The sequence below is a fragment of the Diospyros lotus genome, chromosome 3, assembly GCF_014633365.1.
Source record: "Diospyros lotus cultivar Yz01 chromosome 3, ASM1463336v1, whole genome shotgun sequence".
NCBI classification, from domain to species: Eukaryota; Viridiplantae; Streptophyta; class Magnoliopsida; order Ericales; family Ebenaceae; genus Diospyros; species Diospyros lotus.
In genome coordinates, this window is record NC_068340.1 from 19,318,352 (window position 1) to 19,390,440 (window position 72,089).

The 72,089-nt window shown below is 37.3% G+C and overlaps 1 protein-coding gene across 1 annotated transcript; it reads right to left on the bottom strand.

Annotated features, from left to right (window-relative positions):
• Positions 1 to 31,650: 31,650 nt before the first annotated feature.
• On the bottom strand, positions 31,651 to 43,257 carry LOC127798521 (F-box/FBD/LRR-repeat protein At1g13570-like). The gene is made up of 5 exons (XM_052332140.1): positions 43,062 to 43,257; positions 42,509 to 42,561; positions 32,689 to 33,559; positions 32,424 to 32,582; positions 31,651 to 32,332 (listed from the first exon to the last, which is right to left on the bottom strand). The coding sequence occupies exons 3-5, from the start codon at positions 33,496 to 33,498 to the stop codon at positions 31,997 to 31,999; spliced, it is 1,305 nt and encodes a 434-aa protein (XP_052188100.1). The 5' UTR covers positions 33,499 to 33,559; positions 42,509 to 42,561; positions 43,062 to 43,257; the 3' UTR covers positions 31,651 to 31,996.
• Positions 43,258 to 72,089: the final 28,832 nt, after the last annotated feature.

Genomic DNA, 72,089 nt, shown 5'->3' on the forward strand with positions numbered 1-72,089 from the left:
CTAGTGACAAACAAGAAGAATAAGAAAGGAAGATAGAAAATAGATAACTTTTAAGGACAAAGATAAGAGAATAAGTGAGGGAAATAGAGAGTTATAGGGAGAAAGTGAGAGAAAAAACTTCCATAATTTACTTGATAATCTCGGTAATCTGGCATAGCTTAATATATAAAGCTATCCAGCAGTTTTTGAAACAACAATTACCACTACTCCACTACTTACCCCACTACACCATAACTATAAATTAACTATAAAAAATATTCAAGTGCTCCCAATCTATGTTACCTGACCACAACTGCTCCTAATTATCTATGTGATTCCTGACAAAGGATCAATGATATATGTTGGTGAAAAAACCAACTTGAGAATAAGATGGGGGAACGTATAAGGAACTCCTTGACATAACAAGAAATGTAGTGGGAATTTAGTTGGAATTTTATGACATTAAAATGGTGGCTGTATTTCTCCAGGTTGGAGATGGTGTGAATGAGTATTTCACCATACAATATGATACATTCATAGAAATTGCAATTGAAGTGTGTGATGAGAAATCATCAAAGTGGCTATAAATTACCCCAGTGGAAAGTTCATATAAAACCAAAGCAACTTTTGTAAGGAATTATCTAAGAAGAAAGTTTGTGTACTACTAATTAATATAAAGGATGAGGAATATAGATTATCATGACCATCATGCTGTCACTAATCTTGGGAGCCAATGAGACAATTGAGATGGAAGGTTATCCATGCCATCACAACACTACACACAGGCTAGCGAGACACATCCAAATACCCCAAATGATGTATAATTGTCCTACACAAGGTTTAATGTAGGACCAAGGACACAATGGCACCTAAGGACTAGGCAGAGGCAAAGGTTGTGTCATCAAAGGCAGATGACATTAAAGAACACTCCCCATCTACTGATGATGCATTGAAGCCCAATCGACAACAAAGGAAGACAACACATCACCATAACATTTTACGTGCTTAGATTTCACGTATAGACTTTATCCACATACATATTCTTATAAAATGTATTTTAATTTATATAATGTTATTCTATTTTGCATTGAAACTACATGTTGATCTTTTCTTTATTTTGTTATCTTTTAGCACCTTTTCTTCTTTATTTGTACACAAGTTCGATAACAGGTTCATTTTTTTTTTTTTTTTGTAATTTTTTCTTAGTTTTTTTTTCAATTTAAAATCCTTGATTGAATTGTCAGTTTGAATCTAATAAAAATTGGTTTTCAACATGTCCTTAATTATCCAATACTTAGCAAAATTTACTAAGTATTTGATTGAACCGCTGGTTGATAAATGATTTTATGCCTCTGCATGTTATGGCTACTACTATGGCAATTTGTATGCTAGATTAAGAAATATCTTGGTTTGAATGCTACTTTGGTAATTGTTTATCAAAATAGTATTCTTTTTAAGTAAAAAATTTGCAAACTTGTTTAAACTTTGATCTCATACCAATCCATGAAGATGGAAGTTAGAATTATGAGTTTATTAGCAAAGCAAATTCAATAAAACAATAGTTAGTACCATGGAAAGGGTGGTCCAATGGTTGGGTTTTCCCTCAACTAGGAGGAATTTTTCTTTCTGTTTTATTTTCTTTGTACACAGCTTATTCTCCCCTTTAGCTTCCACAACATTTCTTCTCTTTGTCTTCTTTTCTTTGGCATTTTAGTTTCAAGTGTGAGATTATTTTGGCAAGTGTAACATCATCTTTAGGGGTGAGACTAGCATTATATTGGAAAAGAGTAACGATTGGTGGTTATGGAATATTATTGGGTTGTGAAAAGACATTATGAGGATGAGAGAAATTTTTAATAACCTAGTTTTGTTCAGGACATAAGGCAGGATGAGGTTGAGATTCTGGTTAAGTTTCCTTGTGAGAAAAAAACTCTGAGGAGGCTTTTCTAGATTTGTTTAGAAGCCTGGGAATCTAGATGCAAAGTAATATTTCTCAATCAATTTTTAGAAATGTTCTTTCTGAATCTTCACAAAAATAGTTTTTCATTTTACTTCGAGTAACAACATTTCTTCAAAGATAAGAATTCATGGCACATTATTGTAGAATAAACTACTTCACAATCAAAAATGAATCACGATGGATAAGCAACATGGTACAAAATCTAAAAAACATACATATAACAAAGCAAAACCATTAATTCACCTATTCTCTTTCCCATCAATTTTCATAAACCAATAACAATCTAATCTAAACTAATAACCATTTACCAGATTTTTGATGTCGGGCCACAATGGAGTTTGATGTTTTTTTTCAACATATATCGCTAATCAGGTTATGATTTAGGTCTAGATGCGGTTTAATTTCAGACTCCAAAAAGAAAAAGCCCTTTCTGATCTTCCAACCATATGTGGTTGTAACCCTAGTGTAGTGCAAAATCTCAGAGAAAAAGAAAGAGAAAGAAAAGGAAAATATCACCTGAGTGTGAGGAAAGGTCTTCTTGTTCTCCTTCAACCGATAATTTCTTCGATGGATTTTCTCTTTGATGAGATCAATCTTTGGTGGCTTTCCTTTCGCAATAAACCCTCTTTTTCTCTCTTCACCCTTTGTCGCGCACAATCTCTCTCTCTCCCCAATTTGTTTCTTAAATTGTGAGTGAAACCATACCTACAATACCTAGTATGTGAATAGTGATCCTGAAATGAAATCATGAGACGACACCTGGCAAGCATTTTGAACTCACCATTCTACCCACGCCCAAAATCTATTACTTTTTTTTTCTTTTTATGATTGTACAAATCCATTACTTAATTAATTATTAATTAATGTAAAACATAATTAAAATTAAGAGACTTCTTAGGTCACCCAAATTGTGGAGGTTTAATTGATGGATAACAAACTTTTGTTTTTTTTTAAATTTTATTTTGCTATTGAGATTTAAAGATTAATCATTTCTCAAATTAACTGCATAAATGTCATTAGTATTGAGTTGCATACAAAATCAACACCTATCAATTAAAAAGCCACTATAAAATCGAGAGATGACACCTAACAATTATAAATCACCATGAAACTATGAGATGACTCTAATTACCTTTAAATTCTCAGACAAAGCACACCAAAATCCATCATTTAACACACTAAGAATTGATTGTTTAACTACTTTTTTACTATTGAGAAATTTTAAACATAATTTGGATTAAGAGACTTAGCTGATCATCAGAGTGACTAAGTTTAATTTATCCAGAATTTCTTTCAAATTCATCTTTGATGAATCACAAACTTTTATGATTATTTTAATATTTCATTTTACTATTGAAATCTAACAAATTTCACTTAGTTTAACCATTTCTCAAATTAACCGTGTAGATGGGATTGATGGTAGGTTGCATAAAAATTGACACCTACCAATTAAAAGATCACCATGACACCACAAGATGACATCTTCCAAATAGAAATCATCATGAAACCATGAAATGGCACGTAGTTTCCTCCAAATGCTCAAATAGAGCACACCAAAGTTCTTTATTTAACAAGCTAAGAATTGTGATGTGCTTGGGGTTCTGATGCATATGACAAATGTTAAATTGGGTTAAGTTGAACCTCGTAAACAAATAAGGTCAATCTTAGCCTCATGGGGCCTAACAAGGCAAGCCTTGCTAGCTTAGTCTTATGGATTTGCATGATAAGGGTGAATGTATTCTTCTCATTTAACCGATGACTTCTTTGGTGGCTTTTCCACTTCAATATAAGTTAGCTTTCCTTATCTCTTTGGATTTCATTTACTTGACACATACTTCTCTCAAAATGAAAAACTCTCTTCAATTTAGGTTCCGTGCTCATGGTTCCATGGTAGCCCAACTCCAAGGTTAAACTAAAAGTTGCATTCACGACACCTAGCAATTGAAAAGTGAATGTGAAATGATGAGACAACACCTAGCAATTTGAAGTCACCATTCTACCTACCTCCAAATTTTCAAACAATGCACACCAAAATTCGTTACTTAATTGATTAGTTAATTAGTTTTTTTACTGTTAATTAATTTTAGACATAATTAGGATTAAGAGACTTCTTAGGCCACCTAGATAACTTGTCTTAAATCATCTATCGGCCTCTTCCAAACTCATTTATAATGAATTACAAACTTTCATAATTATTTTTGATATTTTATTTTACTTTTGTAGTATAATATATTTTGCTTGGTTTAACCATTTCTCAAAATTGTGATAATGATGGGGTTAATGGTAAGTTGTATATGAAACCAACACTTAGCAATTAAAAAGTTACTATTGAACCACGAGATGACACCTATCATTTAAAAGTCACCATGTAATGATGAGATGACACCTAGCAATGCCCAAATTCTCAAACAATGAGAATCAACATTTGTCACACCACATATTAAGAATTCTGATATGTATACATGTGGCACATGCCAAACTGGCTAGGCTCAACCTTGCAAACGAATTGGACTAAGCTTTGCTTTGCAGATCGATTGGGCAAGGCTTAGTCTTAATGGCCTAACAGGTTGAACCTTGCTAGCTTGGCCTCATGGATTGGCATTAGAGTAGCAAAGACTCTCAAAACATTATCATGAAGGATAAGGCTAATCTAAACCGAAATCCTCTCCTATAACTTAGGGGTTGGATTATGATAACTATAACCGTAAGAGAAATCTCCTAATATTTTCAACTGAGATAATTGCTTCTAGTCAATAACAATCACTATGATATTATCTCCAACAAAGGATTCACCCGAATAAATATAAATAAAGGAGGATCTTTCCAAGCAGTAAGCATTCTCTAGCCTAGCTACTTTTCACATACTCTATCCTAACTCTCTATTTGACTTAGATTTTGGAGTGATTGTCCAAACAAGGTTCGGGGTAGTCCTCATTAACTTTTTTTTTGCATGGTTCATTGACCCAATGGTTACTCTTGAACAAGATGTGATCCACTCACCGATTGTGTTTCTGAAAAGTGTATTGGTAGTTAATTCTTTGCATCATCAAATTGATTATTTAATTAGTTCTTTACTATTAACAAATTTTGAACATAACTAGGATTAAGATACATCTTGGGTCACCAAGTAACTGTTGGAATACATGTATGATGGTGTAGGTAAATTTAATTTTTTTTTCATATCAAACATACACAGTGGAATATTAATTCACACCATACTCAGCTTGAATATTTAAGAAATACGATATTTCCTCATATGAAATATAATAAGGGTGTGTTTGATAGCATTTAGTTGGAAAATAAACTATTTTTCAACTTGCATGGAAAACAAAAACCACCTCCCCCTTAGATGGAATTTTTTGTGAAAAAGAGGTCAAATGATGCTTTAATGGTTGTACCATGGAATTCAATTCCATGAAAAATGTAGTGTGTAAAACAATAAAGATGGAATCCGATTCCTTAGATGGGACATTTTTTATGGAATTTCCATGCTATTAAACACACCCTAAATCACATACCTGTAGCTTGATATCAAGTGGGTGTAGAAACTATTTCTACACTGAGACCGAATCCTCTTCACCACGTGGAGGCCCTAGTTTGTCCATACCTAGCAAGCTACTCAGTACCACGTCACAGTCCTTACCCCATGCTAGCTAGAGGATGTTCATTCATCTGTCTCCCTAGACTATCCAAAATATTCTTGTGCGTAACAATTACACTGTTGTAATTTTCTTGAAGTACAAACAGAAGAAGAATAGAGGATGCAACTAAAAACAACCTCTGTAATTCCTCCTCAAATCCTCCCAATTTCTACCTCTCAAATCATCATCACCCCCTCAAATTTTGTGCCACATATAAGGCACTAACTTGGCTGAGGCAACATCAAGGTAGTCGATTGTCTAAATAAAGTAGTCAAGTCTGAGCATTATTTCTGAAGAAATCACAATCGGCTTATTAACTTTTAACAAACCGAGTCATTAACACTTAATGACATGTCCAAAAACACCATTAATTATTAATGATGTCTGAGACATAACAGGTGCACAGTGTTGATACCAGATGGTGAGCTATATGATGTGTGACTTTCTAGGTTCACTGCCTAATAGCAATTAGATAATGCCAAAACTCTTTTGATGCCAGCCGAATTTTAACCTCAACGTGTCACGAGAATCTCTTTATGTTCTGATAATGTTCTGAAAGATGCTGGGAAGCGCCTAACAGCGATCCAACACAATATAGTAGGCAATAAAGTCAAACTTTAAGTGAGCTTATTATAGTTAACAATTATAGTGTTAGATCTTATCAGCATGACTAGATGACATTCAACGTCCCGACTGAGCAAGAGTCATGGTATGTCAAACTCACAAACTCAGTTGCTATGTGTCAGATCTTATCAGCATGACTAGATAGCATCCCAGGAAACACTTTCTGATTAATCATACTGCCATGGCCAAGGACTTTCCCATCACATTAATAGTATACCACATAGGACGTTCGCCTCACCAATAAGAATGAGGGTGACATATCCTATCCCTAAGCACTTACCTCCATGCACCAGCAATCCGAAACCATATAGATGAACGTTCCCACCTTGCAATTGGATGGTTCGACGCATTAGCAAATCCTGCACAATTGTGTTAGTTCAGGTTTAAAGATCAATTACACCATCGCAACTCGATGACAAGATCATTATCCATAATGCCATGAGTTTACTAGAGACATCCCCATGTCATACTAATCAAGGTAGTAAATATCGTGTTAGTCCATACTCGATTAATCAGAGTCCTCATCCAATCAATCTAAGTATGGATGTGCACGGTTCAGTTTGGCTGATTTTTAACATTTTTAATATGCCAAACCGCACAATCAGGTTTGGTGAGTGAAAATTGCACCAAACTGCACTGTATTTTGGGTGTGATTCCTAGCGGTTTCCATGGTTTGTTGAATGCTTAGTTTTCACAGTTTTACGTGGTTTGGTTTCGCGGTTTGGTTTTCACAATCCAGCATGCACCCAGCAGGATACACCAAATCACCTTCTAGAGTACCCCAAAAATCAAATGACTCTGTTATTTCCTATTAAAATAAGATACTTTCATAACAGAACTCAGAAATTCAATAGACAGGATATATATCAAATGAAACAATATATACATAGGCACATCTTTTTTATATTTTATCATTTATTTTTTAATTTTTATTATTAAAATATTACTCAGGCGATTCGATTTTGAACCGAACTGCGAAATTTCCAAATCACAAACTATGCCAAATCGCTCACCCAAAAAACCACATGGTGCGGTGCAGTTCGACTAGTTTTCGTGGTGAGCCAGTTTTTTAAACACCCCTAAATCTAAGGACTATGAATATTTAAAAAATCTCGTTACCAGAGAATCTCATCACACATTCTTAATAGGTTTAAGAATAAGACTCTCAAATAGGAAATGCAATGACTCATTTATACAACAAAAGGTGAGAGTAATGAATGATGATAAACTTGCCTTTTAATAAAGATATAGACAAAGATACATCATATTTATTTTACACACACGCCAGACGTCATCTAAATCTAGCATTAGGGAACATCACTAACAATTTCCTACTTGCATTAATGTTAATTTATATCATATACGAAGCTAGTACATCACTGTCGGTAGGTATCGAATACCCATCTTCTCAAGATGTCAATCAAGTTGTGACTGAGTCACAGCCTTTGTCAATGGGTCAGCTACATTATTTGTTGAATTTATCTTCTGCAACTACACGTCCCCACATGCGATAATCTCTCGAATGAGGTGAAATTGATGTTCAATGTGTTTGAACTTTTGATGAGACCGTGGTTCCTTTTCCTGTGTAATAGCTCTATTATTGTCACAATATAAAGATACTAATGACAGAATGGACGAACCCACTATGATTTCAAAAACAAATTTTTGAATCTGAACAACTTCTTTTGCAGCATCACATGCTACCACATATTCGGCTTTAGTGGTTAAATCTGCTGTGATTTCTTGCTTGGAACTTTTCCAGTTCACAGTACCACCATTTAAGAGAAAAACAAAACTTGATGTCGATTTGCAATTGTCAACATCTGATTGAAAATTTGAATTTGTGTACCTATCAATATGGGTATCACCATCTCTATAAATTAGCAACATATCTTTAGTTCTTCTCAAGTACTTCAAGATATGTTTCATTGCTATCCAGTGATTTTCACTAGGATCTGACTGATATCGACTAAACGCTTACTGTGAAAGCAATATCAGGCCTTGTACATGTCAACGTATACATAGGGCTTCCAACTGTCAAAGCATAAGGTACCTTACTTATATGATCTCTCTCTTTAGGAGTGTTTAGGGACATACCTTTAGAAAGATGAATTCCAAGTCTGACAAGTAGAAGACCTTTCTTGGAATTTAACATGCTAAACCTCTTTAGCATTTTCTCTATGTACAAGTTCTGGGAAAGACTTATCAATTTCCTGACTCTATCCCTATAAAATCGAATTCCCAAAATATAGGTAGCATTTCTCAAATCCTTCATGGAGAATACTTTGCACAACTAGGCTTTAGTACACAAAATCATGTCCATACTATTATCTATAATTAAAATATCATCCACATATAAGATTAGGAATATTAAATAGCTCCCACTAGCCTTCTTATATATACATAGCTCATTCGAATTTCTCATGTAACCAAACTCTTTGATCTCATGATCAAAATGGATGTTCCAACTCCTCAAAGCTTGTTTCAGACCATAAATAGATCTTTTCAGCAAACATATCTGATGAGAATTCGCAAATTCAAAACCACAAGGCTGTTCCATATAGATTTCTTCCTCAATATATCCATTAAGAAACGTAGTCTCATGACATTTATCATCTAAATCTCATAATCATAATACGTAGTAATAGCTAACATGTAACATCCCGCATCGAGTGATAGGAAGGATTGAATCAACTTACCCTAATGGGTCTACGCGAACTTCCCAGGGGTCACTCATCCTTGACCTATCCTAGCTCAAGCACGCTTAACCCGGGAGTTCTTTATCCACATTCAGCCCAAAAGGTATCCAGCTGGTGGTGTTTCCTTCCTTACTATTCTCGATATATACTAGCTTCTCTAGAGTCCCTTCTTTGACCTGACCTTGGGCTCTTAGGGTATTACATAACATCATCTTGATGGATTTTAGCATTGCGACTGGTGAAAATGTCTTGTCATAGTTAACTTCTTAACACTAACGGTATCCTTTAGCTACCAATCGAGCCTTATATTTTTGAACTTGCCCATCAGCACCGATCTTTCTCTTGAAAATCCATTTAAAGCCTATACGAATAATTCCTTCAGGTAGATCTACTAAGGTCCAGACCTAGTTAGAGTACATAGACTCCATTTCTGATTCCATAACTATTTGCTACTTTAAGGAATCGATATCACATATCGTCTCCTCATAGGTAGTTGGATCAACCAATTGATCACTATCCTTATATATAATACCCCGAGAGCCCAAGGTTAGGCTTAAGTAGGGACTCTAGAGAAGCTAGTATATATAATGGATGACCCCTAGGAAGTTCGTGTAGGCCCATCAGGGTAAGTTGATCAAGTCCTTCCTATATCTCGATGCGAGATGTTACACTATACAAGAACAATTCTTGCATCTCCTCATTTGTTAGTCCATACCAATGATCTAGATGATGGGATACTCTACCCGATCTACGAGGAACTTGTGGATTGATAACCCAACTTGTCTCACCTTGCTTAGTAATTTGATTAGGTATTTATAGACCAAAAGCTCATTTTCCAAATCTTTTTTCTTACCCATACCACCTGTTGAGTTCTAACCTAGTCAAGAGGGGGGGTGAATTGACACCTTTTAAAAATTCTAATGCAAAACTTATGCACGTATATATATGAGAAAACAAATTTAATACAAACCAAAATTGTAGTTGAGAGTACGGGAGCACTTAAATACTAGATGGATAATATGATATCCGCCAGCTGTGCTAGTATGTGCTTAGATCCAATATACTCTTCAAATTACAACTTGGTGGAAACATGTGATTTGAATGCACACAATAACAAGACTTTAAATAAAGAATGATCAGTTAAAGCAAAACAGAATATAATACCAAAAACAAACAAGTATAATCAAGCAAGAATAAGTAAAGAGTGAAGAGAAGAAGAACATAGCGATGTATAGTGGTTCGGCCCTTATGGCTTACATCCACTACCTAAGGATTTCCTTCCTTAGGATTTTTAACCAAATCCACTATATGAAACTTTTGATACAACCACCGAAGCCTTCACTTGGCTTCACCACCACCAAGCTATTTCTGGAGTCTCACACTCACTAGTTTGGATTTTGTACGCTCTTTACAAGATACAAGAATAGTAGGGATTGAGAAATAGGGTTCACTCAAAAATAATACAATAAAGTGTAGAGAACTCTCTTAGTTTTCTCTCAAGAAGATAGAGGAAAAGAAAAGACTTAGAGAGAATGAAAATCTTGGCCAATGATGTAGAAAATAATTGGGCTTCCAAAAGTTGTACCAAAGCCTTCAAGAGATCCTTTTATATAGTGTTAGAGTTGGCTTTCCTTGATCAATCTCAGCCCTCCATGTGTCAAGTCTTCAAGCCAATCTTAGCCCTTCATTTTGAATTTTTGATTTACCTTCCATAATCAGCTAACTTGATTGATCTTCAAGACCTTTAACTTTTGTAGATCTCCAATCAGCCTTGAATGAGAAAATCAATTCCAATAATGCATGGCTAATTTCAAGGATTAAAAATATCATCCAAACCCTTCATAATTCTTGCAAAATTGAAATTAAATAACAAATGATCAATTCTGACTTCTAGTTGATCTTCAAACTCCTTTGATTGTGCAATTGGCCCCTTAGCTTCCATAACAAGCATAGCTAATTTGAAATTTGAATTTAAACCTCCAAATGGTGTAAAATCCAACCAAATAATGAAGCAAATTTGTCCAACAATGAATATATCAATTATAACTTCAAAATCCCTTAATTGATCAAGTTTCCATACTAAAAAATGTTGACAAGTAGAGAATCAATTTGTGTAGCTGAATATATGCAAGATATCCTTTGAATATTCTCCCATAATGAAGATATCAATTTGCCATAATTAGTAGGATACTTGATTCCATGATTTGAGCCTCCATATCATTTTAATGAGAGAGAATCAACAATAAAGGAAAGCAATATCAATCAAGGTTTAATTTTCAAACCTTAATTTCCTCCGTTAATGTTGAACAATAATGCTGAATCTTTAACTTCTCCATTTGAATGCAATTCAAAACAAATCTTCCATATTTAACTGAGTAGATGAGCTTTTAGGAACCTTTAAATTTACTCCATGATTCTCTTACCATATCTAGACCAACGAGATGATGTAGCCTTGATGAGTGTGCTCCACGTGGCTGCCATGTCATCAAAATGCTATGTTAACAATGCCATGTCGCCAAGTTACATATATGGCAACTCCATATAGTGGACTACTCCAATCTCCTCAAAAACTTCCATATAGATCTTTTGAACTTCCCAACAAGGATTCCATATATATATATATATATCTTCTAGACTTTCCATTCCAAGAAGAACTTTCCATACATAGCTCAAATACTCAAATTTCTAGAAAGCTCTCTAAAAACTTGTTTCCATATATAATGAAATCTCTATATCAATATAAGAAGTTTCCATATATAACTTGTGTCAAGAAATCACTAGAGAGTAGCTTTGTAAGCCTTATGAAGTCTTCATGGTTTGTTAGTACATAAAATATAAATGAACATTCACATTCACACATGCCAATCATCAATCATCAAAATCTACACTCAACAACCACCATCTTAGATGAACGTTTCTTCCAAGAAGATTATATGTTTAGCGATCACAACTTGTGGATCAGTTGGAAAATAGACATAATACCCTAAACTATCTTTAGAATATCCCACAAAACGTCATTTCTTAGATCTTAGTTCCAGCTTCTCTATTTTCAACCTTTTAACATAAACATGACAACCATAAATCCTAACATGTTTAAGACTCGGTGGTTTCCCATATCTCATGTGGCATGGTTGAAACAGATTTAGTTAGTACTCGATTTGATAAATAAATCACTATAATAATGGCATAACCCCACAACGAAATTGGCAAATCTCTGTAGCTAATCATAGAACGTACCATGTCCAATAGGGTTTGGTTTCTACATTTAGCCACATCATTCAATTGTGGTGAATAGATGGAACTTAATTGTGAAACAATACCACACTCCTTAAGATAATTGATAAATGTCTTTTACACACTTATTTAGGCCTATAAACATAGCAGTTATTCATTTAGTGGGCGGATTGCTACCTAATTTGGGTTAATATTTGTTTATGTAGGTGCAAAGCTTATTTGAAATGAACTTAGAGTAGAAATAATGATTTTGGTGCCTGATTGGAGTTGAACCAGGCAGTGAAGGCATGGTTGGATACCTTTTGGGGGTTAATTTTAATGAAATCACAGAGCTTTAAGAGCAAAACGTGGAAGTTGAATTATTGGGAGTTCGAGTAAGAAAACCTCACAGCCTACTACGGCATGCATACCACGATAGGACTGTTGTGGGAGAAGCTTGTTGCAGCTCACGGTCCTGTTGCGGCATGCATATCATGGTATGACCGTGGTTGGAAGTCCCCACTGGAGCTCACAGTCTTCTTATGGCAAGTATACCACAGTAGGGCACAAAGCTTAGCCGAAGAGTGCATTTTGGGCCCATTTTCTTCCAAATTGAATAAGAATGGATGTCTTTCTAGTGCACATATCTAAAGACCAAAAGAATATTATATAAAGACCTATTCTTCACAACTCAAAGGGAGCCATGGATTGAAGAGACAAAATCAAGTCGAAGAAAGAAAGAAGACTTTTTTTATAGAAACTGAATAGATTGGTTGTATTTCTCTTTTCTTTCTCATATCCCAGATCATGAATTCTAACTCAATTATTCTTCTATATGTTGAATTCATGTCTAGTAGGCTTTTTGTAACTAGGGTTAATAATGAAACCTCATTTCTTGTTGGTTTAATTTGAAGTTACTCGTTTTTGCTGTGATCTTGTCTTCTGGGTTGATTGTTTATTATACTTTGATTTTTTTTTAATGTTTGATCTCCATTAAAATGTGTTTTTCATTTATATTTCTTTCGAGATATTTAATATAAATTAGCACACGGTAATAAACAACATAAGGTCCTATAATAGATAGAGATAATATTATGCCTTGTGAAATCATTATGAGATGATCTGTTAGAGTGAATGCATGCTCATATATTCGTAGGTTGATTAGAGATAATTAATCTCATATGAAAGCATATAATTGAATGACCATCGAGAAAAGGCTTCTAGTTGACGTAGGATCATTGATTTTCAACCTAGGGTAAGAAGTGGCAAACTCGAGTAATGAAGGATTAAGTCATATAATTCATGAACCCTGGTGCTATAGATTATTAAGTTTTGAAATCTGAAGAATTGCTTTTGTGTGTCCATAGTTCACTAATAAGTTCTAGTTAGTATAGAACTAGCTGTTAATAGCCTTATAATTGTCTAGGAGATTTGTTAAAGTGAAGCGTGATTAAAGTAAGAGTTAATAGCTAATCCTTGTGGGTTCAAGACTCTACTCATCATTATATTTGTAATACCCGAGATTTTTATGAAACTCGTGCAGTTGAGGTAGTAGGATATGTCCAAGGAATCAAGAGAATTTAAGGATAAAAATACAATTTCAAAGAGGTTCAAGAAAAGATGTAATTTCTTAAAAATATTGAAAAGTTGTTTGGGGGTCGATAAAAGGCTCAAGAAACCTCTTCTTAAGGACATTGCGATCGAAATAAGGAACCACATGTGTAACACCCCACTTTTTCGAGTGTGTTATAACTTAGGAAATTACGGGCTATTTTTCTTTCAAGAATAATTTCACATGACACAAAACTCCCAAAATTTCCATCTACCTAGCTAGCATGAGATTCATGATACATTATATACGCTAGACTAGGTAATTCATCAACAGTGGAAGCAAGAATTGAACCTAAACTTTAACGTTAACCAAGAATAAGGTTTATATATCATCATTCCTTAAAACATTCAGAATTTGAAGTAGCAGAACTTAAATACATAGGCTTCATAAACTTATAGCCAATAATACATCATGCACTTTTGCTAAGTGCCATTACATGCTTCTTCCTTGCTCGTTTCTGCTACCATCGTCATCTAGAACGCTTGAATATTCCAGGTACAAAGTCCAATTATATGATGAATCATCTAAGTAAGGATTTAAAATTCATATTTCGTGCATGTATGCAAGATGCAAAATGTCCTCATTCCTTTCATTTGACTCGACTGCACCTTATTACCACTCTCTATTTTTACAACTTCCTTACCAGGCAGAGGTGTATGGGGGCACCTGTGGTAGAGCAACGATGCTTGTTCGTACTCTAAAACATATGCGATGCATGATCAAAAATATAATCGTGAACATATGCATATATCATTATCATGACATGGAAATGCAATCTACATGGTGTATAGCATAACAAGGCATGTTAAAATGATAAAACCATTTACATAAAATCGGGTTTAGTGTCGAACCACTTACCTTGAAGGTTTACTTTTGGAAGTTAGTGTTCACAACTAGCGGGCCTAGGATATGTCCAAGAAATCATGAGAATTTAAGGATAAAAATACAATTTTAGAGAGGTTTGGGAAAAGACATAATTTCTTAAAAATATTGGAAAGCTATTTGGGTGTCGATAAAAGGCCCAAGAAACCTCTTCTTAAGGACATTGGGATTGAAATAAGGAAAAAAAATGAATAGCCAAAGTTCTAAATAATTTAGGGGTCAAAGTGCAAATATATGAAACTTCAGACCAAAGTTTAATTCTTGAAAACTCGCAACAGAGTCATTAGAGAAACGAACTAGCTAAACTGACGATTAGAAATAATCATGAGGCACACAAATTGAGGAGATAAAAATGACATGTGGTGACACGGGATTGGCCAAAAAATCTATAAATATGACCAAAGATTGCATCCCAAGCCATACCAAGAAGATTAAGCCAAAATTATGTTGGGTTGAGGGGTTGTGAGGAGAGAAATAAGTTCTTGAGGAAGAAGGGGAGGTTCTGCAAGAAGAAAGAAGGAATTCGGCAGAGAAACGAGCCTTATCGAAGTTTCCAAAGCTTCATCAAAATCTAGACCAAAAATATTAGAAAACAGCAAGGTAATTCCAATCTAAGCCTATATTCCTGTAGAGTGGGAAAATAGGAAGTCTTAGGTTCAAACGGGGGTCAAATCTGAGTTAAAACAAGGGAGAAATCGCTAAAAAATTGAGACTGCAGCAAATTCGATCCGTTGTTTCCAGAGAAGATAGCCGGCGCGTGCAGTGCACGCACCAGTCTATCCTACGCGTGTGGGAACATGAGCCCACTTCTTAGAGTGTGTGTGGCCTTGGTTTTCCCTGCAATTTCTCACAAAAGTAAGTTAAAGCATAAAGAACAATATTATGTAGAAACATTTGATGTTTGGTTTACAGGAACTCATGTTTTCTGCAAGAAACCCAGCCTCGCTATCGTGAACAGTACACTCGGAAGGTAAACAGTCAAGGTGAGTGGTTCCTACATGATTTTTGCTTCTTCTTGGTTTCATATATGTGTTTTTTGTGGCTTACATCTCATGTTTCCCTTGTTCTATGCATGTCTTTTCTATTTTTCACGCGTTTTGGCATTTCGTGGCTTCATGTGGGGTTATCACGGTGATTGTGCCCATGTGTGTGGGGCTAAGGAGCAATCACGTGCCCATGAGTATGGGGTTGGAGTTTGACATGGTGATCGTGCCCATGAGTGTGGGGTTGGAGCTTGATGTGATAACCGGTGGGGATGATGGCGACAAAGGGAGATTTCTTACCATTTTTTCTTGTTGCGCGCTCATGGTCACGCCTGGCAGCACCCTGCACACTGTCACTCCAAGATGGGCCCTACGCGCCCATGGGTCGCCCCTGGCCATTCCCTGCACGCGCGGGCCCCGCGTGGCTGGGCCTTTCAACCGTCTGATGCATCCGTATGCACCCCGAATCCCCATTTCACTCTTTTCATGTCACACACGATCTTTTTTCCCTTTTAACATAAAACGTTTTAGAATCCAAAAAAATACAAACACAACAATATTTATTAATTTCACAAAAATTAACATAATCGAATCCACACGTAAGGAATTGAAAGATTTCGACGATGGCTCTGATACCACTGAAAGTAAAGCAAGATCGCAACGGGGTAAGTAGAGTAATTAAAACATTTTGAACTTTACCCCAATCCTGATGATTGGATCAACGTCAAAATCAAAACATTCACATACAAAATAAAATAAATCTAACCTTTAGATTTCAAAGTCATTTGCAGATTCAAGCCGTCCAAGTGTCTGGCCTCTGACTCGTGATATGCAGCACGCGTCCGTTGGCGAGGAGAGCGGAATGAGAGTGCTAGTTCCTTCTTCTTTTTGCGACTTGTGTATGGATGGAAAAGAATGATCTTGTTTCAAATCGATGCCAAAAGAAACGAGAGAAAGTGAACGCTAATTATTTTTCAACTGTTGAAAAATGACACAAAATAATTTCATAATTTGGGCAACCCTTAAAGGGTATTTATAGAGGAGCTTTAGGGTTTCTTAAACCCTAACGGATATGGGTGGCCCATTTATCCTTGTCTAACTAGGAACTTAATTAAATGGGTTTATCCTAGTCCAACTAGAAACTTAATTAAGTGACACAAATCCAATAATAAGTTTAATAAGTATTTGGTCCAAATCTAATTTAGCTCAAATATTATATTTAAATATTAATATTTCGCCCAAATCCAATTTAGCACAAATATAAAATTTAATTTAATATTTGACCCAAATCTAATTTAGTCCAAATATTAATTTAAGCCCAAATATATTTTATTTCCTATTTATCACCCCAACAAATAAAAAATTATTAAATTAAAAACTCCTTCCTAATTTAATCAATTGTTATTTTAGGAAACTCTTTCCTTTATGACAACCTCTCATCATATCGACGTCATTACGTCTATTTGTTCTCTTTTTGTGAAAACCTACCACGACACAACTTCTTGCCGAAGTGTCTCACTTAACCATATGTCCGCTCTTCTGGTTTAAGCCAGGAATCGTACCTATTGCGTATGAATCATTAGAGTTCTGAATATGTTAGAAATGTGTAGTATGAACACATAAGACAAGATTGACCTCTAGCAAGGTGTCATGCCTACCCAATTACTTAGAATGATTCATAATCTGTAAATAACATTTCACAAGCATGGTTACCGTGTAATTCGATACTCTGGTCATTGTATCTTATGTGATCTCAAGTCTGGTGATGTGTTTTCTTGATTATGATCACATGAGTTTTCTTTTGTCATTTGGATATCCTCATTCAATAGAAAGTGAATTAATAACTCCTTATTGATCTCTTTCACCATGGCCATGGATTTAAAGTGAATATCCACCGAAGGTGCCTTAGATACATATACGAGTCTCATCTTGGTTATGCACCCATCTCCATAAGCCTCACGATACGCCCAATGATTGCCCACGTGTAGCCTTTGTCTAAGCCTATCGAAATGATGTCAAAGTATACCGGTCTTTTTATGAGATGACCGTGACAACCTTAGATCCAAGGATTAGTTACACCCATCTAGTATGAGAATTCCATCAACATATAATCAAAATGGATTCTCATAGCAAGTCATGTCTAGTGACACGTTCTCCAATATTGGTCACCTATGTACTTGTCTATGCATCCCCATGCTTATGGGTATGAGACCTTCATTGCTATTACATAGCAAATGTTGGTTCCTAATGATGGAAAATATATCCCAAGAGGGGGTTGAATTGTGATTCGTATAAATTTTTGATAATTTAAGACAATGATTGATGGCAGAACACTAGGTTTTGAAATATAGGCTATATGTTTCAAAATAAACCTTTCTGTTAAGTAGGTTTCGAAACCTACTATATATGTTTCGAAATATACTTTTCTATTTTAGCTTGTTTCAAAATATAGAATGTGTGTTTCGAAATATACTTTTCTGTTTTACTTGATTCGAAATCTTTTAGCTTGTATTTCAAAATAATGATCTTTGGCGAGGATGATTTACATAGGTAAGAGTATACCAAAGGTGTTTGAGATTGAAGATAGGTACTTATGTTTATTGTTAGAATTATGCCCCACAAGCCAATTATATTTACATGTAATTGATCATATTTTACATTGTGACTCTTTATCTTCAATCAATTATTATTGCAAGGTATTATGTTTTTATTTGTCATTGTTGGTTGTCATTATTATTTATTGCAATCCATACTTGACAAAGTCCATAGATCCAATAGGCTCATGGAATATGGTCGTGCATAGAGATAACGATCATGAAACATATTCCTTATAAGTCTTGATCTTAAATGTTCCTAGTCATAGAGTTATTAGGAACACTAATAACTCGGATAGACTATCACATATGATGCATGCTCAATCAGGAGAATGTCTTGTTTCATGGACATTGGTGTGTGGACACTAGTGCATATATGTGGGTGCTTATTGTAAGAATAAGTACATTGAACTAATCCACTATAGAATTCTTAATGGTTATTGTTTAATGTCGAATTGGAATTTCTATGTTGCAATAGTGCAGATTGATCCTTAGACTTGAGACATCATGGTAGTCTTATATTTGACTGGTTACGCTTTGGTGCTTTTTTGGATTCTAATGGAGTCATTAACAAACTATCGCTGGGCGTGGCCTTATCATATATGAAGACTTGTAAATGTTGAAACAGGATTCATCACTTATCATAAGATGAGAGGATGTCCTATGTATTCCAATGATTTCATGACTGAGGAAATCCTTGGCCAAGGTGGGGTGGAAATCAAAAAGTGTTTTGATTTCACCTATCAAGTTATAAATCTGGAATGGATACATAGTTATTGAATGATTAGGGTTTCATCATAAAATCATATCTTAAATTCAATCGGGACATAGATTGATGAAAGGATTTTATTGCACGGTAATTACAATTGAAAAGGTCCGTGTTTTTCATCGTTGGCTAGGTATTTATGGCATGTTGCTAGACGTTAACCATGATATGTAGGGTTTTAGAATTAATTTGATTAATTCTAAAACTATTAATTAAAGAGTTTAATTAAGAAGCCCATGAGAGGTGCTAATTAAGAAACCCATAATTTTAATTAAAGAGTTTAATTAATCTAATAAGTTGGGTCTTGAGATAGCCTAATAGAATTAACCCTACATCTAGTCTAATGGTGGACCTAAGGGGTCACACACTTAGGTTGAGCCCATTCCACGATTTAAAAGAGAGAGTCGGCTCAATGTGATTAAGGGTCGTGCCTAAATTATTTAGGGTTTTTCCAAGGCACGATTAGGGTTTTGAATTCTATTTATATGCCGCTTAAGAAGCTGGAAAAAGAAGAAGAAGAAAATTTGGATTCTCTCAAGAGGCCCCTAGGGTACTACTCAAGGCGTTCGTGGAAGGGTTGATCATGTGGATCGACTTAGAGGAGATCACGCTCGCGCCTCTACGGATTGGAACCAAGTAGAATCGAAGCCTTCACGATCGGCTGTTTCTAACATTTATATGAATGAGTATAGGCTTATGCTCAAGGAAAATATGTTTTAGACTTTGAAAACAATTCTTTTGAAAGCTTAAGCAATAAAGGATAAGCAAAAACGAAAGAGTAACTGCGCACAAGATATATAATGGTTCGGTACCCCACCTAGTCCACTACCTTCAAGGTTATCCACTTGAAGGATTTTTCAATCCCAATTATTTTTACTAGTGATCAACCACAACAAGGGTTTTATCACGGTTCACCCCAAAACCTTGTATAATGAGTTTTTACGGGCTCAACTCAAACCTTACACCAAGTGAGTTTTTGGCTCAATTCAAACCTTTGACACAATGAGTTTTAGGCTCAACTTAAACCTTACACCAAATGAGTTTTAGCCTTAACTCAAACCTTTTAATAATCAACAAGATAAATAAAACTTATCTTTACAACCCAATGAAATTTACAGCAAAGAAATGACTTACCAATGGCTACACAAACCTCTTAGATTGAGTTGAGGAGAGCTAACGAGATGATACTTCTTGTTTTCGATTTGCTCCTCCTTTATACACTCATAGCACCACAAATGTATGTATGGATCTTCTTTGGAAGCTCAATCAAACTCTTTGATCACCACTTGTGCTTGTGTATGTGTCTCTAGTGTGTGCTCTCTTGTTGTGTCATCTTCTCGTCTTCAAACACCTGTTATTTATATCAAGAGATAGAAATTTGGCCGTTTATAGTCGTTAGAGACAAGACATAAAAGAAAGCTTCGAAACATAGCATATAGGTTTGGAAACATCACAAATTTACACTAAGCTTTCGAAACATAGACCACATGTTTCGAAGCATACAACCTTTCCAGCTGGACTTACACTTAGAGATAGCAATGAGTGGGAGACATAATATATTCCCCACTAACATATAAAAATGATCTCCACTTTCAAATTTGAATTTGAATTCTTAGAGCATAGAGAATACATTTAAAAATACTTTGAGAAGCTTTTAGATAAATATTAAAATGCAAAACAAAAGCATCTCGGATCTCTGCTGACAGAAATGTCAGAGGTTTCGAAACACAACCTATAGGTTTCGAAACATACTTCAAAAACTTATTTAAAAACACATGCATTACATAGATGTTTTGAAATAGCATACGCGCAGAAAACCATTGAAGGCTTTTGAAAAGGGGTTGGCTTTTGAAAAGGGGTTTCGAAACATGCACAAAAACATGACAGATTTTCAAAAGGATTTACTTAAAAGTACAATCCATAGCATGTATGCATTATAACATATTTACTTGAAAGTAAATGTCCACATTTTCTTTTATTTATATTTTACCTTCTATTTACTTTAATACATAAATGTAAATAAGAAAGTACCCCCTAATTGGATTCAATTAAAATATTCAAAAAATTAAAATCCATAACAATAAAAAAGTAAAATTTTGATTTTAGTACAAACTCGAGATTTAGTAATTTTACCACATTCAAAATACATACTTTCTATTTCTTTAAAAATTCATTAAAAATCATTTTATCACCAATGGATATTAGCTATCAAAATACCAAGAGATAGTTTTTCAAAAATGAAAACATTTTCAAAAATATGTTCTAGTTGGTCTTTTTCCTTAGAATAATTTTAGCTTCATTTTGACCAACGATTTCAAGGCTAATTTTGAAAATCACTTCAAGAGATTATTTTAAATCTTAATACTTGTTTTTACAAATCTCCATATGTATAAGAATGAAATTAATTTGGTTCTCATTTGAACAAAATAATACTTGATATTGAAATTGATATATGTTGAAAACCAATACCTTAACTCATGACTTAGAGATTAAGCCAATAGATGTTTTTCATCATCAAAACTAATATACAAAAGTATAACAACAACAAAAACATAGCACATACAAGTCTTACTGTAATTGTCAATGTCCATTCTTGACATTGCTACAACTTGGGACATTTAATGATGTTTACAAACTGTGATGCATCATCTCACATCTTTATAGAGTAATCACATTATACATCATATGGACTTCTATCTAGTTTCATCCGGTTATTAGAATAATAACAAGAAACTAATTGTACGACTTCTTGTGAAATTGAATAACTCCTTATTTAATAATAAATATGATTGCAATTGTCAGTGTGCAACATGCCCAATCTGATTGGGTCTAGAGCACCTACACTAACACTATCTCAAATGCCTAGCTATGCAAAATTCATGAAGGAAATCTTATCAAATAAGAGGAAACTCGAGGATCATGAAACTGTCATGTTAACGGAATGAAAGAAAGTAATTCCATATTGCAAAACAAACTACCACTGAAACTAAAAGATCTAGTGAGTTTTATTATTTCTTATAACATTGTAAGTTTATACTTTGAACGAGCTCTATGCGATTTGGGTGATAGTATCAACCTAATGTCTTACTCTATTTTCAGGAAGCTCGGGTTAGAAGAAGAAAGGCCCACAAGGATATCATTGCAGCTTGCAGATTGATTCGATTTTCATCCACGTGGAATTGTTGGAGACATTTTGGTAAAAGTGGATAAGTTTATATTCCTTACTGATTTCATTATTTTGGATATGGGAAAAGACATGGATGTCCTGCTTATTTTGGGTCAACCCTTCCTAGCTATCGGACGAGCATTAATTGATGCGCAAAAAAGGTAACTAATGCTAAGGTTGAATGAGGAACAAATTACATTTGACATGTCAAAGCACTCAAATTCCCTAGCCCTTTAGATTCTTGTTTCCAAATTGATATTGTAGACAGAGAAGAAGCTAATACTTTCACATTGGATCACCCGCCAGATCCTTGGGAGTCATGCATTATGCATTCACAAGATGAAGATTCTACTTCAGCTGCTATTGAAGAGTGTAATACCCGAGATCTTTCATATTCAAGGAATATAATATCTCCAAATGACTATAGAAAGTCAGGGGTAAATCGTAATTTTAAAGTCCAGGTAGAAGTGTAATTTTTGAAAAAGGAACCCGGGAACAAGTGGCGGGATAGAATTGGGACAAGTGGCGATGTAATGATTATGGTACTGGGTGGAGGGACATTTGGCGAGAGAGGGTTGGCCAGAAATTCTATAAATAGGACCCTTGGGAAGGAAAAATAAGCATTCAAGAGAGCTTCGGCTGAGATTTTGGGACAATTTTGGGTCATTTGAGGGGATTTTAGGTGAGGAATAAGAGCTTGAGGGTGTGGGAGAGATTCTGCAAAAAGAAGGAGCATAATTGATGAAGAAAAGAGGGAGAAACGAGCTTCGTCGAAAAATTTGAGGCTTCACCAAAATCTAGGCAGAAATTGCCAGCAAATAGTGAGGTAAGTACGGTTTCTTGTTATATTCTTGTTGAAGGGAAGAGAGGGACCGTAAGTTCAAATAGCAGTAGAATCATAGTTAAAACGAGGGAGATATGGCCGAAAAATCAGAAGCAATGCTAACTGTCACCGGAGAAGAAGGTGGTGCGTGCAGTACATGCGTAGGGAAAGGCTGTGCGTGTAGGCACATAGGCCCTCTTCCTAAGGTGCATGAAGGCTCATCCCAGCTCCTTTTCCCCTGCAATTTCACACACAAACAAGTTAGATCATGTAAAACAATCCTATGTAAAAATATTTGATGTTTGGTTTATAGGAACTGGTGTTTTCTAAAAATAATCATCAGATCCGCCATTAAATAAGCAAGATCCCACTCCTTTATTTCTTTTATGCAAGATCCTAACCCTCTTCTCATGTTTCTTGATCCTTACGCAAGCTCTTAACCCTGTCCTAAGTTATTCTCTCTTTTGGTTGCATGTAAGTTCCTATTGCCGGTCTTTTTCGTATTATTCTCTTCGGTATGAATGGTTTAGTCTAGTTTATTTATTTGGCATGTAACATAAATTCTGGTTGAGTCATGTTGGTACTCTAAATGAGGGTCTTGATTTGCCCTCAAATTCTTTAGGAATGATGTTTTATTGTTAGGTTCAGATTACACAAAGAATTGTGTCTTCTTGCAGAGGGAATATTATGTGTGGGTTTATGGGTATTTAAGGGTGTAGGGTACAAAGTTACTGGTTGTCGACCACTAGGTAGTGACAGTCGATCGTTGGATGTATGGGCGCCAACTATTAACCATTGTGACAAGCCACAAACGAGCCAAGAAAGCTGGTACTTCCAGTCACCCACCTTTATATTGTGCATATCATGATATTGTGTGATGCATGGGGATTGGATTGCATTTATTAGAGGAAACATGCTTTGTTTGTGTGGGGATGTGTGCGCATTGGCATGACCCGATTGGTCTAAGAGCCAACTTGGGTACCTTAGGTGAGCATATTCATTTAGGGCATTTCGCATGTGTGTGTTCTTATGTGGGAGTAGCATAGCTTGATGCTTGGTTTATGGGGGCTTTGTTATCACGTTTATATTGCAAATGCCATTGCATTTCTTATGTGTTGCATTGCATGATAAGGAAGAGTGGTTATGAGTGGTGGGTGAGGCTCACGACATAAGACCGTGGAACAAATGCACGACAGCGACATGTTATGATGATAAGTTATGAATGACAGGAGAATCCAATTGTGGCGATATGTTATGTATGACAGGAAAAGCATGTTATGAATGTCAGGAAAAGTCGACCAAAGTCAGGAAAAGGCAAGTCAGGAATGATGATATGGTAGCCAATATTGGTCTGCTAGCAAGTTTGTTTATGGAACTTGGGCGCCAATATGTGTATCTTATGTGGGCCCCAAGGACCCTCTATGTGCAGTTTACTTTATGTTTATGCATTTAGGGCTAATGCACGTATTGAACATGGCATGATGTGTTACTACATTGACATGGAATGCATGTGGTATGGGGAAAGTTCTATTCTTAACATGTTCCCTTCATACTATTATGCTTGCGAGTCTTGTGGCTCACATTTTTCTTACGTCATTCTAAGTAAGAGCAGGGTATCAAGCAAGGACGAGGTAGGCGATACTCGAGGAGGGGACTAGACTTGTACAGAGCAGTCCCGACCATAAGGTCTTGGTGGTGTCTTCTTGTTTCAGATGTTGTAATAGGATAACGTGTTAGATTCAGTATTGCTTAATATAATTGACCTCGATGTATGCTTAAGAATGTGTTAAGTGGATTGATGAGGCAATAGCAAAGCTTTGTTATCAGGAGTAAGTATGTTAGCTGTTGTATTTTCATTAAGACTCTAATAGGTGTCAACTATTCTGACGCTTCCCCTTAAATTCCTCGATTGGGGTTTCCAAGGAAGAGGTCTCCATGAGTTTTTGGTAGTCATACTAGCGTCGCGCCCCTAGGGAAAATATATAAATATTAACTATAAAAATGGGGACGTTTCAAAGAGTGTGTTAGGTCCTTGCAAGGATCAAAACCAATTAGAAAGGGGAAGTAGTACGTGGAATTGGGAACGGGTCCTCCACGACCTCTACCTTTATTCAGCAAGCTCCTAAACTTGAGTTAAAGAAGTTGTCATCTTATCTTTGGTATGCTTTGTTAGTGTTGTGTTCCCTAATGCTAGATTTGGTTGACATCTAGCGAGATTATTTTAATGCATTAATTATGTTTTTGTATAAATCTATAAAAGGCAAGGTTTTCTTTATTCATATTTTCTCTAATCAATTATATGAATGAGTCTCTAGATCTTTTGTGTGAGAATCTTATTCTCAAAAGGTTGAGACTGTGACAAGATTCTCTTGTAACAGAATACCTTAAACTATTCTTAGTCCTTAGATTCTTTGGATGGAGACTCCGATTAATCGAGTATGCATAGGGGTTACTATCTCGTTCAGTATGGGGATACTGATCGGAGGATGGTGTGTCACGTGTCATATGACATGAGATGTCACTAGTAAACCTGTGGGTGATCATTGGGGAACGATCAGCAGAATGTGATGCCAATGACTGACCACATGGCCTGGTGGATAATGGTCATGTCATTAGGTTGCAATAGTGTGTTGATCCTTAGAGTTGAATCGATACGGTTGTTTGGTGTATTGGCGTGCGAGATTTTCTAATGAGTCAAACCATCTAATTGGGAGGTGAAAACGTTCATTTATGTGGTTCCGTATTACTAGTATATGGAGATAGGTGTTGGGAATAGGATCTGTTGCCCTCACCGGTATTTGATGGGGTAAATGTCTTATGTCATCTACTATTGATGTGACAGGACAGTCCCTGATGAGGGCAGATTGAAAGTCAGGAAAGGTGTTTCATGAGGTGTCATCTGGTCACATTAATGAGGTCTGACACATAGTTACTGAGTTTGTCACTCCATAACTCTCGCTTAGTCAGGACATTAGGTGATGGAAAGATTATAGCACACGGTAATCGACAACTGTAATAGGTTCACTTAAAGTGAGACTTCAATACCACCTGTACTATCTTGAACAACTGCTAGGCGCTATTCGGGAACTCTCGGAACGTCAAGGGTTAACTGATACCAAAAAGGGTTTCAATGTTATCTGATTGCTAGTCGATAGTGAACCTAGAAAGTCACACACCATATAGTGTTTTGTTTGGTATCGACATTGTGTGCCCGAAATGTCTCAGGAATTGATTGGTCAAAAGTTGACCATTGGCCCCTTACCAATAGTGCATAGTGCACAGTATGAAATCAATTATTGATTGCACAGTAAGAGGCGACGCCAAAATTTGCATAGTACATAGTACATAATAACCTATGAATTATTACTTGCATAATTGGGATGGTGAGGCGACAAACGTGAAAGAAATTGAATTGAGGGAGGGGAAGGGAGATAAAAGAAGGGAATTTTTTTTTAATAAAATGGCAGAGCCCTCTACCCTTTCTCTGGTTCTCTCTCTTTCTGATTTTCTCACGGATCTTCTTCTCTTTCTTCTTCCTCTGAAAAATCATAAAAATTATACATGTAATTGTTACACGTATAATTTTGAGACACGAACATCGGTGATACATAGATCCTCTATGTCTAGCATGAGAGGAGGTGACCGGAACGATACTCTACTGCATACTAGGTGTGGACCAACTAGGACCACCACATCTTGAGGTGGACTCTGTCTCAATAGAGAAACTAGTTCTGTATTTCATCCATTCATCGGAAAACAGGTATGCATTTATTTATGCATTCAATTGTTGTATATGCGCGTTGCTTAAATACCCAAGGTATATATGGCGTGTATGTTTTATTCTGCTGCGTGTATCTGATACACACTAAAAATTTTATTTTTTTCTATACTACCATACTAGTGATTCCCTTCAGTGGTATCAGAGGCTCAGCTTGGTATTTAATGCATATACGCGGATGTATGTGTCAAATATTACATTTAATCAGCGTGACGGTTTCGTTAACCAGACAACATATTCTAATTGCTTCGTTTTTATGGTTGTGTGGTAATTCGCATTAGACATTGATACGAGGATTTTGATATGTTTGTTTGGATGTCGGATTGTATTATTTGACATATGCAAGATAAATATTTTCAAAAATTATTTTGAAATAGTGGAAGCGGATATATGTACAAAATGAACATGGGTTTGGTATGTATGAATGAATGAATGTTATAGGGATTCTTTTGATTTAATTCAAATTTGTAATAATTAATTCATTCGGATATGTATTGAGGCATAAGCCTCAAGTAGCTTCTTTTAGTCTTTAGTTTACAAAAGTTGTAAATTGAACACAACATCAAGTAGTTGATCGCAGCAGAAGCGGTGAAGCAACAATCCATTAAGGAGTTGATGTGAGGCATGGTTTAAACCCAAAAGGCTCGGGTTTATTCTGTGTGCAAGCTCATGGTCATCCTAGTTTAATTTACTATTTATTATTTATTTTATTATTCAATGGTTGTGATGGAATGAATAATGGAATCTGATGAGACCTTAAAATAAGAAGCCCAAAAATTTTCCCACAAAATTAATATTATATCTAAATGGTAAATCTAATTTATTGTGGCTTTCCATTGTCATAGGGGTTCATCAGTCTAATTGGGTGTATTCCAAAAACTGTAAATGTGAGGATGCATTTCATGAAAGATTATTTGATTTCTCCTATTAACCATAAGATGGAGCGGTGTTTAATGGGTTTCACCCAACCAAATAACTAAAATGTAAGGAATGGTGATGTTCAACTCATTGCACTTAGCCAAATAATGGGTAGGATCTAACTAATCAATCAAGCCAAAAAACTATAAATGTGAGGTTTATGATGGGTTAGAAACTAAAGGTCGAGCTCCACATATGATGTGGTGGCAAGTGATGCCTACTCAAATATGAGATTACTTCAAGTAACTAAAATGTGAGGGGTATTCTTATTAAAGATAATTAGACCACCCACTATTGAATTCTGTATAAAGATCACGTTTTCTGCCTGGGAAGTGTAGGATTCAAAAAATTAGTGGGAGTACCCATTTAATAAAAAGTCCTTAATTAAATGGAGCTTTATAAAGATGCAAGCTAATATATCTATTATTTTCTACATATTAAAATGGCATGTTTAAATTCGTTAACTCGTATTCTAGAAACCAATAGGCTCACTAGCCCTAATTTTTTTGACTGGTTTCGAAGTATAAAAACAATGCTCAATATGGAAAAGATAGATGACACTTTGTATTATATACCACCTACTGATATTCCTCTAACTGCGACTAAAGAGGAGATTATCACTTGGGAGATTTTAAAAGAACATGACATGAGAAATGTAACTATATTCTCGCATTGATGTCCAAAGATTTGCAATGTCAGCTTGAGCATTTTATGAATGTTGCAAGCATGATACAACATCTCAAGAACCTCTTTGGCGAGCATAGTCAGACAACTCGGTATGAGATATCGAAGAAGTTGTTTCAGGCCTGGATGGTTGAGGGTTCAGATGTTGGAGACCATGTCATCAGTATAATCAATATGATTGGTCAGCTAGATGCCTTGGAATTCCCAATGAACACTCATCTCTGAACTAATCTTGTCTTCCAATCATTACCAGATTCTTTCTCCTCCTTTGTTACTTATTTCTATATGAATAAGATTGAGTATTCTCTCCCCGAGCTATTAAATATGTTAATAACCGCCCAGTCACAAATGAAAGGAAAAGGTAGAAAAGGAGTTCTCGTTGTTGCCTCGTCTTCTTCACAAAAGAAACCTAAATCTAGAAAGAAGAAGAGAAATGTTCTCCAAGCCAACATGGGTGGTGATCAGATAGAGACAAAGGGTAAAGAGTTTCAGGGCAATGGTAGTTGTTACTTTTACGGACAGAAGGGACATTGGAAGAGAAACTGCCTAGACTATCTGAGGAGCTTTAAGGGAAAGCACTCAGAGGGTCAAGGTATTTTTCCTTCTATGTGTGTTGTTGAAATTGATCTTTCAATTGGTCGATACCCTGCTTATTGGATTGTGGATTCTGGTCCTACTTTCATATTCATTTATCCACGCAGGATCTCAATCAAAGTAGGGTGCTTGGGAAGTGCGAAGTGGTTTTGCGAGTTAGTAATGGGGCAAGCACTGTTGCATTAGCCATAGGGACTACTTCTGTATCTTTACCTTCTGGGCATGTACTGGTTTTATATGACTGTTTGCATATACCAAATGTGATTAGAAATGTTATTTCAATTCCACAGCTTGTAAGTAACGATTATACATTTTTTTTTTGCATGTAATAAATGTTTGATTATGTTTGATAACGTGTGTGTGGGCAAAGCTGTGATGATAAATGATCTATATTTCCTAGAAACACATGCATGTGAATATAATCAACAAATAGTTGCTAGGCATAATACCACATTAAAAAAGAAGCATTCTCGGGATAATTAAATTAATTCTAAACAATTGTGGCATCTTAGGCTGGGTCTTATCAGCGAGAGTAGGCTTATGAAGTTGGCTCATCAGGGTCTTATATGTGATTTATGTGCTGAACTCGGGCCAACTTGTGAGTCATGTATTCTCGGGAAAATAACTAAGTCTCCTTTTATTGGACAAGGGGAAAGGACTATTAAATTATTAGGATTGGTACATTCAGATGTATGTGAGCCCATAAATGTTATGGCTCATGGTGGTTATATCTACTTTATAACTTTTACTGATGATTTGTCACGGTATGGTTACGTATACTTAATGAAGTACATGTCTGAAGTATTTGAAAAATTCAAAGAATTTAAGGCTGAAGTAGAAAACCAAACAGGAAAGAGTATCAAGATTCTTCGATCAGATCGAAGAGGTGAATACTTGAGTGAGGAGTTTATTGATTATCTTAAGGTTTGTGGTATAATTTCATAGCTAACTCCTCCTTACACACCACAATTGAATGGTGTGACTGAACGTAGGAATCGAACCCCGTTGGACATGGTTCGTTCTATTCTAAGCTACACAGATTTGCCTATTTTACTGTGGGGTTATGTTATTCTTACCGTGATTTATTTGATAAATCGAGTACCAACTAAATCTGTTTTAACCATACCATATGAGATATGGGTTGAGAAACGGTCGAGTCTTAAGCATGTTAGGATTTGGGGTTGCCCAGTTTATGCGAAGAGGTTGAGAATAGAGAAGTTTTATCCAAAATATAGTTTAGGGTATTATATCTATTTTCCGACTGACCCAAAAGTTGTGGTTGTCAGGCATGCTATCTTCTTAAAAGAAGAGTTCATTTAGGAGGATGGCATGGGAAATAAAATAGATTTAGCAGAAGATGAGTCTTATGGTCCACAAATACTTGATCAGATTATTAAGCAAGACGAATTAAGTTAGGGAGATCATCCACAGGTTCCCCGTAAATCTAGTAGAGTAAGTTGGTTAACCCTACCACCTATGAGGATGCAATATTTGATATCGATACCTCAAAGTGGCAGATAGCTATGGAATCTGAGACGGAGTCTATGTACTCCAACTGTGTTACTCTACTGCATGCTACGTTTATGGGCATAACACCTACGTCTATGCAGACGTAGGTGCTAACACGGTTATCGCGCCCATCCATACTTTCAATAGAAAATTTACATTTTGTTTTTACGATTCAACATAGCGTCTACGTCTGCAATTCGAAAAAAAATATCAATATTTTATTTTCACGGTTCAACATAATGCTTACGTCCACAATCAAAGAGAATATTTTGTTTTCCTGATTCGACATAACGCCTATGTCCGTGATCGGAGAGAATATCCATATTTTATTTTTTGTAGTTCGACATAACCCTACATCTATGCTCAGTAAAAGTATTTTCTTTTCGCATAAAGTTATAACCAAAAAAAAAAAAGAAATGGTGACAGGTGCATAAATATTAAATGAATTGAGCCAAGCGTAGTTTCTTTGATACAAAGGTGGTACAAGATTGAAGTACAAACATGCTCAGCAGCTTTTGACTTGACCTCAAGCAAAACTACAATTTGAATACTACCAAAATCTGTCAAACTAGGATCAAACAACCTATTTCTACTTGATTTCGCAGACTCGGAATATAATTAGCCTAAAAAAGTATATTTATTTTGCAAATTCAATTGCAGTGGCATATTATAGTTGATGCATTTTCTCAAATAAATAATCACACCCAAGGAGAAGCCATTCTCTTCGCTACAGGTTTGGCTCTTAAATTAAGCTAAATATGGATTATTTACTAAAATAATATTAATTTATTAAATAATTACTAAAATAGTATCCAAACTAAACTAGCATGGAAGCCATCTCACCACCAGCCACACCATCAAGCACAACAACAGTTCTATGCCCACTCTTAGATAATTTTTTAAGTGTTGTCTTAAGAGTAATCGGTTAAAATCAAGACAACCTGTGCACCAAATTACCCAAGTAAAAAATTGTCAAGCATTTGAAATCACGATTAGTATTCCTCTAGGTAGTCAAAAGAAGTGAGGAATGTAACTCAAACGTATCAACCTGAGTTATGTTTTGATATCTATCGAGTTGCGTCTAATTTTAGGGACTAAGTTAAAATCAATCATCAATGGATTTAATTTAGATTTGGAACTAACTAATTTACATCTAAGCAAAGAATAAATGAGAAAAATTAAATATCAAAAAAGATATGTTTGCTGCAAAACATCAGCGTATAATTCCAAGTTACGAAAAATGGTGAGTGTCATGGCACAACATCTCCATTATATAGAAGCTGATCAACAATATTTACAATTTCTTTATTGTCCCAAATCATTCCTCAATTGCCATTATCTTTCCTTCCACAATAATAATAAAAACAAAACAAAACAAAAATCTGTTACCAAGAATATGTACAAAATTTCATAACTTGGCCAAATTCCCAAGCTGAAAATTTTACCAAGGAGAGATGGGATTAGCAGCTTTGGCTTTGGACTTGGGACTGGCAGCACAACATCAAAACAAAGATCATCTTCTAAGCTCACAGAAACCATTGCTGCTGCTCAAAGCAAACAAAATCCATATGCTAAATCTCATCTGGATCAAAATAGTTTTCGTCTAGATCTTCATCTGGATTTGAATAATAGACTTCTGCCAAAGGAGATAGGCGTCTAAATCTCATCACCTCATGCAAGAACTTCAAAGCTTCGTGACCAAACAACTCATTTGTCCCAATAACTATCTTCTCCAGGGCAGGCGATTTCCCTAATAAAAGTTTAATGAACTCCAATTCAGCCCTTGTGCCCCAAACTTCTTGCATTTCCACTTCCTTAAGCTTGTTTAAAGAAATATCAGCCAACCATCCTTCCACGGCTATAAAATTTGCAACATTGTTCACATGCTCAATTCCATCCACAAGTACCTAAAAAGAAGGAACTATAGTTTGAGACAACCTAGAGATTGAAAAGGTATATTACAAACAAACACAAGAAACATAACTTTGCATTATTTACCCCAATTTTAAGTTTCTCCAGGTGTGGAGAGCTTCTAATTAAGCAGAAAATACTTGAGACCTCAAACATGCGCTGAAAACTTATAAAAGACAACTCAAGAATCTTGAGATTACTCAATGTATTTGGAAGCCTTTCCGGTACACCACCTGCAGAAATCAACTGGCAAAACAAAAGAAAATAAGAAGAGAAGTGCGGCATGCTGATCACTCCCCCAAACAAGGAATTAACAAAATGAATAACATGGTCAAAATAAGATTAGGGTTACCTCGAGACAACCATAGTCCACCCCCAGAAACTCCAAAGCAGGCAGACCAGAAAATAATGTGAGCCAGTTGGATAAATCTTCCCCCTCATACCTTTGAGAAGGAAACATTTCATATAAAAGAAGAGAAATTCTTGCAAGTTTTGGGGTATTTTTGAAAGATAATGAACGGAATTTGCCATCAAAAACTAAGGATGTAAGTTTTGGGGCAGAAATTTCAAGGTTACTGAAACTGAAGATTTTGCAACTTCCAAGTTTCAGTTTTTCAAGTCTTGGGCAACTTGAGATCAATGTAGAAAGGACCTTGGAAGTAATGGAAACATCCTGAAACTCTAAGGAAAGAAGCATGCTAAATCCTCCAAATCTAGGAGGAGGATTAAACGTACAAAAACGGAGTTCCAAATGTTTAAGCTGAAGACACGAAAAAAAAGAAGATGGCAATTTATATGCTTGACCTCTCTGAATAAGAAGGCTGAGTTCTTGGATATCATTGTTCGACACAAAATAAATCAAATGATCGATCTCAGAACAACTTTTCAGTGCGAACAAGGATAGTTTCAACTTGACTATTGGACCACGATGACGCAGTAGAACTTGATACATAGCCATGAGAAGCTCATTTTTAGGAGCTGTCCTAGCTTTCCTGCAGAAATCATTATCAAATACAAGCTGGGGAAGCCTCTCCCAGCTATGTCTCCATTTCTTTGACAGAATACTTGTCCTCACTGCATCCTCTATCGGCAAGCACATTAGAATTTTTTCTTTCACATCTGCAGGAAGGTGACTGATTATGTCTGAACTTGATCCCTCCATTTTCTTTATACAACCAATCTGCTAGTTACTAGCTATTCTGTCAAGGCTTTTATAGAATTTCCTGGCACAAAATTAGAAGATCATCAAGAAGTAGCCCATTGTGATATATCCTTTTATAACGTCATTACTAACCCAAATCTAGATCAGTATAAAGAAAAAGATAAAAAGTATCATAGCAAGATTCCTGGAACCAGTTTCAGTTGTCAGGACCCAGAAATTTGGATACTACTTATTTGTCAACGTTTTGAGACACTAAGAACAACTTGAGGTATTATTCAACATGTAGACTTCATAAGAATCATGTGAAAATTTTGAATTATTTTTTTCATTATGACAAAAAAAGGTCTTGGTGGTCCAGCCCACATTCTGTAATATGTCCACCCTCCCCTGATACTTGCAAAGAGAAGAGTCTCATACACTTAGAATGCAGTTTATTTGATTTCACATTTTTTGCCTTTCTGGTCAAAGTTCTGAAGTTAAAAATCAATGACTCAGTATTCAATTTTTCACAAATAGGCCCAATTTTCAGTTTTAACTTGAGCTCAATCTCAATGCTGTATCAATTAGATTAATGAGCCAATGGTAATCTCTTTGATACAAACGTGGTTAGGATTTAAATACAAACAAGCTCAGCAACTTTTGACTCGACCTCAAACTAAACTACAATTTGAAGATTACCCAAAAAAGGCCAAGCTGAGGCCAAACACCCTGTTTCTGCTTGGTGTGGCACGCTCACAGTACAGTTAGCCTAAAAAACTATATTTGTTCTTCAAATTCAGTTACAGTGGCATATTATGGTTAATACATTTGCTCAAATAAATAATCTCACTAAAGGAGGAGCCATTCTCTTTGCTACTGTTCTGGCTCTTAAATTAGGCAAACATAGGTTGTTTACTAAAATAAGACTAATTTATTAAATTATTACCAGAACATCCAAATTAAACTAGCAACCAAGCCTTCACCTCACCAGCCACACTATCCAGCGTAGCAGGCACAACAACAGTGGTTCTATGCCCACACTTAGGCAATTTTCTATGCGTTGTGTTAAAAGCCATTGGTCGAATCAATAGCTATTAGAGTCACTAGTAGGAGTGGTGGTTTTAAGGAAGAATCGCGGTTGAACTAATGGTTCTTCAGTAAATGAAATGGCAACACTTTTGGTGCTTGGACTTTATAACGTTTGGAACCTATTTTTCTCATCTTATTCCACCTTATTGCCCACAAACCAGTGAGATAAAACCCCCAAATACATCTCAATATGAAACCAAGACAACCTGTGGATGACGAGTTATCCACCCCAAATTCCAGTGGAGGGTGTCCAAACCCCCAAATATTTATTTTTCTCACCTTCCAGAAAGAATGATTAAATTGGGTGACGATTTAGTCATCAAAGAGGTTATATATCTGCTTCAATATAAAACTGAGACAACCTGTGCAGCAAATTACCCAGGTGGAAAGTTGTCAAGCATATAAGACCACCATTAGTACACCTCTAAGTAGTCAAAAGAGGTGAGGAATGTAGATCACTGTGATCGAGACAACTATCATGTCGCTGGTGACATTGGATCCAATGATGCAATGGAGTTGGAAGAGTTGTCCACACCCTCACAAAACTCCACGCAGCCCATGAACACAATGGACTGCCCCAATGGTTCATCAGTGTGGTTCACAAGGTTGCGGTGGGACCAGGGATGTTGAGGCAACAAAGGACTAGGTGGATGACACTGAAGCCTCACAACTTGCTAACACACCAAGTCCTAGCCTATAGGGAAGGCAATTTCTACTTGATTCGACAGATATTCAACAAATTTGATCCACTTGGAGAAGCATATGGACTTGAAATGTTATTCGATGGGGCGAGTACCTAACTCCACCCAACACCCTGCCTGCAAATAATAATATTTAAATATTTTTTAATTATCATATATGCTTTTTTATTTTCTTTATATATTATTATGTTTACAATTTATATACTTATATAACCAAACTAACGGCTAAAGCCCAACAAAACATACCACCGACTACACCCAGACAAAAATTACACAACACAAAACCCTGATTTGGTTATGACACAATTCACAAGTGTCGATGTTTTTGAAGTTTTTCATTGTATGTTATTTAGAGAATGACTTTGTTTGTGTCGAAAATGTTTTATGTAATACAGATTTATGTAGTTGAAAATGTTGTATGGATTTTTGTATATATAAATATATTTGTTATTTCCTTCTTAAATCATACATGCTAACTTTTTTTGTCAAAAAGACATGTACTTGTTAACTTTGATTGAAAGTTAGAGATAAAATTGAATAAAAATATTTTTCAATTTAACGGGAAACTGATATCCAAGGATATTTGTGACCCGATGGATATCAGGATGGAGGATCAGATGTATTATCCGACAAGTATGGGTAATGGTAATGGTATGGGTATAGGCAAGGGTGAAGGTATATCTAACCCATATCCAGTCTGTTGCCATCCCTGCCGGCTGACTGCCAAGGAAAAAGAAAGTAGCTCATTTCCACAACTTTTTTCTGTTTTTAGATTTTCTTTTTTCTTTTTTTTTGTTTCTATGAACACATATAGACTGGGCAACTGGATTTAATCTAGATCCATTTCTTCCATTACAAGCCTAGAATAGACTTGACCCATATACATATTCTTATAGAATGTAATTCCATTTGCATCGCATTCCCTTTTTTTGTCCTACAACCAAGGGCAGACCAACCAGGGGCCAAGTGGGGTCTGCTGCCCTCCACTGGAAGAAAAATTAATCTAATGATGTTTTTAAATGGTAATATTACCTATTATATATTTGAGATAGCCATATATGCTATAACTGACAATTTGGCAGAGTGACCTAAGTGCCACTTTAGATTCTTCTGCGAAATGAATTGGGTTCAAATCTTACTGTTGCTCTATATGTATTTTTTTCATAATTAACATAATTTATTATGTTAGTCAAATTTAGATTGGTCCTTTCTTCTTATTATTGAACATATTACAATGAATATAAATCTATTTAAGCAAACACTTGATTTGGTGCAGAAAGTCTTTTCATTTTCTAAAATGCCCTTTATAGATTATTTTGTTTAAATAAAAGACAACCACCAACGGAGTTGAACCTATGACCATTAAATCACAATAAAATAGGAACAACCTCACCATTGCCTCATGGCTGATTTTTATATAAGATTTACCCAAATAAAATAACTAAATTGTGACTACCGAATGCCACCCCTTCAAGATGAACCTCATTTGAATTCTTCTATTTTTTCACTTGGGTGTGGATAGTACGAGACACCTCTCTAGTTATGATAGTGTATAAGTTGGCCCAAGTCATATACATAGTTATCATGCATTGTCATAAAATTAAATAATTAAAACATTGTGAGCGCTTCAAACCTTAATTGTTCTAAATACTCTATACTTGTAGGGTTTTAGTTAAATATTTGATCTATCAATAGATGGCCTTCTAGAGTCAGTTTTATCTCATAATTTTTTATTTTTCCCTCTTCTTCCCCTCATTTTCTTCATCCTGTTTAAGCTTCAATCCTGAAGATTTATCATTTCCTAGGTAAAATGTTATCTTTATTCTTGAAACAAATTTTAGATGTTAGTTTTATAAAATTATATTGCTTGTTTCAATTGAGATTTAAAAATTTAAGATGATTTATTAGTTTGGGATTTTAACTAGTTTCCCCAATAGGGCTTATTGCATTTGATACTCAACTTGGAAACTCCGTTGTTCATGTCTCCTCGGATTGTGATTTTCTACAATATCAGGGATTGGAGAACTTGCTCAAAAAAGGGTGCATGCAAGGAAGAACTTAAATCTTCCTCAATGTTTTTGCTTGTAAAGTTGGCACTCAAATTACAAATTGCAACAAGCGTGGAAAATAGCTTTTTCTACAATAAATATCACCAAAACTTCACTGAACAACCGAACAACAACAACAACAACAACATATCCAACCGTTATCCCACTATGTGGGGTTAGCTACATGAATTCTAGACTTCTATGTGGGTTACATCCCAACAGATAGTTTGTCTAGAATTCATATTTGGAAACAATTGGATAAATGATTGCCAAGTCACATGTTGAAGGGGATACATTTGACACTACTGAAAATAAAGCTATCATACAATGGTTCAAAAACAAGAGATCTCAGAGTAACTGAGTAAAATTATAAATATGTACTGTTTTTTTGTATTTTTATTCTTTTTTGTATTTATTTTTGTAAAAAGCATTTATCAGTGTACTTCTGCCCCCACTAAACAGATTTCCTGGGTCTGCCACTGATTGCAACCATGTGTTGATCATTTTTTTATTTGTTATTCTTTTGGTGCCTTTCCTTGTTTCCTATACACAGGTTCGATAATAGTTTCATTTCATGTTTTTTTAATTTTTTTCTTCAATTTAAAATCGCTTGTTCAACCAGCGGTTTCAACTAAAGAACATTGGTCCAACTAGTGGTTTTCAACATTCCCATTGGTTGAACCAGCAATTCCATGCCTCAGCATGTTGTGGCTACGTTGGTGGTGATTTGGATGCTTGATTAGGAAATATTTTCTTTTGGATGCTATTTTGGTAATTTTTTATTAAAATATTATTATTTTGTAGAAAATTTGCTTTGTATAGGACTCAATCTCACACCAATTCATCAGGATGGAAGCCAGAATCATGAGTCTGTTAGCAAAGCAAATTCAACAAACCAACAATTAATACTAGAGAGAGTGGTCCTGAAGCAGGGTTTGTGCTCAAATGGCAGAGTTTTCTATACTTTTTCCCTCTGTATATAGCTTCTTCTCCTTCAGCTTCTACAGCATTTCTTCTCCTTCGTCTTCTCTTTTATTTGGTGTTTTAGTTTCAAGTGTGGGATTATTTAGGCAGGGGTAACATCTGTCAAAACTCAATTCTAACAAGGGAATTCTCTCACAATTTAGAGAGGAATTGCACAGGAATTGATGAACAGAGAGAGGGGGAAGGGAGAATAGAGAGAGAGAACAAGAGAAGAGAGGGAAATGAGAATTCAATTGTATTCAAGCATGCCCGCTAAGGCCGCGGCTGCTAGCTTATATACCAATTCTTTGAGGATTGGCACCAATATTTGAAATACAATCTTCTAACTACCATTCTTCTACAGCCTTCTACCTGTAACCACCATCCTCTTTTATTACAATACTTTCTAAAAGGTGGCCGCGGCAAAGAGGCGCTAGGCAGCCCTTGGCCGCCGCGAGTTCCTCCAAATCAACCCCTTAGGCGCCGGCCCAATTAATCAGGCTCTAGCAACTCCTAGGCAGCCAATGCGGCCAAGGAGGCGAGGCGTCGCCTTGGCCACCCAAACGTGATTTGGGCTCAAGACCTCTCACCCGACTCCATCAGTGATGATCGTCGCAATTGCAGCCGCCGCATCGGCCTGGGTCACCCGACTTCATTGTCGCTGTCACCGCTGCCACCACATCGGCCTGGGTTGCCCGACTCTGTTGTCGCTGCTGCCACCGCTAGATAGGGATTAGAACAACCTTCAAACTTACCTGTGGTAACACACAATGGTCTGATTGGCATTGGCGGGGGGCAACGATGTGATCGAATGAAGCAGACAGTCCGATTGGCAATGGCGAGGGGCAGCGATGAGAGAGAGCGTTGTGAATTTTTTTTTTTTTTGGGCGGGAGAGTGAGAACGCGCTAAAATTTGAGGGGTTGGGGGGTGGGGTGGGGGAAAGAAAGAATATGTTAAGAAAAAATATTAAATTTTCTAGGCGACACCTAGGCACATTGGATCCCATCTTGTACTCGCCTAAGGTCGTTACATGCACCAAAACCTTAGAAGCTCCCCTACTCGAGGTCCCTCCCGTAGGAAATGCCTTTGTTACTGCCTTATTCCTCCTGAAAATGGCCTCAAGTGTGAGCTCTTATAGCCTAGCTTTCTCTGCCGCCTCCCTTACCGTGGTTGACATCATCATTTTCACCATGGACCTTAGCTCATCCTTAAGGCCACTGATGAAACTTGAAATAAAGTACTGATTCGTGAGAGTAGGCTGAGCACTCCACATCAATGCCCCCAAGTCCTCAAACTTCTCCTAATAATCGATTACAGTTCTCTCTTGCCTCAACTTGTTTAACTCCTCAATAACATCGGCCATATTCCTTTCCCCAAAGCAGACACACAATTCCTTTGCGAAATCTATCCATCTTGCCCCCATACCCCTAGATCTAGACCATCCTTGGTACCAGCAATCGACCACATCATTAACATAGGCTGTAGCAAGTGTGATCCTTTGGTTTTCAGGGATACTGTAGAATTGAAAATACCTCTCGCACCTACGGACCCACCATCACGGTTTGGATCCTTCAAATAGAGGTATCTTTGTCCTCGGCAGGGGTCCTTGGCTAAATCTAGGGGAATTCAATTCCCTTACCTGATCGTCGATCTCCTCCATGTGTGAATTACCAACCTCCCCTACTCCATGAGGCCTCGGTAGAATTCCTTGGCAGGACGTCCCTGTCTCTGGCACTGATCGAGGAGGAAATTCCGGTGGTAATTGGAATTGTGGGAGCACGGATAGCATGTTGATCACGCTACTGATCCACTGGTCCATCAACTCCCATTGCCTTACCAATTCCCTCAAAACTTTGTCTCGGGAAGTTGCCATGTCCTCTTGCAAGTCCTCCCAAATAGATCGCACTTCCTCCCTACTCTAGGTCACGGCTTCCTGCGTCTGAGTTAGGCCATACTCCATTGCCTCCATCCGATTCTCCAGTTGGTTCAATCTCGTGCCCTCTACCATCCTGAATCACCGACGACTAATCGCACGCCCACCGATCTACTCCACCCACAGCACTAGCTCCTAACTCCAGAATCACAGCCGAGGATGTCCGGCTCTGATACCAAATGTCAAGCCTCCTGATCAAGACTTGAATTTCCAGAACAATTAAGAGAATAGAGGGATAGAGAGAGAAGAGAATTTGGAGGGAGAATTGAGAGAGAAAATTGGAGGGGAAGAATTCAATTGTATTTCATGCTTGAATTCCCATCCACGCGAATGTGAGCCTTATATAGGCTATTCCCAGTGGAAACATTCAAACTGAGGGTAGTATGGTATAGCTACCGTTACAAGATCGGTTGGCTCTTGCCAATACAACTAAAAATTTCAAAAAAAAAATTACAATTCGACCCTTGGATCGTGACATTTTGAGGGGAAAATTTTTTGTTTCCTTGGTTTTCAAATTCCCAGAGTTTCCTATTAACCTTCTTCTCTGCTCCTTTTATGCTTTTTTAAGCCTTCCAAGGATATTACAATGTCTCTCATTCTGTTTTAAGAGGAAAATTTTTTCTTTCTGTGGCCTTCACAAGCCCAAAATTTCTGCTTCGTTTTTTTTTTCAATGTTTTGGTATCACATACATAAGTGTCTTAGGACAAGCTTTGCCCCTCCTAACTGGACTGCAGCTCCATAATTTAAACCAACATTCTAACCTGAAGCACAGGCAAAATCAATACTTTTCTTTTAGGAAAAAATGCTGTTGTCGGTAGTGTGTGTGTGTAACCCTCATCACAAATAACAGATGGAAAATGTAAAACATGACGGATCTCTAGGAGTTTTTGTCCCACCAAACTCGGTAGTGGGCCTGGCAATGAACCTTTCTTAGCCCTTTGACCCTAAGGAACAAGTATGCCTTTGCTCAACCCTTGAATAAAATTCAGAAATATCCCATCTATCATACCTGGATTTTTCTTTTTCTGAAATATGCATTTAATGTCGAAAAAATACTACAATGTATTCTGAGTTAAATATTATAAAATTCAACAATGTAATCCATGCAAACAAAATTAGCATTACACACTTAAAAACTTCCCTAGTAAGTCCAGTAAGTGAATCCCTGACTCGAGATGTCTACAATAAAACTTTCGCTGTTGAACTGAAATGGTAAGAATAAGCACGTAGCCCAATGCACGACAAGACTGGCAGTACTATAATAAGTGAGAACATAAAACCTTTCTTAGATAATAAATCAACATCATTTCATTCTAAACAAGTCTTCTAATGCATGCATGATCATCTGAAACAATCTCAAATAAATTTTTCTCAACTATAGTACTCAATTTTTTTTTTTTATGGTAGCCACTGATGCTAACCCAGTTAGGGTAATGTGCAGTTGATGATTAATCTTTTTTTAAAGTAGTTCCCTCTCATATAAATCTTTTTTGTTTCAAGAAATTCTTTCTGAAATAACATTTTTCAGGTAACTCTTTTTTCAAGACATTCTTTTTCAAGTAACACTGCATCAAGAAATTTTTTAAGTCATACTTTCTAAAATAAATTCCCTTTTCAAGTAACTCAATAATTCTTCCTCAAATTACTCTTTTTCAATAAATTCTTCTAGTAATACTTTTTCAAACAACTCATCTTCAGAAATTCCTTCTCAAGTAACACCTTTTCAATAATTCTTGGTCAAATAACACTTCTTCACGAAATTCTTACTCAAGTAACTCTTTTTCAAGAATTCTTCCTCAAGCAACACTTCTCTGGTGCTTTCTCAAGTAATAACAAAATCTCATAGCATCTTCCTTGATATTTCTTAAGTCTTGGGGAACTAATATGATGACTTTCTCCATCTCTTAATTTTAGTATCTTTTTGTTTGGGTGATTGTAGGCCCAATGGATTCACATTGTACTTCAGGTCAGCTACGGACAGTACTTGGAAGTGTTGGAACTATTCCCTAAGCTGATTTGATTAAGATTACCACATCATGATAGCAACAGGAATGTCTTAACCACTGTGAACAAAAGATAATCCTCGAGCTACCAGAAAGGATGGTGCTTTCTCAGTCTCTCATAAAGAAGCTTTCATTTTACTTTGAGTAATAGCATCGGAGAGGTAAGATTTCTTAGCCATGGCATGTGGTAAAGTAAATTTCACAGTATCGCGGTGCATGTGAAGCATGGCACAAAATCATGTATGGGATTTGCTTCTCAGAAGCATACATATTCCAAAGCAAAAGCATTCACCTGTTCTCTTTCTCAGCACGTCCTATGCGTTGCCTCTTTCGCTTTTTCTTGACCTGATACACATAAATGTTCATAAATCAGTAACTGTCTAAAAGCTTAAGTTTTAGCTAAATTAGACCTAAAACCAACAAATTCATCCCTTCACTATTTCGAGTTCACCAATTTAATATTGTTTTTATTTTCATTTTTTAGTCTGTTTTCTTTTTTCTTATTTCATCTATCCACCCCCCCCCCTTCCCGTTCAATTTCTGTTACTATTGTTTTCTGTTTCTATTTTCTCTACTTTGTTTCTGTTCGATCAGATTTTCATTCTGGGTTATGTTTTTGATATCTGTCGGGTCGCGTCTAATTACAGGGACTAAAATAAAAGCCCTGTGTTTGACATTTCTGAAACCTAAAAATATTTGTTGAGTGAGGGCTGGAAGAAGAAGGAAATCAATAAGAAAGGGGAAAGTAGAATAAAAGGCAAAGGTAACGAAAAGCCCTTTCTCATCCCCCTCTGTGGTCGTAACCCTAACGCAAAATCTCAGAGAAGAAGGAAGAGAAAGATCACCTGATCGTCCTCTCCTTCAACCGGCGACTTCTTTGGTGGCTTCCCTCTCCGGTGATCAGTCGGAAAAACCCCTCTCTGGCTTTCCTTCTTCGACAGACCCTCTTCTCTCTTTCGCTGCACACAATCTCTATTTGGGTTCTTTCTTTAGTTGGAGCGAGACTTCTCCAAATGCAACACTCTCTTAATTTCTCTTCAATTTGGGCTCTTGGTTTTGGCGGCAGCACGCAATTAAAATGACTTTTTGCCAAAATTACCATATTTTTCAAAACTAATTTTCACTTTAAATACCATTTTGTGGGTCACTTGGCAGGCAAAGCCATTCGTGCCACAAGTGGTTTTAGCGTATGACTCTTTAAAGTTATTTTTAGCTAAATAATTATGGATGTTTGATACGGGAGAAGTTTTTAAATTTTTAGAATTCATAATTCTTGAGAATATTTTTGAAAATTTTTAATTTTTAGAATTTATGTAATTCTATATTTGGTTAGATTTAAACGTTCTCAGGAATATTAAGTATTCTTTTTTGAGAATCTTACATTTCTATGTTTGATTTAAATGTAATATTCTTGAGAATTCATGTTATTTTTTTAAAATTATCCTTATTTAATTTTTTATTTAAAAATGATAAATTCCTTCAACTATATAAAATATTGGGACCCATAATATATTTAGAAAGTCAAAAATATATTATTTTTTTACACATTATGTATATATATGCATGTGTATATATATATAATATTTTATAATAAATAATATAAATATATTATAATATATTTTTATATTTAATATATAATATATAATATATAAATATATTACATATATATAATATGTTTGTATAGGATTATAAAAAGGTAATGGGTGTTTTAGTTTTTTTATTTGTTAAAAACATTTTTAAGTCTATAAGAAACCTGGATTCTCAACATCCCCATAAAAATCTTTTTTGGGGAAAGTTGCTTACAAATCATTCTTGAGAATCCTATTTCTCAATAGTATTTTTATAAAAAAACTGTACCAAATATGGGAATATAAATTTCTAACCTAATATTCTCTAGAATATTAAAATTTCTTCTATACCAAATGCCTCATTGAGTAAAACTCGTTCAAATACTAGCACACACAATGGAAAATGTCCTAGTAATTATTATGAATATTAGAAATTGATCGGCTTCAAAATTTTGGATAACACAACCCTAAATTTGATTTGATTTTGGAAAATGACTTTTAACTAAAAAATTCATTATTTTCGAGAAAATCATCAAAAACAATTAGTAAGTTTCTAGGGTTGATTTCAAAAATCCATGTATGGGTTCTAAGAAATTGAGTACAACCAATTGCTTTCAATTTAATACAACCAATTGCTCTACATCTGCCGAGCTTCCTCTCCTCTGCCTCAATCTGCCCGAGCTTCCTCTCCTCTACCTCGATCTGTCGCAACCGGCGGTGGAACCGTGGGTGTGAGTTACCACGAAAATTCGAGGACGAGGAGAAAGAGAAAGCAGAAGGGAAGACAATGGAAGGTTGCAGTAGTAGAGGCGATCGGATGATTCCGATTGGGGGGAACTGGGGAAGGGTTGCGTGGGTGGGGGAGGGCTGGAGGGGGCTGTTGATTAGGGTTGCGCAGGTGGGGGAGGGGGGACTGCCGATTGAGATTAGGGTTGCGGGTGGGGGAGAGGGCTCTGCCGATTGCGATTAGGGTTGCGGGTGGGGGAGAGGGCTCTACCGATTGCGATTAGGGTTGCGGGTGGGGGAGAGGACTCTGCCGATTGCGATTAGGGATTAGGATTGCGAGTGGGGGAAGGGGTTGCGCGGGGCTTTAGTTTTGGGTGCCTTTATATATTAATTTTTTTTTTTAATTTTTTGGGCAGTTCGGTTTAAAACCGAATCGTCTATTGTCCAAACTACAAACCGTGCGATTTGGACAGCCTTCAAACCGTTTCCGATTGCCCAAAAAAAAATCGATCGGTTCGATTTTCGCAGTGCACCGAATTTTTTTAACACCCCTAGCACACACAATGGATGAGGTCGTAGTAATTATTATGAATATTAGAAATTGATCGGCTTCAAAATTTTGGAAAACACAACCCAACATTTGATTTGATTGTGGAAAATGACTTTTTTAACTAAAAAATTCATTATTTTCGAGAAAATCATCAAAAACAATTAGTAAGTTTCTAGGGTTGATTTCAAAAATCCATGTATGGGTTCTAAGAAATTGAGTACAACCAATTGCTTTCAATTTAATACAACCAATTGCTCTAGATCTGCCAAGCTTCCTCTCCTCTACCTGAATCTGTCGCAACCGGCAGTGGAACCGTGGGTGTGAGTTACCATGATAATCCGAGGACGAGGAGAAAGAGAAAGCAGAAGGAAAGACAATGGAAGGTTGCAGCAGTAGAGGCGATCGGATGATTCCGATTGGGGGGAACTGGGGAAGGGTTGCCTGGGTGGGGGAGGGCCAGAGGGGGCTGTTGATTAGGGTTGCGCAGGTGGGGGAGGGGGGGCTGCTAATTGAGATTAGGGTTGCGGGTGCGGGAGAGGGCTTTGCTGATTGCGATTAGGGATTAGGATTGCGAGTGGGGGAGGGGGTTGCGCGGGGCTTTAGTTTTGGGTGCCTTTATATATTATTTTTTTTTTAATTTTTTGGGCAGTTCGGTTTAAAACTGAATCGTCTACTGTCCAAACTGCAAACCGCGCGATTTGGACAGCCTTCAAACCGTTTCCGATTGCCCAAAAAAAACAAATCGACTGGTTCGATTTTCGCAGTGCACCGATTTTTTTTAACACCCGTAGCACACACAATGGAGGAGGTCCTAGTAATTATTATGAATATTAGAAATTGATCGGCTTCAAAATTTTGGAAAACACAACCCTACATTTGATTTGATTTTGGAAAATGACTCTTTTAACTAAAATATTCATTATTTTCGAGAAAATCATCAAAAACAATTAGAATGTTTCTAGGGTTGATTTCAAAAATTCATGTATGGGTTCTAAGAAATTGAGTACAACCAATTGCTTTCAATTTAATACAACCAATTGCTCTAGATCTGCCGAGCTTCCTCTCCTCTGCCTCAATCTGCCCGAGCTTCCTCTCCTCTACCTCGATCTGTCGCAGCCGGTGGTGGAACCGTGGGTGTGAGTTACCACGATAATCCGAGGACGAGGAGAAAGAGAAAGCGGAAGGGAAGACAATGGAAGGTTGCAGCAGGAGAGGCGATCGGATGATTTCGATTGGGGGGAATTGGGGAAAGGTTGCGTGGGTGGGGGAGGGCCAGAGGGGGCTGTTGATTAGGGTTGCGCAGGTGGGGGAGGGGGGGCTGCCGATTGAGATTAGGGTTGCGGGTGCGGGAGAGGGCTTTGCCGATTGCGATTAGGGATTAGGATTGTGAGTGGGGGAGGGGGTTGCGCGGGGCTTTAGTTTTGGGTGCCTTTATATATTAATTTTGTTTTTAATTTTTTGGGTAGTTCGGTTTAAAACCGAATTATCTACTGTCCAAATTGCAAACCGCGCGATTTGGACAACCTTCAAATCGTTTCCGATTGCCCAAAAAAAAAAAATCGACCGATTCGATTTTCGCAGTGCACCGATTTTTTTTAACACCCCTAGCACACACAATGGAGGAGGTCCTAGTAATTATTATGAATATTAGAAATTGATCGGCTTCAAAATTTTGGAAATCACAACCCTACATTTGATTTGATTTTGGAAAATGACTCTTTTAACTAAAAAATTCATTATTTTCGAGAAAATCATCAAAAACAATTAGTAAGTTTCTAGGGTTGATTTCAAAAATCCATGTATGGGTTCTAAGATATTGAGTACAACCAATTGCTTTCAATTTAATACAACCAATTGCTCTAGATCTGCCGAGCTTCCTCTCCTCTACCTGAATCTGTCGCAGCCGGCGGTGGAACCGTGGGTGTGAGTTACCACGATAATCCGAGGATGAGGAGAAAGAGAAAGCAGAAGGGAAGACAATGGAAGGTTGCAGCAGCAGAGGCGATCGGATGATTCCGATTGGGGGGAACTGAGGAAGGGTTGCATGGGTGGGGGAGGGCCGGAGGGGGCTGTTGATTAGGGTTGCGCAGGTGGGGGAGGGGGGCTGCCAATTGAGATTAGGGTTGCGGGTGGGGGAGAGGGCTCTGTCGATTGCGATTAGGGATTAGGATTGCGAGTGGGGGAGGGGGTTGCGCGGGGCTTTAGTTTTGGGTGCCTTTATATATTAATTTTTTTTTAATTTTTTGGGCAGTTCGATTTAAAACCGAATCGTCTACTGTCCAAACTGCAAACTGCGCGATTTGGACAACCTTCAAACCGTTTTCGATTGGCCAAAAAAAAAATCGACCGGTTCGATTTTCGCAGTGCACCGATTTTTTTTAACACCCCTAGCACACACAATGGAGGAGGTCCTAGTAATTATTATGAATATTAGAAATTGATCGGCTTCAAAATTTTGGAAAACACAACCCTACATTTGATTTAATTTTGGAAAATGACTCTTTTAACTAAAAAATTCAATATTTTCGAGAAAATCATCAAAAACAATTAGTAAGTTTCTAGGGTTGATTTCAAAAATCCATGTATGGGTTCTAAGAAATTGAGTACAACCAATTGCTTTCAATTTAATACAACCAATTGCTCTAGATCTGCCGGGCTTCCTCTCCTCTGCCTCAATCTACCCGAGCTTCCTCTCTTCTACCTCGATCTATCGCAGCCGGCGGTGGAACTGTGGGTGTGAGTTACCACGATAATCCGAGGACAAGGAGAAAGAGAAAGCGGAAGGGAAGACAATGGAAGGTTGCAGCAGCAGAGGCGATCGGATGATTCCGATTGGGGGGAAACTGGGGAAGGGTTGCGTGGGTGGGGGAGGGCCGGAGGGGGCTGTTGATTAGGGTTGCGCAGGTGGGGGAGGGGGGGCTGCCGATTGAGATTAGGGTTGCGGGTGGGGGAGAGGGCTCTGCCGATTGCGATTAGGGATTAGGATTGCGAATGGGGGAGGGGGTTGCGTGGGGCTTTAGTTTTGGGTGCCTTTATATATTAATTTTGTTTTTAATTTTTTGGGCAGTTCGGTTTAAAACCGAATCGTCTACTGTCCAAGCTGCAAATCGCGCGATTTGGACAGTCTTCAAACCGTTTCCGATTGCCCAAAAAAAAAAATCGACCAGTTCGATTTTCGCAGTGCACCGATTTTTTTTAACACCCCTAGCACACACAGTGGAGGAGGTCCTAGTAATTATTATGAATATTTGTAATTGAGCGGCTTCAAAATTTTTGAAAACACAACCCTACATTTGATTTGATTTTGGAAAATGACTCTTTTAACTAAAAAATTCATTATTTTCGAGAAAATCATCAAAAACAATTAGTAAGTTTCTAGGGTTAATTCAAAAATCCATTTATGGGTTCTAAGAAATTGAGTACAGCCAATTGCTTTCAATTTAATACAGCCTAGAATCTATTTACATTAAGTTAAAATCAATCATTGATGGGTTTAACTTATATCTAAAACTAATTAATTTACTTTCCAATAAGAATAAATGAGAAAATAATATATTAAAAAAGACATGTTTGCTACAAAACAAAAAGCTACGACAAGTGACGGCACCATGGCATGACATCCCGTTGTATGGAAGCTGATAAAAGATCTTGACAATGTTTTCATTGTCCTAAAATCATTCCTCAATCACCATTATAAAAACAAAACTCTATTACCGAGAATATTGGATTAACACCTTTTGTTTGAGCTTGAAACAAGCAACAAAACGCACCACAAAAAATAAATCATCTTTCAAACTCACAAAAATCATTAGTTGTTACTTAAAAGGAACATAATCCACATGCTACATTTATAAAAGCCCGTTAGGATATATTCTTTTTATGACATCTTTACCATCCCAAATCTAGATTGGTACAAAGAAAAAGATAAAAATATCATAGCAGGATCCTTGGAACCATCAGCTTTAAGACAAATTTAAGTTCTTCAACTATAGGACTTAGAAATTTAATTACTACTTATTTGTCAACATTTTGAGACACTAAGAAAAATTTCAGGTAGCATTCAACATGTAGGCTTCACATGAATTGTGTGAATTATTTTTTTTTTTCATTTTGACAAAAAAAATCTTGGTGGTTCAGCCCACATTGTGCATTGTGTAACATGTCTAATCTCCCTTGATCTTTGCAAAGTGAGGAGTCTCATGCACTGAATATCCTTCATTTGATTTTAAATTTTTTCACTTTCCATTCAAAATATTAAAGTTAAAAATCAATGATTCATTAGCCTCAATCTCAATGCTATAGCATTTAGATAAATGGGCCAAGGGTAATCTCTTTGAGACCAAGGTGGTTCAAGATTGAAGTACAAACATGCTCAGCACCCTCGAGCAAAATTACAATTTGAAGATTACCAAAATCTACTAAGCAAATAGCCTATTTACACTTGATTTTGCATGCTCGGAGTATAATTAGCCTAAAAACAGTATATTTTTTTTTACAATTTTAGCTGCAGTAGCATATTATAGTTGATGCATTTTCCCAAATAAATAATCTCACTAAAGGTGGAGCCATTCTCTTCACTACAGATTTGACTCTTAGATTAAGCTGACATGGATTATTTACTAAAATAATACCAAATTATTAAATAATTACCAAAATAGTACCCAACCTAAACTAGCATCCAAGTCATCTTATCACCATCCACACTATCTAGCATGGCCAAGCACAACAACCGCAGTTCTATGCCCACTTTTAGATAACTTTCTAAGTGTTGTGTTAAAGTTGTCAGTTGAAATCGAGACAACCTGTGCACCAAATTGCCTAAGTGGAAAGTTGTCAAGCATTTGAAACCACGATTAATACTCCTCTAACTAGTCAAAATAAGTGAGGAATGTAACTCATCTGGTTGGCCTGGGTTATGTTTTGATATCTGTTGGGTCGCGTCTAATTTGAAGGACTATGTCAAAATCAATCATCAATGGGTTTAATTTAATTTTGGAACTAATTAATTTACATCTAAGCAAGAATAAATGAGAAAAATTAAATGTTAAAAAAGATATGTTTGTTGCAGAACGTGTAACGCCCAAAAGTTTTTAAACTGAAATATAATATAATACTTAAGATTTTTAGCTTCTAATACTTGAGCAAATATGTCCTTTCAAGGAATTATAGAAGCCTTGAGACAAAGGTTCAGTTTTTGAGTCAGTGGCAAAATCGTAAATATTGAGATTCGGATAAAAGTGTAATTTACCTAAAAATCAGGGGTATTAGCGTAATTAGTCCTTTCTCCGGGGACTAAAATGTAATTAAAAATTGGCCTAGGGACCAAGTTGAAAATGGTCTAAGTGCAATTACCTGAAAAGTTTGGGCCAAAGTGTAATTCTTGAAATATTTTTCCTAAGGGCATTTGGGAGATTCAAGAAAAGCCTCATAAATGATTTTAGAGATAAGGATGAAGCCTCATGATGATATTAGAGATAAGATGAAGGCTCATGATGACTTTAGAGATAAGATAAGTGTTCACGATGACTTTAGAGATAAAGATTAAGCCTCATGATGACTTTAAGGATAAGATTTGATATGATTTGGATAAGATTTGATAAGATCTTATTTGGATAAGATTTGATTCAGATAAGATTTGATAAGAATGATTGCAGAATATCTTAGAAGATATGGAATGATTAGAGAATATTTTAGAAGATTTGAAATGATTGGAATATCTTGAAAGATTTAAAAAAGATTTGAAATGATTGTGACTTACTTAGTGGCCAAGTTTCCAAGCCTATAAATATGGCTCATGGCCAAGGGTTTCCTCATTCTAAGTTGGGATAAATTCATACTAGACGGGAGTGCTTTGAGCTTTTTGTAAAGGTGAAGCCTTCAACATTCAAATCTCATCAAACCAAGTTAAGGTAAGTACATTATGAACTATTTATGATGTTTAAGCATGACTATGAATTATGTTATGTGGTCCCTCATGTTATGTTATGTTCACGCAAGTTTCGGGACCAGAGCTCGGTAGCGCTACGCACGAGGGTTCTTACCCCTGCAAGTTGGTGGAACCTCTCGTGTCTCCATATGATATGTTATGTTATGTCATGACTTGTTTAAATACATATGATGGTTATCTTGTACTTACTGAGATTTGCATAATCTCACCCCCCTTATGTTTCCCCCTCCCCAGGTAAGCATGAATGAGGAGACCAGGACATGGACGTGGAGCGTGGTGGCTTGTTTAAAAAGGATTTTCAAGAACTTAAGTTTAGTTTCCTTTTGAAAACAATGTTTCTAGGGTTGAACTCTGATCTTTTCTTATATGTATGCCATAAAGCATGTCTTGAAATTTTATTTGATTTAAAGGAAGTATGATTTTGGTTTTAAGCTCCGAATATTTTTATATGAATATTATTATCATTAAGCATGTAAGTAAGTTACGGGTGTCACAGAACATCAACTTATAATTCCAAGTTTCAAAAATTGGTGATGCCATGGCACTTTATAGAAGCTGATAAACAATATCTACAATTTCTTTATTGTCCCAAATCATTCCTCAATCGCCATCATCTTTCTAGCAATCATACATAATAATAATAATAATACAAAACAAAAGCTTGTTACCAAGAATATGTACAAAATTTCATAACTTAGCCAAAAGCATATTTTGCTGTGGACTTGGAACTGGCAGCACAACACATCAAAACAAAGATCATCTTCTAAGCTCACAGAAACCATTGTTGTTGCTCAAAGCAAACTGTTACAAAATTAGATTGAATAACAAACAATAATCAAACCATCAATTACACATACGATCACAGAAGTTTACGTGGAAAACCCAAATCAGGAAAAACCACGAATAGAAAGAATAAAATATCACTAAGCAAATATTGTTAGTACAAAAGTGATATTGTTATACAAAATTTCATGGTATTAGACACCTATTTATAGACTTAAAAACATCTATAGATGTACATAGAAAATCATATCCTAATCAGAAGATGATTCATGGGGATATTCGTTTAGATGAGATAAATCTAACATAAAATCGAATTTGACATTATAATCACAGTCAAATTCGAAGTCATAATCAAGATCAAATTAGGAAACCCAATCATAGATGAATTTGAATTTTGAATCATAATTATCACAAATCTCTACCTTGACTCTAATTCCACATATGGAATTATCTAGTGATGTGGCATTACCTAAAATTACTAGAATACCAATACGCGCTAATAGTCTCACCTGCCACGTGGATCACCGGAGAGACCGACACGTGGCAAGTCAACACTCCGGAGCGGAGCCTGGGAAATCCAGGCCGAACTGCAAGACCCGTTCCAACTTGACCGAGATTCTTGGGAGTCGTGCCCGCTTATCTCGGGTACCCCAAAACGGGTTCGCCTATAAAAGACAAGGACTCTCGCCAGGTATATTGAAGCTCTACAGCTCTCTCATTTACTAATACTTGCATTTACTCTACTGATTTGAGCGTCGGAGTCCACCCCGGGGGATCCAAGCCCCGACCCTCCATTGTCTTGCAGGTTCTACACTCGAGGTCCGACATCCCCAAGTCCGAGGTTCCATTCCCGAGGTCCAGTCGTAGAGGTGGCACATGGTGGTCGATCCCAAAAACCATCATCATTTGGCGCCCACCGTGGGGTCGACGTCCAAACTCGCTAGCCTCTTCATTCCCTACCTCACGCTTTGGACTTCAACTCCTCACCTCGGGCCTCGGTCTTTCCACGAGTGTCAAACGACTTTCACTCCTTGCTATAACTAACTACATGGCTCCCCGAAGAGAGGTGACTCGTAGCTAGGTCGGAGCCAATCTAGAGGCCCCGCAGCAAGGGAAAATCCACCACCTCCAGCCAATCCAATGCCGGAAGACTGACTCACCAGGTTGGAAAATCAGGTCCAACAGCTAACTGAGTTGTTGACTGGTTATCTACACCAGGCTGAACAACATCATTCGCATGTGCTCTCTCAGCGAGCGGAGCATCAGTCACCTCCTCCTGCTCGAGAGCCTCGTCAATCCCATCAGACGGGCCAAGAAATCCACTCCTCCGAGGCGGCAGGATCCACTTCTGCCCCCTCGCGAGAAAGAGGGACTTCGTAGGAGAGGCGATTGCGTTTCCTAGAAAAGCAAGTCCAGGAACTCAAGAAGGGAAAGGAAGAGTTGCTCCACCTCGGCTCTAACCAACCCTTGAGTAAGGGCATCATGGCAGAGGTTCCACCGGAAAGGTTTCGTATCCCCTCCATCAAGCTCTATGATGGAAGCACAGATCCCTATGATCACGTCGAGCTTTTCTCCTCTCACATGCTTGTGCAATTGGGGTCGGACGCGATGTGGTGCCGGGCATTTTCGGCTACTTTGGGAGGACATGCCCGGACTTGGTACTCCTGTCTTCCCCATCGTTCCATAAACCACTGGGAAGAGCTGAAGACCTGTTTCTTAGCCCACTACGCTCCCTTGAAGTGCCACCGAAAGTCTTCCATGGCTCTGGTAAACATCAAGCAAAACCAGGGTGAATCCCTAAGGGATTTCATGGCTAGGTTCAACGAGGAGGCATTGAGTATCGACGAGTTCGACTAGCAGATCGCAATAGTGGCTCTTCAGAATAGCTTGAGAGTTGGGCCATTTGCTCAGTCCTTAGCCAAGACTCCACCTCGTACTTTCACAGAGGCCTTGACCCGGGCTAATAAGTACATCAACGCTGAAGAGGTGATGAAGGTGAAGCGGGCGGAACAACCTGAAAGGAAGGAAAGAGAAAAGGAGAAGAAAAAGCCAGTGGTGGAGCAGAAGATGGACTATCGCCCCTCCCGAGCTCTAGATTGCCCGGGTTTTGGGGGTGCACGTGGAAACCCGGTGAGTTATACTCCCCTCAATGCCAGTTGAGCAGAGATTCTACTGGCATTGGAGGATAAGGATTATTTGCGGCGTCCTCCACCGCTGAGGTCTCCACCCAACACTCGAAGCAAAAGGAAGTATTGTCGATTCCACCGCGACCATGGTCATGTTATAGAGGACTGCATCCAGTTAAAAGAAGAGATTCAGGAGCTTATCAACCGGGGTTACCTCCGAGATTTTGTTGGCCAAGAAGGCGTGAGTTCGGGTAGAGTTGAGTCCAAGTCGGATAATAGGAGAAGATCTCCTACTCGAGATTGCTTCCGAGAGCGAAGTTGGACACTGTCCTGGAGAGAAGGAAAACAGTCCGCTGGGGATGGATGAGCTCCGAGACATGTTGCAAATTCGGGAAGCTGCGTGTAATCAGCACATTACTAGGTACTATAACCGATGAGTCCACGCTAGGAGTTTCATGCTATGAGATCTTGTATTGTGACGGTTCGACGTGAGTCATCCTCGAGATGCGAATAAACTAACTTCGGATTGGGATGGATCGTACTGGGTGGTAGAATCCTTAAGTCCGGGAGGTATATCGACTAGAAGACATAGAAAGGCAAGTCCTTGAAGCATACCTGGAATGTCCAAAACTTAAGGAAGTTTTTCAATGAGGAGGGGAATTCCTTGAACCTTTTTGTACTTCTTTTTACGACTAATGGCAGGACTTCGGATTCTCTCCATCTAATAGCAATTTCACAAAGGCCAACACTTCGCCAAAGAAAAATCCAAGGGTCATGAGCCCTAGGCCGTCCCCAAAGGTGGACTAATGGCCATGAAAAAAACTTATCTAAGGGTTACGAGCCCTAGGCCGTCCCCAAAGGTGGACTAATGGCCAATGGAAAACTTTAGCCCAACACCCTCCTCCTCGAGGGAGTGACTAAAATCCAAGGGTCACGAGCCCTAAGCCATCCACAAGCCAAAGATGGACTAATGGCTAATGGAAAACTCTAGCCCAACACCCTCATCCGCAAGGGAATGGCTAAAATCCAAGGGTCATGAGCCCTAAGCCGTTCACAAGCCAAAGATGGACTAATGGCTAAGGAAAAATTCAGAGCCCAACACCCTCCTCCGTGAGGGAGTGGCTAAAATCCAAGGGTCACGAGCCCTAGGCCGTCCCCAAAGGTGGACTAATGGCCACGGAAGAACTCAAGCCTAACACCCTCCTCCGTGAGGGAGTGGCTAAAATCCAAGGGTCACGAGCCCTAGGCCATCCCTAAAGGTGGACTAATGGCCACGAAAGAACTCTAGCCTAACACCTTCATCCGTGAGGGAGTGGCTAAAATCCAAGGGTCACGAGCCCTAGGCCGTCCCTAAATGTGGACTAAGGGCCAATGGAAAACTCTAGCCCAACACCTTCTTCTGCGAGGGAGTGGCTAAAATCCAAGGGTCACGAGCCCTAAGCGGTCCACAAGCCAAAGATGGACTAATGGCTAAGGAAAAATTCAGAGCCCAACACCCTCCTTCGCGAGGGAGTGGCTAAAATCCAAGGGTCACGAGCCCTAGACCGTCCCCAAAGGTGGACTAATGGCCACTGAAGAAACTCAACACCCTCTTCTACGTGGGAGTGACTGAAATCCAAGGGTCAAGGGACCAAGGGATCCCAGCTTGACAAGAGGATATCTCAGCTTGATCAGCCAGACCAAGGAATCCCACTAGAGGATATCCCAGCTTGACCAAGAAAGGGAAGACAGAGGTCAGGGAAGGAAAACCACAGCTGGACACAAGCCAAAGGAAACTCAACAGACGCGACTTAGCTTGGACAATCTCGAGCTACGCCTGCAACAAAGAAAGGCCAAAAAAACGGGTCAGTCAAATTAAGTCTTATTTTAAAGCCTATGTTGTTATTATTAAAAAATATAATAATAATAATAATAATAATAATAATAATAATAATAATAATAATAATAATAAAAATGGGCAGAAAGGCCCAAAGGAGCGGAGGTCGGCCATGCCTCCCAGCTCCCATATATATATAAATATATATATTATATATATAAATATATATTATATATAGTATTAAAAAAAAAAAAGGACAGAAAGGCCAAAGGGAGCCGAGGTCGGCCATGGCCGACCTCCCAGCTCCCATATATATATAAATATATATTATATATAGTATTTAAAAAAAAAAGGCAGAAAGGCCAAAGGGAACGGAGGTCGGCCCCAGCTCCCATATATATATATTATATATATTATTAAAAAAAAATGGCAAAAAGGACCAAAGGGAGGAGAGGTCGGCCTGAAGAATCATGTCGAGGATACATAGCATGCAATGGAAGCGTTTTTAAATAAAAACTTTCCTCGTATTGATTAGAATCTAGGAAACTTACTTTTCCTACGGATTACCGGACGGAACGAAGCGACAGGAGGAGGATGGGCGGGAGCTTCTTCTCGTGGTGGGGACGACGACTGTCCTGCAATCCTTCGACTCATTCGCATCAGAACTTGAAGGCTCTCTTTCGATCTTCCGAAGTATGACTCGAACTCGTGGCCTCTCTTTCGGTGAAGAAGAGTCAAAATCGACTTAGATGAAAAACAACCAAGGAGAGAATATATAGGGAGAACCCTAGGGTTAAAACCCTAGTGGGCCAAACCCTAATGGGCCAAGTCCATTTAATTAATTTTCTAATTGGGTTAGCCCAATTAATTAATTAAAAACTAATGAACTATTATTTTATTCTAGCCCAATTAATTATGGATCATTCTGAATAAAATAATTCTCTCTTAATGTAATTCACCCAACAAGCTAAATGTATTAAATAATACATGAGTTATATCGAGCTACCCCGGGGACCAAAAGACAAATTATTCACGGCTACTAAAATGACCAAAATATCCCTGCTACCTAGTAGCTATATTTTGTCATTCTAAGTGTTCCAACTATCACCATATGGTAACACTGACCCCATGAATAATTTTGCATATGCAATGTCTTTGACCTACTAGTGTAATGACGAAAATACCCCTCTGCGTAACACCATCATTTAGAAATGAATAATGTACTAACACCTCTCTAAATGATTTCTACCATCCTTAGATCACTAGTCCAATAATCCGTGACTACTCGAATGTACTTGCTTATCACTGGGAGATACCCAGAAGCACACACTCTTAAGTCACGTTCCCAGGGCCCTGGATTATTTGATTATTCTTGGACAATCACAAGGGGGTGAATCACAGAAACTATCTTGTATTAGTCTATCTTAGCTAATTAGAAACCATACTCCCAACTCAAAAGGTTATTGATCTTTGATAGACCTCACCTACAGTGAATCTAAGAATATAGCTCTACGTTCACTAGACCACCAACTAATACTCAAGTATTAGAGTACTCGTCCACGTAGTAGCAGTGATAGACTAGCTCCATGATAATTAGTACTTTGTCATTAGCTTCTATCACATGTCCACTCTACGCATTCCAAATGCGCTTGTACAATTAGAGTAAACGGATTGTTTACTGGCTAAGGCAAGCCATCCTCCATTAGGATCTATTGTATAATGATCTTATCATGATAGAATGCCCAGTTCTATCAAAAGATCAAGAGTAATATTTTCTTGCTTATTAAGTACCCATGATTCATGCCTAACTATGAAGAACGACCCATCACATGAATCACTTACTTAATAGCATGGACACTTTTTCAACAATTAAATGCAAATAATATATGTGCCATAAACTGACTAAAAGAAACATCATTACCATAAATTAAACAAAACGTGTCTTTAGGGCATACATTTCCAACACGGCCATGGCCGACCTCCTGGCTCCTATATATATATAAACATATATATTATATATATTATTAAAAAAAAGGGGGGGGGGGCCCAAGGGGCTCCTAGGAGAGCTCGGCCATGGTCGAGCCGCGGCCTGGCCAGGCCGACTTCAGCCATGGCCGAGGCTGCCTGGCCAGGCTAGTGAAGAAGAAGTTTTTTAAAAAATATATATATATATATATGTACGCAAAGGAAAAAGCAAACAAGCAGTGAAAGTGATGAAAAATAAAAGAGTATGGGAAAGACTAACCTCAAGAGTTTAGGATTTGGTTGTCTCATACATTAGAAATACTCTTATGCATATTGGGAAAAATCTACAGTCAAATAACCTAAAAAATTAAGCTACTCCTCGACCCAGCGTGATTCTCAGCTCAGCTCAAGGAGTGGGGGGCAAGTGATGTGGCATTACCTAAAATTACTAGAATACCCATACGCGCTAATAGTCTCACCTGTCACGTGGATCACCGAAAAGACCGACACGTGGCAAGTCAACACTTCGGAGCGGAGCCTGGGAAATCCGGGCCGAACCGCAAGACCCGTTCCAACTTGACCGAGATTCTCAAGAGTCGTGCCCGCTCATCTCGGGTACCCCAAAACGGGTTCACCTATAAAAGACAAGGACTCTCGCCAGGTATATTGAAGCTCTACAACTCTCTCATTTACTAATACTTGCATTTACTCTACTGATTTGAGCGTCGGAGTCCACCACGGGGGATCCAAGCCCCGACCCTCCATTGTCTTGCAGGTTCTACACCCGAGGTCCGACATCCCCAAGTCCGAGGTTCCATTCCCGAGGTCCAGTCGTAGAGGTGGCACGTGGTGGTCGGTCCCAAAAACCATCACCATCTAGAATTCTTTCTTCCAATGAAATCACAGAGAATCAATCTCCTTGATAAATATCAACCAAATCCACGCAATGCCCAAACTTTACAATAGGTAAGGACTTGGTCAACATATTCGCAGGATTATCATGAACCCCATTCAAAGCATATACAATGAGGCTTTAACATATCATTGAGAATGTCTAATATTTCTTCTGGGTCTATCCTTAGCAACACAATAATCTGATGGACCAGCACTTGCTTTCGAACTTGACTTAATCTGAGATGATGACAGCTTAGATGTTTGACTCTTGTTGATTTAAAGCTCCACCTAAATATCAAAATTCTAGTGACTTGTAGGGTTAGATTCTTTTGCATACGAACCATGAAGCACAACAATTTTATCAAAAAATAACATCTCTTTTAATCACAACTTTAGACGCTTCTAGATCTCATAACTTATAACCTTTAATACCATATTTATAACCATGGAAGAGACACAGTTTAGACCTTGGTTCTAATTTTTCATTATCAACATAAACAAATTCAGGACATCCAAAAAATTTTCAAATCAAAATAATTTGCAAGAGTATTTGACCATAATTCTTATAGAGTTTTCTTATCAATAGCAAACGAATGAGAGCAATTAACCAAAAACATGTCATATAAGCAGCCTCAACCCAAAAAGACTTTGATAAACTGTACTTAGACAACATACATCGTACCTTTTCTATCAAGGTTCTGTTCATCTACTGACTACACCATTTTGCTATGGCGTACCTAGAACTATTGAATGCCTTAGAATTCCTTCTTTCTTGCAAAAATTATTGAATTCATATGAACATAATTCTAAACCATTATTAGTGTGGAGATGTTTAATCTGTCTATCGACTTGTTTCTCAATCATCGTCTGATAGAAATTAAGTGCTAGGGCACACACCAAGAGGGGGGTGAATTGGTTATTAAAAAAATTACTTGACTTTCAAAACTTTAAACAATGAAAAATATTTTCCAATGAAATATTTATATGAGAAACTAGTGATGAATTGGTTTGTGCTCAAAAGTAAGGTAAATATCACAAGCACACAAGAACATAATGATTTATAGTGGTTCGGCTTGACTCAAGCCTAATCCACTATCTTAGCTCCCCACTAAGGATTTTAAAAATGGATTCACTATGAAAATAACCTCCTATCTTCAAGATAGGCCCTCTAGCAATGAATGCTAGGCAATACAATCCTCCTACACAAAGGGAAGGTCCTCTATCTAGGATGCTAGGAAATATAACCAAATTGAAATGAGAGTTTCTAAGGATTTTTCCCTCTCAATTACAGATTCTCTCAAAGTAAAAAGAGGCTTTTGAACAAAGAATGAACAATAGGAATGTAAAAACTTTACAATGAATACAGTGAATGAAAGAATTTGAAAGATTTAAGCACAATGAATGAGATTAGCAGATGGTAGTTGAGTAATTAATCCTTCTAACCCCTTTAAATGCACCATTAGATAGGTATTTATAGTTGATGGCGAGAGAAGACGAAAATCGAGCCGTTGGCGTTGGTTGGGCTGCATTAAATGCACTGAAAAACTAGCTGTTAGAAGTATTTCCTGAAAGAAACTGTCGATAGGTTATCCAAGACTGTCAACAGTTTGGTTCACAATTTCAAACCAAACACAACAAGTTGTTTACAATTTATGAACTGAGATTGTTGACAATTTGATCTAGAGAGCATGCTTTTAAACTATCGAAAGATTCACATAGACTGTCGACAGATTGATTTTTAAACAAAAGATACTGTCGACAGTTTCTAAGGAAATGTCGACAGTTTCTATCCTTTAAACACAAAAGATTTTTCTTGTAGACACGCTTTTAAAATCTTAGATCATTGATTCAAAAATGACTTCAAAACATGTTTGATTGATCAAAATTTGTTTGATTGAACGAATAAGATTTCATGTCATGAGAATATTCATTTTAAAATGATATATAACAATTGAGTCAAGGGTATAGTTTGAAAAACAAAGTAATGTTTGAAAGTTGATTTCTAATCAAGGTTATAGACTTTGATGTTGAGGTTTGTCATTATCAAAACACTAAAAACTATTACTAGAGTATCATAGTCTTCTACTACTTGAAAGTAGCAAAAACATCAGTTTTCTGTTTCAAGAAGAATACTCTTAACTTTTTTAGAAAAATCATCGATGAAAGTCAACATATATCTAGCACTACCTTTAGAGGGTACTTTGGTTAGACCCCAGAGATTAGAATGGACATTATCCAGTATACCTTTCATATTGTGAATGCCTTTATTAAATTTGACCCATTTTTACTTACTGAACGCAGTGCTCACAAAACTCTAGTTTTCCAGTACTCTACCCTTTTAGAAGTCCTCTTTTTCTCAATTCAGCCATACCTATTTCACTCATATGTCAAAGATGTATATGCCATAACTGAGTGATATCGGTATCAAATAAAGAAGAAGTAGAAACAAAAGCATCACTTGTAATGATAGAGTCTTGCAGAACATATAATCGACCATACTATTTTGTACCTTTCATCACAACAAGAACACATTTATTGACCCTAATAACTCCACCTTCACTAATGAACTTGTACCCATTCATATTAAGAGTACTCAATGAAATAAGATTTCTTTTGAGATCGGGAACCTGTTTGACATCAGTTAAAGTTTGAACAATACCATCAAACATCTTAAGTTTAATTGTTCCAATGCCAGAAATTTTATAAAAAGAATTATTACCCATTAACACATTACCAAAAGTCAAAGTTTTATATGTTGAAAACCAATCCTTATTAGGAGACATATGAAACGTATATGTTGTGTCAAGGATCCAATCTTCACTAGGTTTAGTGACCTCATTAGTAACCATCATAAGTTCCCCATCATTATTGTTATCTTCAAAAATATTGATTTCACCTGAAGTTTTTAATTGCTTTCCTTTCTGGTTAGCTTTTTGTCTTTTAAATTTGTTTTGCAGTTTATAACATTCTTTCTTTATGTGTTATTTCTTGTTACAATAATTATAGATTTTTTCTTTATTTCTAGACTTGGATCTACTTTTCCCACTACCACCATAATTTCTATCACGTGTTCTCCCCCTAATCAATAGACCCTTTCCTTGATTTTCATAATTTCCTAATAATTGCTTATCAATTTTCTCTTTCGAGAACAAAGCATCATAAATTTCATCTAGGGTGGGAGTATCACAACTATAGAGTATGGTGTCTCTAAATGTTGAATATGAGACCGATAGAGAACATAACAAAATTAGACCTAAATCCATCATCATACTTAACCTTCATACTTTCCAAATCAAAATCAATTTCTTTAAAAACTATTAAATGGATTTCAATAGATATACCTTTAGCCATTCGATGAGAATATAGTCTTTACTTAAGATGCAACTTACTGGTTAAGCTCTTCATCATACACGGTTGTTCCAATTTCAGCTATAATGCGACAACAGTTTTTTCTTTCAAAATATCCTGAAAATTTTGATTTGATAAATGCAGATGTATCTAAGACAATGCCTTAAGATCCTTAAGCTGTTTTTCTTTAGTACTCAATGATTTTGACATTTTTTTCAAGGCCCAAAAGTGCATCATCTAAATCCATTTGTGCCAAAATTGCATGCATCTTAACCTATCATAGCGAAAATCTTATATCCTGGTCCAACAAAGGAATACCATACTTCAACGTAGCTATTAAATCTCCCTGAATAATATCAAATAATTGATAAATAAGAAACCCAATTAGAAATGGATAAAAAAATATCGAATCTAGGCCAAATCTAGAGAAAAAAAAAAGATTTGAATCTAAGCTGGAAAATCTATCGAATTTGGAGTGGATCTAGTGTCAATTTGAACCAAATCTGGGTTAGGATATATGGGTTTACTGAAAACTTGAAGCTTTCTACAATGGGGGAGACCGATGGCCATAAGAGACCAATGTGGGAGTAGAACATTGACTGATGTTGTAATACCCCACTTTTCCAAATACACAATGATGTGAAATATAAGAAGATATCACATATGGGCGTTATTGGAAACCCTTACCAATGGAAGCATTGGATCGAACCTGCAAGCTTAACCAAAGCTTAATAATGGGGTTTCCATTAGATTCCTTTATATGTACATGAAACGCATAGAACTTTTAATAAACCCAAAAGACACAACGCACTACTTGAAGTTATAACTGCAACACATGCCCAAGCTAGCGAATAAACCCTCATCATGGCAATTTCCCCATACAACATTTGAAGTGCACCAATTGAGATATGACACCAACACAACCCATGCATTTAACACAAGCTCTAGCATCCTAGCTGCTATTACAACACATCACTTGGGTTACAAAGGTACATAATGAAATAAAAACCCAGATCTAGCCAAGCATCAGCTCCTTACCCACGTTTGAATTGGAACCTGCAATACCTGATACTTCTGATAAACCTGGGACGTTGAATGTCCCAAGGGTATGAAACACCCAATTTAGACAATTACATCTAAGTGAGTGACTCAGAAAAGGAAAGTACATGCGTGCGAATGCAATAATGCCATTATGAAATCCACCCTTGTGGTAGCAATGTCAGGGTGTTGTAATCACCCCCGCGGTCATCATAGTCACCCCTTGGCTCATCGCAAGAGCACGAGTTCTTCCATGATAGCCCAACAACTAGCCACGGTCACCAACACAAACATGATATATGACAAAGTAGAAGGAATATGCATAGCCAAGGAAAAATATGACATGTAAGCCACAAAGGCATGATATGCAAGCCAAAATCCACACACAAGTGAAGCAACAAATGCTCAAAGTGTCACAAACATACAGGAATCACTCACCTTGATCGTTTTCCCTTCGATAGCATTGTTCACAGCCCAGTTTCAAGCACTAGGGGCTGTTTCTACAGAAATCACGCATTTTGGTAAATCAAAACTTAAATATTTTTACATAGGATTGTAGGTAATTAAAATAGAAGAACAATGGTGAAAATTTCAGGCCAAATGGAGTCCGGACGCCCCCTCACGCGCCTCCGGAAGAGTGGCCACGCGCCTCCTTCTTCCTTGTTATGGATTTTGCAACCTAAAATTAAAAATGCTATAACTTGCTCATTTTTATCCAATTTGCTCTCCGTTTGAACCTACGGACTCCTTTTTTCATGCTCTACGACCCTACGGAAAGAAATTTGACTTACCTCTTTGAATTCTCTTCTATTTTTTTAGCTTTCAGACCACATGTCTCTATCTTCCCTTCTTTGCTTTTTCTTTGGATTTCTTGCACTTGTTTTCTTTCTTACACTTTAGCTTCATGTGGCCTCTCCTCCTCCCCTTTATATGGCCTTCCAAATCCAAAATCTTTAAGATTTCTCTTAGCCTCCAAGTTAACCCCTTTTTTCTACCCTAGCAATTATTACAACTTTGAAATTTCCTTCCTTTGATACTATCTTCCAATGCAAGCCTCTATGCTTTCCAATCCTAGGCCTCCAAATACACCCCCACGTGGCCTTCAAGATAAACTCTATTATCTTCTTCTTTTGCAAGCCAATTCATGTCTTACAAGTTAAGTCTTCCAAGTTATGTCATCTTAGACTTTTAGGGTAAAATCAATCATTACAACCATTCTTCCTTTCCAAGCTAAGCCATTCCAAGACTTTTGGTGTAAGATTAATCATTATAACCATAAGACTTTAGGGAAAAATTCTCAAATCCAATCCCATCTCTCCAACTCATGTCTTCTAGGATAGGGAATCATCATTGTAATCATTTCCTTCATAAGACTTTAGGGTAAAACTCATTATTACAACTTCCAAGCTTTATATTAAATTCTAAGGTATTACAGATGTGGCATGACAAGGCAGTCGGGTAGGGGAGTCGTCAATCAGACAACGATGAATGAAAGCTTGGTCGCCATGGGTCGATCGTAAGGAAGAAGACGACCAGATCTGAAGCGACGGTGAAGGCATAGGCGGTTGATGGCGAAGGCACAACGATAGGAAATGATGGTGTGTTGCGATGGTGAGTTCAATGGTCGGGGATTGACCAAGAGACAAAAAAATAGAGGTGGATGAAGATGGTGTCGAACATGGCAATAGTTAGATAGTGGTGGTGGAGTCGACGACGGCTAGCAATGATGATGGCTGTCGCATGAGCAATCGATGAAGGCGACAGCAAGTGACGGTGGCGGTGGCGGCTAGGGCTAGGTAACAGTGTTCTAGCTAAAAAATATGTTGAAGATGACGTAGATCCAATGGTTGAAATTTTCCAAACGTTGATGGTTTGATCCAACGGCCTTGATACTAGTTTGTTACAAAATTGAATCAAATAACAAACCACAATCAAATCATCAATCACACACATAAACACATAATTTTACGTAGAAAACCTAAATCAGAAAAAATCACAGATAGAAAGAATAAAATATCACTAAGAAAATATTGTTAATACAAAAGTAATATTGCCACACAAAATTTCATGGCATTGTACATATAATCACCCAGTGGTCCAATATAAGATGGGAATAAAGCGTAACTCAATCAAGATAATTTATACCATACAACAAATAGCAATGATTCCACCATTTTTTTTCTTTTTTTTTATACAGAACAAAATAAGCATAATCATTTATATTTCATTAGGCTATCCCAAAGGGGAATACAACAAACCCCAATAATAAAATACAACCAATAACATAGTACAAACCAACCAACTAATAACGTCCCCATAACCTTTTATTTGGGTGAGCTCTTTACACATCTAACCCAATAGATCATACCCTGCTAGGACCCCTCTCATCCTTAGCTTTACTTGTACCTGGAATGATGTAAAGAGAAAGAATGAGCGGCAAGGCCCAGCAAGCATAATACAACAAAATAGAGCATAAGATATATTGAAACAGAGACTCAGTAAGCAATAACAAGCAATATATGGTAGGATCGTGGCATAGAGTAATGCTGGTAGCATTGTAATATGGAACAACATGGTTATAATCATAATCGAGATCAGTACAATCTACACAAATAACAAACTCCTACCATAGCATGGATAAGGCACACTTCGGTGGCCTTGCTACTTTATAATCTCTAGAACCCATCTAATGCTCTAAGCATAACACCCATTATCTTACAGTATAGTGCATTCATGTTATAAGGAAACCCACTCTGGGCTTATAAATCCAATCTACTTTGTGGCACTAACACTCGCCTGTGATACCACACGCCAAGTATGTAGTGGCCCCATCATAGCAGTACCCTCAATCTGCTCTAAACTCTGATGCACTAGCACCCGCTTATGATACTACACGCCTCGTGTGTAGTGGCACCATCATAGCAGTGCCCTCAAACTGCTCTCAACTCTGCGGCATTAACACACGCTTATGAAACCACATGCCCTATATGTAATAGCCCAATCGTAGCAGCATTCTTAATCCGCTCTCAACTCTGTGGCACTAGCACCTGCCTATGATTCCACACGCTCCGTATGCAGTGGCCCCATCATAGCAATGCCCTTAATTTGCTCTCAACTCTGCCGTACTAGCACCTACCTATGATACCACACACGCTGTATGTAGTGGCCTTATCATAGCAGTGCCCTCAATCCGCTCTTGACTCTGCGGCACTAGCACCCACCAATGATACCACACACTCCGTGTGTAGTGGCCCCATCATAGTAGTGACCTCAATTTGCTCTCAACTCTACAGCACTAATACTCGCCTATGATACCACACGCCCCGTGTGTAGTGGCACCATCATAACAGCATTCTCAATCCGCTCTCAACTCTGCGACATTAGCACACGCCTATGATACCACATGCCCAAGGTCAAAAGCTGATGTGGAACTCAAACCCATAGTCTTACGCATCACAAGATATGGCCGTTGTGGGACTCAAACCCATAGTCTTATGCATCATAAGATATGGTTGATGTGGGATTCAAACCTACAGTCTTATGCATCACAAGATATGGCTGCTATGGGACTCAAACCTATAGTCTTACGCATCCTAATCACAAACACATACCATTACCATAGTCTACACATGCGCATGAATTCATATGGTTCCTTTTATCTCTTCCCAAAATTGTAGATACAACCATGGTGTATACTTGGACATCTCTCCAAGAATAAGGGGGCGACCAGCACTGTTCTTCTTGTTTTTCTTTGATTTGTTCTTTTTGTTTCCGTTCAATGCACTGTTTTGTTCTTTTCATTTTGTTCTTCCAATACACTGTTCTATTTCATTTCAGTTATTTGCATTTACATTTCTGCTCACATATTTACATTCTGCAACTTTAATTTCTTGCACTTTAATTTCAGTCATGTAAATACTGCAATATAACCTCTGTTTCTGTATTGAATAATGGAGATGTGTGGCTAAGCTTAAACTTGGGCCAAGGCAAGGACTGTGTCTAGTGCCACTGCTTGCCCAAGAGAGCCAAACTCCTAATGAATTAACAGTAGGTTGATTTTAATTGAGTAGAGTATAAATTGAATCTATGGGTTTGGATTAAAGAATGATCCTAAATTAGAGTCTCCATGCCATGTATGGAGGTTACTTAAAATTGGAAATGTTTTCATACCCAAACTCATTTGATTAATCTGTATTATTAATCTCTGTTCATTAATTGCAATTCAATTTATGTTAATTACTTAATCTAGACTCTCTCATGCCATGTATGGAGAGTGCTTAACTTAGAATTATCATTATCTTGAGTTGTGATTATTGGTAGAATCTCAAGGTATGTTAAGTGTATTTTGATTTATGATAGTTGCTTAATCTAGACTTTCTCATGCCATGTATGGAAAGTGCTTAACTTAGAGCTATCATCATTTTGGAATATAGTTAATTGTATAGCCTCAATTTTAATCCGTCGATGTTAAGTATTTTGATATCTCTTTGGTAAATTAGTGGCCTGGCACATAAATTGCTTTGTTCCAAGATTGCCTTCCATACACAAACATCATCTTTTTAATCTTGAAAAAAAAAATCATTCAGTTGGACTGGTCTGACAAACCTGTTCAGCTCATAAAAATCTTTTGCCGCATTTCATTTCCATTTTGATTTCCCAGTGAATCGACCTGCACTTACCCAAAAAATTAAATTGTGCTATAGCGCACACTCATACACTAGCGAGTATAAACGCCTTGTGCCTGCATGCTTGTTTCTTCTTTGTTTATTTTGTATGTGTTTGTTTGAAATAAATGCACAAGGTTAAACACAACCAACTATTGATGTAATCTCGATAATAAATAAAGGTCATATCTTTATTCATACTCTATTTTTCTTTATGAATAAGTCTCTAGATTTCTTAGTAGAGATCTTATTCTTAAGTGTTAAGAATGATGTGATGAACAACTTTAGTTCTTGATTCCTTAAAGGAATTCCCAGTCCTTAGATTTATCGGAAGGGGAATTGTTGTACCCGAAATCAGCTTCCTTCCGAAAAGAAAGTCCTCTCGGAAAGACCTTTCCAAAAGGAATGGTTCTTTTCGAAAGGAGCCTTTCTAAAGGGTCTTTTCGAAAATGATCCTTTGTCTCTGAAACAAATCAATCCAATCACGTGTCCACATATCCATTGGCACCTGCACTCACGATGAGCCCTATAAAAGCCAAATTACAACATTCTAATGGGGATCTTTGGTAACTATCGCCCAACTTGACTTTTCTTTCAGAATCCTTGATTTTCTTTTGGTAATAGGTTTTCTTTCAGTAGATGATTTAGGAATCGAAAGGTCTTCGTGGGTGGAAACTCTTGCAAGCCTTCTAATCTTTCATTGGTTGTTCGCAGCTCTCTCTGAAAGCCCTCATTGTCCTTTCCAAGAGAGGTCCAAAACTCTTTTCGAAAGCTATCATGTCCTTTTCAAGAGAGGTTCCAAACTCTCTTCGAAAGCCCTCATTGTCATTTCCGAGAAAGGTCTTAAACTCTCTCCAAAAGAAATCACTGTCCTTTTCGAGAGAGGTCCCAAACTCTCTTCGAAAGCCCTACATCGTCATTTCTTTCCAAAAACCAACGGTGGATCCTTTCGGAAAGTCCTATTCGGGAAGCCCCAGATCCTTTCGAAAAGACCCCCTTGGTAAGCCTCAGATCCTTTCAGAAAGACCTCTTCAGGACACTGTAACCTCTAGCTGGCCGACTCTTGGTGATACCAGAATCTTTTACTGCAGTTCTTCTCGCTTCACACAAATTCTAATTATTGTATTTTTGTCAATGATAGGAATATGGTTTATAAATTATAGGCCAGCACTGGGCTACTACCATTATTTAGCATGAGATGCTAATGAGTATGGTGGTGAGTCACATGTGTAATACTTGAAAATTCTTATGGGCTTAAGTGTAATTTTTATTTGGATAGAAGTGTAATTTTTCAAAGTTGTTGGGGGTGAAAGTGTAATCTTTCAAAGTCATGGGGACTAAATATAATTTTTGGGAACCTGAGAACTTGAGGGCAAGGAGCCAAAGTGCAAGAGAATGAAAGAAGAGGGATTGGAATGCAACATTATAGTGTGAACAATGCAAAAACTGATGGCCATAGTGAGCCTTTCCTTTGACAGTCATCGGTGTCAAATCACCTATCAGAGAGAGGGGGCAAGCCATCATGGATGGAATGAGGTAACCAAATGCTGAGCCTCTTCTCTTTCCCTGGTAGGGAAAGCACAATGGTAGTTCACGGATTTGCCAACAGGGCACACACAATTATTTGGGCAATTGGAGAAGGAAATTTTGGAGGCATTTTCGGCTTATGTGTTGAAGAAAAAGAGTGCAATGTACTTGATGAGCCTACAATAGAAACTTGACGAGCAGTTAAAACAATATATGGAGCGGTTTAGGGCAACCACTCAAGAAATGAGGGATCTTTTGGTCGGGTTGGTTGCATCGACTCTACTCAATGGGACTACTTACACATCGCTCAGAGGATCCTTGGCCTTTTTTGAGCCCAACTCCATGACCTATTTATTCACTCAAGCAAAGCAGTTCATCATCCAGATGAAAATTTTGGATGCTTGGGAGGTGAAAGGAAGAGGAAGACCAAGAGACTTTAGTCCAACTAGGCAGTAAAAACACAAACAAGGGAAGAGCACGCAAAGATGCAATTTCGAAGCTTCATTCCCCTTAACAAGCCTAGGGCAGCAATCCTTTCCTCTATTATGCACACGGGGCTCATCAACTTTCCTCCTCATTCCAAGGAGCCCCTATGGAGAAAAATAGAAGCGTTTTGCAAGTTTCACGAATCCCCAGGACATAGTATAGAGCAGTGCCTGGAGTTACGTAAATAGATTGGGCAGCTAATTAGAGATGGGAAGTTTGATCGATTTATATTGGACAAGCCAAAAAACCAACAAGACAGGGGAGACGGGCCTGGGAGAGGTAATCAAAGAAGACCTCCTCGCCCTAGGAACGATGCCCCAAATAGGAGAGATATGAAAGTTAAGCAAGATCACTATAGGGCAAGCAGCGTAGTTCAAAAATTTTGAACCTTGCCCCGATCCCAGCGATTGGATCAACATCGAAATTAATTCATTCACATACAAAGAAAATAAATCTAACATTTAGATTTTCGAGTCGTTCGTGGATTCGAGCCGTCTAAGCGTCTGGCCTCTAACTCGTGATATGCGGCACACATCCGTTGGCAAGGAGAGCGGAATAGGAGTGGTAACTCTTTCTCCTTTATACGGCTTGTGTATGGATGAAAAGAATGCCCACGTTTCAAATCAATGCCAAAAAGAAACGGGAAAGAGTGAACGACAATACGTTTTTCAACTCTTGAAAAACTACACCAAAAACTCTCTGATTTGGGCAACCCATAAAGGAATATTTATAAGGAGCTTTAGGGTTTCTTAAACCCTAATGGATATGGGCCGGCCCATTTATTTTAGTACAATTAGGAACTTAATTAAATTATTTTATTCTAATATAACTAGAAATATAATTAAGTGGCCCAAATCTAATTTAGTCAAAATATAATATTTAATATTTGACCCAAATCCAATTTAGTCCAAATATAATATTTAATTTAATATTTGGCCCAAATCAAATTTAGTCCAAATATTAACTTAAGCCCAAATATATTTTATTTCCTATTTGCCACTCCAACAAATAGAAAATTATTAAATTAGAAACTCCTTCCTAATTTAATTCATTGTCATTTTAGGAAACCCTTTCCATTATGATGACCCCTCGTCATATCGACGTCATTACGTCTATTTGTTCTTTTTTCGTGAGAACCTACGACGGCACAACTTCTTGCCGAAGTGTCCCACTTAACCATACGTCCACTCTCCTAGTTTAAGTTAGGAACCGTGCCTATTGTGTATGAATCATTAGGCTTCCAAATATGTTGGCAATGTGTCGGTATGAACACATAAGACAAGATTGGCCTCTAGCAAGGCATCATGCCTACCCAATTATTTAGAAGGATTCATAATTCGCAAATAACCTTTCACGAGCATGGTTATCGTGTAATTCGATCCTCTCATCAATGTATCCTATGTGATCTCAAGTTAGTGATGTGTTGCTTGATTACGACCACAGAAGTTTTCTTCGGTCATTCGGATATCTTCACTTAATAAAAAGTGATTCAATAACTCCTTATTGATCTCTTTCACTATGGCCATGGATTTAAAGTGAATATCCACCGAATGCGCCTTAGATACATCATCTTCTATCAAGGGATAGACGAGTCCCATCTTGGCTATGCACCCATCTCCATAAGCCTCACGATATACCCAATGATTGCCCACATGCAGACTTTGTCTAGGCTCATCGAAATGATGTCAAAGCATATTGGTTTTCTTATGAGATGACCATGACAACCTCAGGTTCAAGGATTAGTTATACTCTTACCATCAACATATAACCAAAATAGATTCTCATGGCGAGTCATGTCCAGTGACATGTTCTCCAACATTGGTCACCTATGTATTTGTCTAGACATCCCCATGCTTATGGGTGTGAGACCCCCATTGCTATCACATAGCAAAAATATAGCACATACAAGTCTTACCGCAATTGTCAATGTCCATTCTTGACATTGCTACGACTTGGGACGTTTAATGATGTCTAGAAACTGTGATGCATCATCTCACATCTTTATAGATTAATCACAGTATACATCATATAGACTTCTATCTAGTTTCATTCGGTTATTACAATAATAACAAGAAACTAATAGAATGACTTCTTGTGAATTTGAACAACTTCTTATTCAAATAATAAACACGATTGTAATTGTCAGTGTACAACATGTCCAATCTGATTGGGTCTAGAGCACCTACACTAACAATCTCTCACTTTCCCTAGAGCCAATCAATCATGTATCTTATACCTGATGATCGAATATAACTTTCATGTTTCTCCTGGGACAGAGCTTTAATCAGGAGATTTGTGACGTTGTTATCCATCGACACTTTCTCTATATATGTCACCTCGGTTGATAATCTCCATTATCAAATGGTGATGCCACAATATAAATTTGATCCGTTGATGAGATCGTGGTTCCTTCGCTTACGCGATGGCTCCATTAT

Coding starts and splice junctions, on each gene's coding strand:
- LOC127798521 (XM_052332140.1), bottom strand. CDS start 33,498: ATGGAGGGATCAAGTTCAGACATAATCAGTCACCTTCCTGCAGATGTG. Junction 32,583..32,688: donor TGGACTATGGTTGTCTCGAG/GTAACCCTAATC, acceptor TTGTTTTGCCAG/TTGATTTCTGCAGGTGGTGT. Junction 32,333..32,423: donor TGGAGAAACTTAAAATTGGG/GTAAATAATGCA, acceptor CCTTCTTTTTAG/GTACTTGTGGATGGAATTGA.